Source organism: Canis lupus, unplaced genomic scaffold (assembly GCF_011100685.1).
Source record: "Canis lupus familiaris isolate Mischka breed German Shepherd unplaced genomic scaffold, alternate assembly UU_Cfam_GSD_1.0 chrUn_S1537H1723, whole genome shotgun sequence".
Taxonomy (NCBI): Eukaryota; Metazoa; Chordata; class Mammalia; order Carnivora; family Canidae; genus Canis; species Canis lupus.
In genome coordinates this window covers 236,825-308,913 of record NW_023330375.1, presented here as the reverse complement: position 1 = coordinate 308,913, position 72,089 = coordinate 236,825, and the positions used below count along the sequence as shown (strand labels likewise).

The following is a 72,089-nucleotide window of genomic DNA, read 5'->3' as shown; positions in this document are numbered from 1 at the left end:
TTGGGATATAAAGAAAAACATAAATAGAAAAGAGACATCCCAGAGACCAGAGCCAGTTTTAAGGCCAGGGAATCTGTGGAAATTCCATACCATGATTTTGACTCCTCTCCTTCTCCTCCCCCTCCTCACCCACTTCCCCAATTCATGGAGATTTGAGAGGGATCCTTAGGAGGGATCCATCTGCCTTTCTTCTCCATTCCTAAAAAGGGTCTATTTTCATTTCAGGACCAATTCTCAGGTCATGGTGACTCAGGAGCCTTCATAGCCATGTCCCCAGGAGGGACAGTCACTTTCAACAATGCCTCCAGCACAGGACACTATCCATACTGGATCCAGGAAAAGATTGGCCAAGTCTAGGCCATTTATTTATAATAAAAACAACAAATACTGATTTCTCAGACTCCTTTCTTGGGAGCAAGTCTGACGTGACAATCTCCTGGTCCCCAGCCTGAGGCCGAGACTGAGTACCCCTGGGGCTACACTATAGTGGTGCTGGGCCCAGTGAGAAACCAAGATGAGGAAGGGACACATACACTTTGTTTCATCCAGTGAAACATGGGTGATACAAATATCATGTGATTACTGACATCTCATGGCCAAACACCTGAGCCCAGAGCAGTATAAATGCAGACTGACCATGGGGAGATGGGCATTGGGAAGGGTCTGGACTGATTTCCATCCCTGTGTGAGTCCTAACATTGAATTAATGTATGAGTAACTCAGGAGGCCTTAGTTCACTAAAAGACAAATTCAGGTATTTTGTATTACAAAATGTCTATAGGATCAGAACTATAGATTGAGGCTAAATACATTTCCTCTAGGAAAAAAAAAGGAACATTAAGAGTCTTCCTTTACAGCTAAAGAATGAAAAATGGAAAAATCCTCATTTTGTATTTTCTTAATGTTCACTTTATTGGGTTGTATTTCAGTGCAATGCAACTGTGTTGCGTATTTAAAAATAGTAATAATAATCTTAAGAAAAAAAGGGGACGCGTGCTTGGCTCAGCAGTTGAACTCATGAGTTCGGCCCTGGGCTTGATCCTGGATTCCTGGTATGGAGTCCCATGTCAGGCTCTCTGCATGGAGCCTGTTTTTCCCAGAGTCTGTGCCCCTGCCTCTCTCTGTGTGTCTCCCTTGAATGAATAAATATAAACTTATAAATAAATAAATTAATTAATTTAAAAACCACATAGGGATAATTATAAGCCTTTTTGGAAAGGATTCATCTTTCCTAATATCCTCACTTAAATTGTATCCTACCAAAGAATATATGTTGAAATGTAGACCTCAGGACTTAAGAATATGACCTTATATGGAAAAGGGATGCTGCAGATGTAATTAGTACAGATGAAGGGGTGTGGTGATCTCCTAATTCAATTGATTCCTGTGCTTGTAACATGACACTCAGATGGAGACAAGGAGGGATCCCTGGGAGGGTGGAGACAGAGATTGTGGTTCTGCAGCTGCAGACAGGGAACCCCAAAAATTTTCCTCAAATTTCTTACAGTTATGGAGAGGCAAGAAGGACTTCTCTGCAGGTTCCAGACAGATCATGGCCACTCCCTACAAAGTGTGGAGTTGCGTATGAACAGCAGAAATGCATTTTTATTGTTTTAAGCCACTTATTTTGTGGTGCTTTTTAATGGCAGCCTTAGAAATATAATATAATCTAAAAATCAATTTATAGATCTCGGAAGTGTCACTAGTAAGTGGATTACAACTGAACAATGAAATTATTTCTCAATTATAAAATTGGAAGTTATTAAGTTTCACTTTATCCACTGCAATTGTTTGCTCATATAGGATACCTCAAACTTTGATGATGACAGTATGAATTGGCAATCAATTTTGGAACATAAATTTTGAATACTTATCAAATATTAAATATATATATGACCTGCATCACCGTTACAATTTTATTATGTTCTTTGCTTTTCTACCATGTTATTGTATTTTATTTTTTTTATTATTTATTATTTTTTTACATATTTTTTATAAATTTATTTTTTATTGGTGTTCAATTTGCAAACATGTAGAATAACACCCAGTGCTCATCTAGTCAAGTGCCCCCCTCAGTACCCATCACCCAGTCACTCCCACCCCCTGCCCACCTCCCTTTCTACCACCCCTTGTTTGTTTCCCAGAGTTGAGTCTCTCATGTTCTGTCTCCCTTTCTAATATTTCTCACTCATTTTTTCTCCTTTCCCCTTTATTCCCTTCACTATTTTTTATATTCCCCAAATGAATGAGACCATATAATGTTTGTCCTTCTCTGAAAGAAGATGTGGTCTATGTATACAATGGAATATTACTCAGCCATTAGAAATGACAAATACCTGCCATTTGCTTCGAGTGGATGGAACTGGAGGGTATTATCTTGAGTGAAATAAGTCAACCGTTACAAATTTTTGAAGTCAATTCTAATGAAAATTATCTAGTTAATACACTCCAAGATAAATATACAGGTACATCTAGTTAAGACATGTTACAATAACAAATAATTGAAACCAAAATGAATATCCCTCTGTGGAAAAGTTGGTGAAATTATGGTATATTATCCTATGAATAAATGATGAACTATGAATCAAAATGAGAGCATCCTAATGCTTGTCAAAGAATCCTAATGCTTGTCAAAAATCAGTGATTAGGGAATCCCTAGGTGGCACAGTGTATTAGCACCTGCCTTCGGCCCAGGACTTGATCCTGGAGTCCCAGGATCCCAGTCCCACATCAGGCCCCCTGCTGGAGCCTGCTTCTCCCTCTGCCAGTTTCTCTGCCTCTCTCTCTGTTTGTCTCTCATGAATAAATAAATTAAATCTTTAAAAATATTTTAAAAAATTCAGTGATTATGTTTTTTAAGGAGCAATGGAACTACAGAAAAAAAATAAGATTATGTTATGTAAGTATATATGTGTTGTGTAGGTGTGTGTGTATATAAAATACTAGAACAAATCTAAGACAGTTTTATCAGTTATCCCTTCAGGAAGTAAGTGGCAGCGAAACTGAGGGTGCATTGGTATCATATTAATTCTTGTAAAGATTTTATTAATTTATTTAAGATAATGAGTGAGTGAAAGAGGAGGATGAGGGAGATGATCAGAGGGAGGAGGAGAAGCAGACTCCCTACTAAGCGAGGAGCCCAGTGCAGGGCTCTATCAGGATTTCTGGGATCATGATCTGAACTGAAGGCAGACACTTAACCTACTGAGCCAACAAGGCTCTGCATATCAATTTTATAGACCATTTAGAGCAATGTTATTTAATATCAACCTTTGTACTGAGCAAAATTACACAAGTAGGCCAAAATATCTTAAACGTATCAACAAGTCTACAAAAATAATTGTTGTAAGGGTAATATCCACAGAAGTAACCAAGAACAAAGGACATGTCATCCCTGAATTGCATGATACACTCATTGCCCAGACAGGTACATGAGGGCTGGTGAACCTAACAGGGGATCATGCCAAAAACAACAAAAACCAAGTAAAGTAAGCTTAGAAGGGTAACCCAAGTAGAAAATATTACCCAGGTTCGAAACAATGGGTTTCTCTAGAGACTTTTAAATCTTGAGCTCACTTTAAGTGCATTAAATCCCAATAATGATGCCAGGGACATGCCTTGTGCAAACTACAATGTCAGGAAATCCTGAACATACTGTGACATAAATATTCCAGTTAGCTGTCTTAAATGACGCCTTGATGCCTGGAAAAATTAACAGCTCAATCCCACAGACTGGACCTGCTCATATCTACCTATTCTGGGTGGGTGACATCAGCGGTCCAACTGCAAGATCAGAGGCCATTCTAGGAGGGCTGGGAAGGTTGATACAGGCTGGGGGACATGGTGGTCTGAGGCCAGCAGGGGCAGCGAGTGGGCTGCTCCCTGGGAGTCAGGGTCTGAGTGAGGAAGACCAGGAACATCTATCACTGGCCCCTGCACCTAGAGCAAGCAGGGTCCTTCCCTGTGAGTGACTTTTCACACCTACGGCCTTGGAGCCACAAAGGAGCTTCTCAGCTCTGATCACACAAGGCCTCATGATTTGGTCCTCTACTACGTCATGGAGTACCCTGTCCAGACATTATTTCCATGGAATTGATAGATGGACAGGACAATCATTACAATACAATTCATCAGGAGAACACAAAGGGGAATGTCCATTCAAAATGCTCCCTAAAGCATCACTGTCACGACAATGTCCTTACTCATTTCTGATAAAGGAGACATCCCTGTTCAGCTCCCCGTGGTACTGCAACAGGTCCATGATTAACTGAGAGGAGACCACCTGCCCCTAACTCTGTCACAGGGGATCTGAGATTCCCAGTGTCCCTCACTGCTGGGAGAGGCACCGCTAATACCCTCCAAGACAGAAGAGGGAATGTCACTGGGGAGGGAAGAAAATGTTCCAGGGATGGGTTAGATTTGAGGTGAAGTAGATATGAGGCCAGGGGGTGAGAACACGTCCATCTCCTCATTCAGCTCTCAGGCTTTGCAGAGAAGAAGCTTGGGACAGAGGTCACTAGAGACAGTATGGTGGTCATTTTCTAAAAGATGTCCTCCTGATACCAGTGTCTAAGGTCACCTTGCAGTCACTTATGCGTGTGAGGTCCCAGAGTCTGCTCATTTCAAGTCTTCCAAGGGACATGCTGGTGACTCTAGGGCAGAGAGAGAAGAAGCTGATTTGCATGAAGTGCCTTCTTAACCTCATAGGACAGGAGACATGAAAAGGTCCAGGGACACCCCATTCCATCCCAGGACACTGAGGAAGCTGCAATCCGTGAGGGTGCCCACCATGGGCTTGGACGGTGCTTCTACTTGGGCTCCTTGCGTATGGCTCAGGTCAGGGAAAAAGACTTTGCATCTGTGGGAGCACATAAAACAGGGACTCATGTGACCCTTGTTTCCCATATCAACACCTTTCTCTCCTTTGATTTTAGGAGGAGATTCTCAGACTGTGGTCACCAGAAGCCATCACTCTCAGTGTCTCCAGGAGGGACAGTCACACTCATATGTGGCCTCAGCTCTGGGTCAGTCTCTACAAGTAATTACCCTGGCTGGTACCAGCAGACCCAAGGCCGGGCTTCTCGCACAATTATCTACAGCACAAGCAGCCGCCCCTCTGGGGTCCCTAATCGCTTCCCTGGATCCATCTCTGGGAACAAAGCCGCCCTCACCATCACAGGAGCCCAGCCTGAGGACGAGGCTGACTATTACTGTTCCTTGTATATGGGTAGTTACACTGACACGGTGATTTAGATCTATGGGAAGTGCAGCCAAAATCTCCTTATGGGCTCAGAAAGGCTCAGCTTTAAAGGCAGGAGAGAAAGTGAGATGTGAAAGGGTCAACACCACCATGGGAAGTGAAGATCCCTGGTCCCATTCTCCTGTTCAGTGGTTCATGACAATAACCCAATTTATGTCTCCCAGGGTGTGTCCATCTCTCCAAAGTGACCTTCCAAGACTGTGCTTTCTTCCTCCTTCTCTGTCTAAATGTTGAGGAGTGGGGCTTCCCTTCCATTTACGTAAACCAGTACTGAGACCCAATCTACAGTTTCAATATGGTCTATTAAACATAGAGCCTTGGGATCCCTGGGTGGCGCAGCGGTTTGGCGCCTGCCTTTGGCCCAGGGCGCGATCCTGGAGACCTGGGATCGAATCCCGCGTCGGGCTCCTGGTGCATGGAGCCTGCTTCTCCCTCTGCCTGTGTCTCTGCCTCTCTCTCTCTCTGTGTGTGACTATCATAAATAAATAAATAATTAAAAAAAATAAACATAGAGCCTTGGTAGATCTCATTTTATTCACTAAATTGATGATGAGGACCAAAATTAATATTTTCATTCATGTGGAGCTTGATAAAGCTGTAATCCTCCATGTTATACCTCTAAATCTGAAACCACTGTCAGTGTTCATAGATGTGTATTTAACAAGCATTCCAAGAGATTTGTATGGAAGTTAGTGTTACGAAGCATCTATTATTGTATTAATATGAAATTATTTCTGAAAATATACCCTTAAATGCAAAGAGAGTAACATCTCTAACATAATCATTCCCACATTCCACTAACGATCCAACCACACTGAGAAACAGATTCAAAATTGCAATCCATTTGTGGTCACAAACAGCCTGCTTTGGAGCAGTGCATGCTGTGACATGAAGAAGCGAAGGACCATACGTGACCAGTAGATGTGAATGTGTAATTCGGTCTGGAGACTGTACGATTTGAGCATCATGGTTCCTGATGACTATTGGCTCTCAGGGAAATATCAAGAGACCTAGGATAGTGTAATTATTACCTGTTTGATGGTTTCTTCTAAATAATTTTTGCAACACTTGCCATTATACTAGGATGGTTTCTATTTATTTTGCTTTAAAATACATTATATTTATTAAATATTAGTAAAACAATCTCATTTGTAATAAAATTAATATTTTAGTTCTTTTCACATCAACAATAATATTAGAGGCACATGTGTGGCTCAGTTGGTTAAACATCTGTCTTCATTTTTTAAAAAGGTTTTATTTATTTGTTCATGAGAGAGACACAGAGAGAGAAAGATGCAGAGACACAGGCAGAGGCTGAAGAAGGCTCCATGCAGGGATCCGGAAGCCCAGGATCATGTCCTGGGCCAAAGGCTGGCATTAAACCACTGAGCCACCCAGGAGTCCCCAAGCATCTGTCTTTAGCTCAGATCTTGATCTTGGTGTTCTGGGATTGAGCCCCACATCGAGCTCCGTTCTCAGGTTTGAGCCTGCTTCTCCCTTGGCCTCAGCCTGCCTCTCCTCCTGATTCTGTGAACTCTCTGAGGTCAGAGATCACTCTGTCAAATACGTAAACAAAATATTAAAAATAAAAATAAAAAATAAACAATGATATTAAACATAAAGGAAAACTACAGCCAGATAAAGCGGAGCCATGGAAATAATTTATGCACTGTAAATTATGTTTAAGGAATGAGGAGTTGCTTCATTTAACTCATGCTGGCCAGCACTTGCACCAAATTATGTGTTCATATCGGCTGCTGACATCCTCAACACAAAGATAACTCCAGGGACAAAGGCTTCTCTAGATAATTCCTTCAAACATTTAAGGAAGAAATAATGAGAATACTACAGAGAAGCAGGGAGGAATGAACAACTTCAAGTATACATATAAGGCTTATGTTCCTCATTTACTATACCGAGACTCAATTTTCAAAACAAAATAAAATCGTTGTTCAGATTCTTCCCATGACAATTTAAAATGTGTCAAATAAGTTGTATATATAACGTGTACTAACAAGTGACACTGGATTCATCATGTCTATTCTCAATTATCTCTTCAGTGTTTCTATGTCCTAAGAAATAGCAAAACAGGGATCCCTGGGTGGTGCAGCGGTTTGGCGCCTGCCTTTGGCCCAGGGCGCGATCCTGGAGACCCGGGATCGAATCCCACATCGGGCTCCCGGTGCATGGAGCCTGCCTCTCCCTCTGCCTGTGTGTGTGTGTCTCTCTCTCTCTCTCTCCTCTCTCTCTCTGTGACTATCATAAATAAATAAAAATTAAAAAAAAAAGAAATAGCAAAACAAAAAATGTTGTAAGGACTCATGTTCCCTGGCTTTCCAAATGTCATAAAACCAGAGTCTGTGCTGCTAAGTGTTTTTCCCCTGAAATGAGGACAATGAACCTTTCTTTGACTTTATTCCCCTCAGATCCTGGACCATCTCAGCAGGGGGCCATCCTCCCCAGCATGCTTTCAGCACCTCCAGGGCTCAGAGCAGAGCCCTCCCTTCCCTCCCAGGCTCCAGTGCTCAGGAGTGGCCAAGGCTCACTGCGTCTTAGGCCTGAGCACTAGGATGTGGGATGTTGTGTGAGGACACAGGCCCTGGGCAATTCCATTCTCAGAGCTGGACAGGATCCTTTGCTCAGCACCTGAGGTTTCCATTGTGCAGTTGAGGTGAAGGGGATCAGCCAAAGTGAGCATTTGGGGCCTTTGGCCATGAACCCTTTTATGGGATGAGATTTGGGGGATGTTGCACCATTACTGGGAAAATGCTCAGCCTGCATCAGTGAATTTGGGTGATGTGGGTGAACAGATGTGAAAAGATGTAAAGAGATGTGAACAGACCCCTTACCAAAAATGTACACAGAAAACTATTGCACCTGTGTAAAGATTTCCCACATGATATGGCACTGGAGGAATACACACTGAAACAGGGAGGTAGCACCAGACTCCCATCAGCATGGCTAAAATTCAATACCACGTCAACATCAGATGGTGCCCAGGATGTGGGGAGCAGGAACTCTCCTTCACTGCTGGGGGGAATGCCAAATGCCCTAGCCACCTTGTTTTTTTTGTTTATAAAAAATTTAAGCTTCTCAATAAAAAAGCCTCAGACACCAGGCCTAAGCCCAGGGGTTATTGTCTCACATCCTCACTACCTGAGAAACTAAAAATCATGATGCCATGAGCTGTATACACAGCATTTGAAAAAGACAGTTTCCTCCTCCTTAAAAAATGTTCTCCATTTGGCATCCAAAGCAGAGCATCCCAGTATTAGTCCTAGTCCTCCACCCCCGCTGATAGACTAGTCGTCAGGCAGCAGTACAGTGATGAGCAGGAGCCCTGCATTGGCCGAGGTTTCTTTGGATCCAGAGACCTGGTGTCTATTACAGGGGAACCTCAGCAGATACCAGGCAGGGCTCCGTGCCTGTGCGGGAGCCATTAAAAGGAACAGCTGCCAACACTGATGCCACTGCTCAGGGTGCAGGTGTGTCTGGCTGTAGTACCTGGAGACACAGAGAAGGGGGTGGCTGGGTAGCAGAGGCTGGGACAGGGTACCTACAAACATAGACATGTGTGAACGATAGGGCATTTTTGCCAGACGGTTCTCAGTCGTAGGGCCTGATAACATCTTGGAAGCTCCCCCAGAGGTCAGATTTGTTCCCTACCTGATCAAAGAGACAGGAACAGGAGGAGGACAGGTATCTAGGCCATGTTGCTGAAGACCCTGCCACCATAGTGGGACTGGCCTGTCCCAGGAGTGTCTTATCTCACTGCTGACCCAGAGAAATGAAAGTGCTTTTCATGCAACTTTGCACCTTCAGCCCGACTCTCAGACTCTACTTAATTAGTGATTCAGGAGCAGAGGTAGGACCTGAGGACAAGAAGGCTGAGAACAGGCTCTGCTCACAGTGGGAAACAGGGATGGGTGGAGGGAGCAGCTGTGGGAACCCCACAGGACCCTGCCCAGAAGACTTTAGCAGGCCCTAAGGGAACCCAGCTGCTAGGGTCTCCGCCTCTGCCCATCCCTGAGGTCCCGGGCCTCCCCCAGCTGGAAGGGTCCCCCTGCAGGGCCCAGGAGATGCACAGTGTTGCCTGCCAGTTACATGTCCCTCTATGGTCCTCGGTATCCTGAGGTGAACATCCAGAGCTGTGTCACCAGCACTCACCTGTGACCTGAAAGACTGTGTGAAGCAGCCTGTGGGGTCTGATGCAAGGAACATGGATACACTGTCTTTGGTTGAGAGCTTCCCACATGGAGGTAACAGTCATCCAGCTATAATCATCCCTGTGACTGTAGGAATGTCTACAAAATAAAAGTCATGCAAAAGACTGAGCCTATCCCACCTGTGGGGCATTTTGGGAACTCCTCAGAGGAGTGCCTTTCAAGTTGATCTCAAGAGAGGAGTAACCATGACCTGCACAAAGAGTCATAGAAGAGAAAATCAAAACAGGGCATAAGGATCCTGAAATCAGGATGGAAGGCAGAGATTTCACAGAAGCACCAGCACCTGGTGACATTTGGGTCACCTCCCTGGTGAGAACCCCTCATTTGGGGATCTGCTCCCTCGATGGGAGGGCAGAGAGGACAGGGCAGGACTGAAAATACCAAGTTGTCAGGGCAGAGCAACTGAGGCAGGAACACTGCAGGTGGGGATGCAAGCAGCTGTGCTCCCAGGAGCCACTCAGGCCTGTGCAGCAGGAGGAAGGCGGGGAGAGAAGGGGGAAGAGGACTGTGTGAACCACGGTCTCTATGATGACAAGCCCTTCAGAGGTGCTGATGTCGCTGCAGGGGAGCCTCAAGTAAGGAGAGGCTTCTCTGTGCATGAAGGAGTAGAAGATCTGGGGAAGGAGCACAAACACTGAATTCCAAGCTCAGAAAGGGGGGCCCCAGGCCTTGAGCAGCAGGAGCAGTGCCCCTGGCCCAAGGCTGGTGTGCAGTCCTGGTGAGCAGGCCCCAGGGTGGGTGTAGCCAGGCAGGGGAAACAGGAGCCTGGGACAGATCCAGAGCCCCCACCCTGGGTGCTGCAGGGAGACAGGAGTCCTGGAGGCAGCATCCCTCGGTCCCCACAGGAATGTTCAGGCAAGGCTGAGGGGAGTGGGCATGTGTTAGGGGGATGTTTGCAGACCTTCACACCCCAGGGGGAGGAGGAGCATGAGCTGAATGTCCAAGGTCAGGCTTCTGTGTCTGGGACAGTGGGCACAATGAAGTGGGGGTGGAGATCGACCCCAACCTCTGCACCTACCTGCACATCCCCAGGACCCCAGCCACAGGGAGGCAGAGATGGGGGCTCTATCTCATCCTTTTATCCCCTGGGAGGAGGAGAATATATCCTGGTCAAGGCTTCCACCCCAAATTCCTCTCCTTGATTTCGGTCATGGAGGGGCCCTGAAGGATCCCCCTGAGGTGTGGGGGCCTGGAGCTGACATCAGGTGTGCCCTGGACCTAGACACATGCAGGAGCTGCCTTCTAGGTGCCAGCACTCCATGGACCCCAGGTGAAGACCCCCAGTCCCCTGCTGTCCCAGCCCGGGTCCCCCCTGACTGATGAGGGGACAGGAACCCAGAGCAGAGCCCCCTGCCTCCAGTGCTCTGGGTCCCGACCCCTTGTGGATGGAGCACAGGCCACACCCAGGTCACACCCAGCCTTCCTGAGGCTGCACCTCATGACAACAAATGGCTCAGAGTCCCCTGCTGTGGCTCCTCCCTGGGAACTGTCTCCAATGGTCCCCACTGCTCCACTGCATCTCCAGGATTAGAGTGAGGCTCCGGTCAGCACGATCACCAGGAGAGGGAGCACATGGACAAAGACATCAGGGATGCTGCCCCATGGACTCCAGTGGGGGACCCAAAACCTGGTCTCTCTCTGTCTCTGTCTCTCACCCCAGCCCCTTACTCAGTCAGCGGAGCCTCTGTACACACTCCTAGTGGGGAGGCTACGGGCTCCCTCTGTCTCTATGAATTCCTCTGTCTGTGGCCCCAGGTATGTGCTGTAATTACAGGTTTATAGATGACCAAGCCTTACTTTTCAAAGTTTCCTGAGTTGCAGCTGAAGGACGTCCTGCAGTCATCACCAGATCTACAAGAGCAGATCCGATCTTGACATTGCTTATGGAGAGGCTGAGACCCACACAACACAGGACCTTCTATTCCTTTTTTTTAATAATAAATTTATTTTTCATTGGTGTTCAATTTGCCAACATACAGAATAACACCCAGTGCTCATCCCAAGTGCCCTCTCAGACCCTGTCACCCATTCACCCCCACCCCCTGCCCTCCTCCCCTTCCATCACCCCTAGATCATTTCCCAGAGTTAGGAGTCTTTATGTTCTGTCTACCTTTCTGATATTTCCCACACGTTTCTTCTCCCTTCCCTTATATTCCATTTCACTATTATTTATATTCTCCAAATAAATGAGAACTTACAATGTTTGTCCTTCTCCGATTGACTTACTTCACTCAGCATAATACCCTCCCTGCGCCTTTTGATGGGGTCATTAAGCCCATTAACGTTCAGAGTTACTATTTCAAGTTATGAGTTTAGTGTCATCATGATATCTATTCAGTCCCTGCTTTTGTGGATTGTTCCACTGGACTTCTTCTTAAAGGGGAATTTTAAGAGTCCCCCTTAAAATTTCTTGCAGAGCTGGTTTTCAGGTCACATATTCTTTCCATCCCTGCCTGTCTTGGAAGCTCTTTATCTCTCCTTCCATTTTGAATGATAGCTTTGCTGGATAAAGTATTCTTGGTTGCATGTTCTTCTCATTTAGGACCCTGAATATATCCTGCCAGCCCTTTCTTGCCTGCCAGGTCTCTGTGGAGAGGTCTGCTGTTACCCTAATACTCCTCCCCATAAAAGTCAGGGATTTCTTGTCTCCTGCTGCTTTAAGGATCTTCTCTTTATCTTTGGAATTTGCAAGCTTCACTATTAAATGTCCAGGTGTTGAACGGTTTTTTATTGATTTTAGGGGAGGATCTCTCTATTTCCTGGATCTGAATGCCTGTTTCCCTTCCCAGATTAGGAAAGTTTTCAGGTATGATTTGTTCAAATACATATTCTGGCCCTCTGGACCTTTTGGCGCCCTCGGAACCCCCATGAAATGTAGGTTTTTCTTCCTCAGGCTGTCGTTTATTTCCCTTAATCTATCTTCATGGTCTTTTAATTGTTTGTCTCTTTTTTCCTCAGTTTCCCTCTTTTCCATCAACTTGTCTTCTATGTCACTCACTCGTTCTTCCAACTCGTTAACCCTCGTCGTTCAGACTTCTAGTTTGGATTGCATCTCATTCAATTTTTAATTTCTGCCTGACTAGATCTAAATTCTGCAGTCATGAAGTCTCTTGAGTCCTTTATGCTTTTTTTCTAGAGCGACCAGTAGGTGTATAATAGTGCTTCTGAATTGGCTTTCTGACATTGAATTGTAATTCAGATTTTGTAACTCTGTGGGAGAGAGAACTGTTTCTAAATCTTTCTTTTGAGGTGAGGTTTTCCTTCTAGTCATTTTGCTCAGTGCAGAGTTGCCAAAAACAAGTTGTATTGAGAAAAGGAGAAAAAGAGAGGAGAGAAGAAGGAAAGAAAAGAGAAAAAGAAAAAAGATAATAGGAAGAAAATAAAAGAGAAGAAAAAGAGAAAGAAAAAGAAAGAAAAGGGAAAATGGTGGGGGGAAGCAAACAGAAATCAAAAAGCAAAAAAAAAAAAAATGACACACACCTCGGAGTATCTTCTGATTCTGTAAACTTTAAGTCCCTTGACTTCCTCTGGAACTTGTTCTTCTAGCTGGTCTTCTGGGGGCGGGGCCTGTTTGCTATTTTTCAGGTGTTAGCCCTTGGGGGAGCTGCCCAGCCCCCTGCCTGGTGCAGGGCTCAATGGGGGTTGTTTACCCAGGAGGAGCAACATCAGTGGCAGCGGTCAGCTCTCCAGCCCTAGAGTCAGCTCCCACAGTAACTATGGAGCTCTCCATCTGCAGGGGCCTGGATGATCTGGGGGCAGGGCCGCTGATCTGCTCAGCTTGGGGCAGGATCATCCTTGCTGACCTGGGCCCTCCTGGCCTCTGCCTGTCCCAGGGGGAGGCCAGATCCTGGGCTGTGTCCCCAGCACCCTTTGGTCCCGGGCCTGCACTGTTGGATTCGTGCTCTGGGTGGCGCAGCCCCCTCTGCAGAACCACGGCCTGAGCCCCTCCAAGCTGCTCTCGGAGCTGCGCAGCCCCCTCCGCACGGAGTCTCTTCCTCTGTTGGAGCCGCCTCCAGGCAGCTCCCCTCCCCAGCCACTTTGGAACATACCTGGGCAGTTTCTCCCAGAGCTAAACAAAATTTTAATGATACAATACAAAATTCATGCTCTTAGGTAATTCTATAAATGAATTACTTATGTCCACCCAATATATGTACCTAAATGTTTCTCCCTGTTTTGTTGATGATTGCCAAGACTAGAAAACAACAAATATGTCCTGAAAATGGTGTATAGCGTAAATAAATTCTAGTATGTCCATACATGGAATGTGATTCAACAATTCAAAGATATAAATTTTCAGGGCAGAGGAAGACATTGGGGAGACTACTATGTATATTTCTCAGTAAAAGAAGCTAATCTGAAGAGACTAGATCAGTGCACATGGAGAAATGGGGGGCAGGAGCCCTGGGCTCCAGCTCAGCCCAAGGTGCACATGTCTCTTGCAACCACCAGAGAGCAGTGGTGCTCCCTTGTACATCCCCTAGGAGTGTCTGTCTCTGGGCCTTTTGCAGGTGCTCCTGTGTCACTCCTGGGTGAAGCCCTACCCCCGACTCCTATACTCTCTTTTGCTCAGCTGGAGCCCTGGCTAAAGTCAAAGGAAGAACTTGCAAAACCTTAGGAAAGAGGAAAGTTTGCATGAGAAACCTCCCCCCAAAACGTGAGTATCAGGGAAGCACAGAAAATGGGTTGGTAGGCCAGGCTTGGATGTGTGGCTCAGGATCCAGAGTTGGGCTGTCCCTACCTTGTTCCTCATGCTCCTCCGTCACTGCATAGGTAATTTCCACATACCCTGGGCAACAAAATAATACCCCGAGGAGATCTACTGGGTCAAATAACAAAGTCTCCATCAGTAGGATTTTGCTCTAAGTCCTTCTCATGGCATTCACTGGATCGAGGACAGATGAGATAAACAGATAGACTTACATCACCCAACAAGACCCGGACTTTAGATTGTTGCAAGATCTCCTCTCATGTGAGTCCTCACTGCCAGAACCAAATCCCCCTTCAGGATACGATCTTTCAGACACCTGCATTTTATTTCTAGAATCAGCTCCATGGAGAACCATCCATCAGAAGTCCCAGGTAGAACAGGGTGCAAAGTGGCCTCTTCTCTCTCTTCCCTGTACAATATCTTTGACTCTGCGGTTTCTGGATTTCTCTGTGCTTCCAGAATTCAGAGTATGTGAGCCTGTGCTCACCCACCATCCTCAGGGTCACGATCTCTGGGAAGCAAAATCCCGGTCACCAGGAAACACCAACTTCCTCTATAACTCGGATCCTGTCAGCAGGGCAGCCAGGATGTGCCCTGAACACCTGCTATCCTGGGACAAAGCTGATTCTCAGGAATCCCAATGGCATCTGTGTCCCTATGAGCAGATCATCCCCTGACCATCCATTCGCTCCAGTCAGCACCTGAGGCTGATCAGTACATTGATTCTGGGACCCCAGCGTCAGTACTATTCTCACAGTTCTCAGAGTCCATGGTTACGGGGAACACACCCTCCCTGTACTCTAAGGACTGGACTGTCACACCCTGAGTCACCCCCCTGACACCTCCAAAGAGGCTGGACCTCTGTGGAGAAAATTTCTTTCCCAGCTCTGGACCACATGGTCTCCCCTATCTCTATGTCTCCACCACTCACATGTGGGACCTTTGACATAAACTTCGGGTGCAGCTGGCCTTGGTATTGGAAGTTCCTTCTTGTAGTCATGGGTGGCTGGATGAGCAATAAATCTGTCCTGAACATGCTGGGTACCAGGCAGAGGGACTACAGCTGTGTCCAAGCCAGAGACAAGTCTGAACTCAGATTGCTCTGCCCTGGAAGCTCTGTGTGTGTTTGATGACTCCATGGCTGACATGGCTCTGAACTTTGTAGGCATAGTCTCTCCTTGAGTTTCCTTAGCCATTACTTTAGACTTTCCTGCTTATAAAAAAAAAAACCACACCATATTAAACTTATGACCGAAAATCAGAAAGATGATTTTATAAAAATGTTGTAGACTCCTTTTCAAGCAAGAACAGAAGCCCTTCCTTTACAGTTGTTGTTGCATCCAATTCCTTAACCAGACTTTTCATCCATATTCTCTCTGCACTAAGCACAGATCTGGGAAAGGTCCATAGTGATTCCACCTGCAGCCTCACAATGACTTTGTCACTGAGTTTAAATCAATCTCCCTGAGAGGCATTTTGTTTGAAGGAGCCCACATCCCTTTTAAATGCCCAGGTGACTGAGGGGTGACTCACACATAATCTCTGTCCCTTGGTCTCTGTCAGAGCAACTTCAGCAGTCACTCCTGTCTGACAAGACCTTCCAACACTTTTGCCCCCTGTGCTGTGATGTTAGTGGTACACACAGCCTCACCTGGAAGGGCTCCTGCGTCTTGTGACCATGTGCTGGGAAGAGAGTCCCTAGGAGGGAGTCCCTGACCACAGTGTGTGGGAAACTATTGTGACAACAACATGCACATAGGGAGAGGTGACAAAGATCTCAGTGTGTGATCTACCGGGATTAACACATGGGCTTCTACCCACAACCTGAAAAGAATTCTCCCTGTCCCTCATTGTTTTACAAACATCAGTGGAAGGAATCCTCTAGAACTCAGAGAGGAATCACATAACAGGAGAAAACACAACATGTTGCACTGAAGGTTCCAAATGTCCATAGAGACCCGTCACTATTCTGGACTTGATCCTGATCCAAGAGGAGTTTCTATAGAGACACCACCTCTGTCCTGAGTCAAGAACTTCCAAGGGGCTGTGGACACATTTACCCATGAGAAGTCTAAGTAAAGCAGAAAGTTTTTCCTCAGGTTATGGGAGGTTACATAAGAGGACTCCTGGCATGGCCCTGAAACACTGGATAGAGCACTGGGTAGACACCCTTTGTTTTAGATGAGCTCTGATCACCAAGTCACACAATAATGTATCTGGGGTTGGACACCAGGGGGTGATGGGGTCCATTTCTGAAGAGTAAAGGATGATTATAGCTGGGACCTGCCACCAGGCACTGCCTGTGCCCTCTGCTCAGGACTCACAGCTGGGACCTCCCTACCTCAGGTTTCTACACAGCACCTCCCCTAACCTCCCTACACCCTTCACATCTCTAGGCTGAGGGACTTGGCCCAGGGCCACTGAGGGACCAAAGAATTGGGGTTTCATTTGCAAGTAATGCCCTTCCCTCTCTCAGAGGATGAAGAAGGGAAGGGAGGAATGAGGGGAGGCTCTGCTCAGCTGTGGGACCACAGAAGGCAGGAACAAGAATGACCTCCACCATGGCATGTTGCCATCTCCTCCTCACCCTCCTCGTTCACTGCACAGGTGACTGGATGTGAGGACAGAGGAAGGGGCCCTGTGAGGACGTGTGGGGGGTCCTGCGTCTTTCTTTTGTCTCCAGACCCTGGCATCACCCTCTCTATGTCTCTCCCCTTGCAGGGTCCTGGGCCCAGTCTGTGCTGACTCAACCAGTCTCAGTGTCTGGGGCCCTGTGCCAGAGGGTCACCATCTCCTGCACTGGAAGCAGCTCCAACATTGGTTATAGCAGTTGTGTGAGCTGATATCAGCAGCTCCCAGGAACAGGCCCCAGAACCATCATCTATAGTATGAATTCTCAACCCTCTGGGGTTCCTGATCGATTCTCTGGCTCCAGGTCAGGCAACTCAGCCACCCTAACCATCTCTGGGCTTCAGGCTGAGGACAAGGCTGACTATTACTGCTCAACATATGACAGCAGTCTCAATGCTCACACGGTGCTCCAGGCCTGTGGGGAATTGAGACAAAAACCTACTTATCTGTCTGCAGTGAGCGGAGTAGTGAGTGAGCGCCCCAGCAGCTGCCTGCTTAGGCTCCCCCTGGGTTTCTGCTTATGCTTTGCCTGATGCTCAGATCCAAGGTCCATCCTCAGAGCCCTCCTGGGAATGGAGACTCCTTTATCGTCTCTGACCTCAAAGTCACTCAGAGTAGCTCCATTTGTACAGAGTCTCAAAGGATACAGAAAGTTTTATCCTCATGAGCTGGGACAGTTTCTTCTAGACTCGTGAACATTCACTTATCATCTTCTGATTTTTCAGTAAATGAAACACTCATAAGTCATGAAGCTGTCATGGTCCTTCAGCCCCGTCCCTGCTCTGCTGATGCACATGTCGGCGCTCTGTGAAGCTGGGATCATTATTCCCTTAGCTTCAACCAGATGACTAGTTCCCATTATTTGATGTTTGCGTGGAACACATAAATCAATGCCACAGTCAAGATTATAAATGGTTAAAAAAAATAGCGTTCTAGAGAAAAATCCCAGTGTGCTTGTTTAAGGAAAGTTTTTTCATATTCTCCAGAGCTGGAGGCAATTAAAAATCTGCAGATTGATTTTTTATACCATCTTTTTATAAAATGACCAGAAAGAGGTAAGAAAAACTTCCTCCAACATGATGGATATTCATAGAGGGTGACATTAGTCAATATTTAAAGGAAATAAGTTGTGAAGTTCAAAAATATGCATGAGTATTAACTTCACATTTTATATGGAAGAAGAACATACCACAGGCTATATTCCCCATCACTGGAATTTCATTGTATTTTGGAAGAGGCAGGAATGTAGAGGTGGTAAGGAGGCCAGGGATTGACACCAGGTGGAGGAAGGAGGAGGGTGAGTGTGTGAGGTGTCTGTATTCATGGTGATGTCACTCTCCTACAGGGCCCTGTGATGGCGGCCACACCACACTGCTGTGTTTTCACAGCTCAGTAAACTACCCCAGACCGACAGCACCTTCGTGCAGGCAGAGAATGTCACCTAGGAGTCTGGGATCCATGATGGGGTACAGGTGACATCATTCCATCCACTGATCCAGTGAGGTGTGATCCCATGTCCCTGAAGGGGGAGGTTAGGAAGGATGGACCTGAGGAAGATCGAACAGACAGTTTGAAAAGGGAGCAAAGAAACTGCACATCAGCCCATAGTCCAGATGACAGAGTGTGTCACCTGGACTGAGGTGTTAGTCTTTGTGATGAGTCCGACCCTTTCCTGGAATTGAACCTTGATCTCCATGGTCACAGAGGGTGGGAGCCAGGGTTGTCCCTTCAGGAACAGAAGGTCCTGTGTTGTGAGGGTCTCAGCCTCTCCATAACCAATGTCAAGGTCGGGCCCTGCCCTTGTGGTTCTGGTGACGACTGCAGGACATCCTTCAGCTACAACACAGGAAACTGAAAAGTAAGGCTTGATCATCTATAAACCTGTAATTATAGCACATACCTGGTGCAACAGACAGAGGAGATCGTAGAGACAGAGTGAACCTGTGGCCTCCCCATCAGGAGTGTGGACAGAAGCTCAGCTGACAGAGGAAGGGGCTGGGGTCAGAGAAAGAGACAAAGAGAGATAGAGAGCGACAGATGGAGACCAGGCTTCGGGGACCCACACTGGAGTCCATGGCGGCAGCATCATTGATGTCTTGGTCCATGTGCTTCGTGCCCTGTGGATGTGCTGACCCCAAACCTCACTCTAATCCTAGAGAAGAATCAGGACAGTGGGGAAAATTGAAGACCCTCTCTAAGGAAGAGGCACAGCAGGGAATTCTAAACATTTGGGGCAATGAGGTGCAGCCTCAGGAAGGCTGGGTGTGACCTGAGTGTGGCCTGTCCTCCATGCACAATGCGTGAGGACCCACAGCACTGGAGTCAGGGGGCTCTGCTCTGGGCTCCTGTCAACTCATCTCATTCAGGGCAGACCAGGGCTGGGGCATCAGGGGACTGGGAGTCTGTCCCAGGGGTCCATTGGATCCTTTCAGCTGGGAAGGCAGCCCCTGCATGTGCCTAGATCCAGGGCCTACCTGCTATCAGCCCGTGACTCCAGACCTTAGATGGGTCCTACAGATGACAGACATCAAGAAGAGGTAGTGGGGGTTTTGAGCAGTCACCAGAATGCAGTGCTCCTCCCCCAGGGGATGAAGGGATGAGAGAGACCCCCCAGCTTTGCCTCCCTGTGGCTGGGGTCCTGGGGGGGTTAAAGAGGATGCAAAGTTTGGTGTTTTTCACCATCCCTACTTCTTCATGATACCTGATGTCCTGGGCACTGCAGCCTGATCTTGGACATTCAGCTCATGCTTCTCCATGACTCCTCCTCCCCATCGGGTGTGAAGGTCTGCAAACATCCCCCCTAACACATGCTCACTGTCCTCAGCCCTCCTTGGAACAATCTCATGGGGGAGACAAAGAGGGGCATGTCTCACCTCATCAGACACATGGCTCATCCCTGGAGACCCACAGCAGATGGCAGGATCCACTACGCAACACACTGCAAAGACACTGCAGGGAAAGCCTTGGGAGACAGCCTGGACTGAGGGATGCTGCCTCCAGACTCCTGTCCCCCATCCTGCACCTGGAGAGGGGGCCCAAAGTTCAGTCTCATGCTCCTGACCTGCTACACAGCACATCCACTCCAGGTCTGCTCACCAGGCCTGCACACCAGCCTCGAACTGTGGGCACTGATGCTGCTGCTCAAGGTCAGGGTCCACCAATGCTGAGCTGGGAAATCAGTTTGTGCTCCTTTCCCAGATCTTCCACTCCTTCAGGCACAGAGAAACATCTCCCTCCCTGAGCCCTCCCTGCAGTGACAGCAGCATCCTCTGTAGGGCCCATCAAAGCAGAGACCCCTGTTCTCACCATCCTCTTCTCCCTTCTCTCCCCCTTCTTCCTCCTGCACAGGCCTGAGGGGATCCTGGAAGCACAGCCCCCTGCATCGCCACCTGCTATGTTCCTTCCTCATTTGCTCTGCCTTGAGCGCAGAGTTTCTTCAATCCTGCCCTGTTCTGTCCACCCTCCTGTTACCCTGACCCATCATCACCAGGTGGTCTTGCTCCTGTGAAGTTACTGACTCTCATCTGAATTTGAAGATCTTCATAACTTCTTTTGATTTTTTTTCTTGTATGACTCTTTGTGCAGACCACGGTTACTCCTCTCTTGAGATGAATGTGAAAGGCCCCCCTCTGAGCAGCTCCTTAAATGTGCCAGGCTTCGAGGTCTCCAGCCCTACTCTTGATCCAATGACACCTAGGCAGATGCAGGCTCCTCCTCATCTCTGAGCTGCAGCCTGAGGATAAGGCTGACTCTTACTGTACAATCTGGCGCAGTGGTCCTGGTCACAGGGACACACATAGGAGGATGTTGGGCAACACCTCAGCCTGCCTACGGCCTTCGAATGTGTCTGTCCCCCAATTTAACAGAATGGGAATACACACTGATTTTACTGGAAGTAGATTCTGGATCACCGTGTCCTTCCTCCTAATTTATAATTCCACCTTTTTGAACTCTCAGAAGAAATAAAAACTGGCAAGGAAAAGATAAAACATATTCCTAGTGATCCAACTGGAAAATTAGAGCCTGTTGACCGGGTGGTTCTTTTCTCTTCCCAAAGCATGTCTACTTAATAGTCAGAGCACTGGGCCCATCCCAGCAGGTTGAAAGATCTCCTCAGCTAGTCTCTGCCTTTCCAACCATCAGAGCAGATACCTCCTCGTCCCCCTCAGGCCCGTTTTCTTAGGACTGGCCATGGCTCACTGAGTCCCAAGGATGAGGTACTAGGATGTGAGATGCTGTGGGAGAACCAGGCCCAGGAGGAATTCCAGGCACAGAGCTGTGTACTTGAGGCACATTTGTGACATTAGTGATGTGGTTAGGCATGGGGGATTTGGGGTTCTGAAATGTTGTAAAAACCTGAACCTACTCCAGGGACACTGGGTGAAGTAGTCCTGTGGATGTGACTTGCTACAGCTGACACCACTCAGGACCATGGGCATCCTCGTGAAGGCCTGTTCCTGATCCCCCAGTGCCTGCTTGTGGCCTCCTCTCCCCTGGTACACTGTGGAGCTTTGCAAAATTGGTGGGTAGCGGGGGGATGGCCTGGATGTGTGGGGAGGAGGAATCTGAGTATTTGCTGCAAATCCCTGTGTGCATGAATCTGTTGTGAAGACTCAAATGTAGAAATCCCCTTTTGCGGAGGGAAAAGCAGTGAAACGGATGTTACTATAGTAAGAGCTCTCCGGGAGAAGCCCTGAGTTGTGAGCTAGCACAGTCTTGACTGAGCTTCCAGGCTACAGCCTGCTCTTCTGCCACTGGTTTGTCAGCATGGCCACCTTACCACTGGGTTCCAGGTTGAGGAAGAATTATTATCAGTGTTGCTCACTTGGCTTGAACTACCTTGTCCCTGAGAACTACTGCTACTTGGGGAAGTAAGATACATGTCTCCCCTCCACTCCTGTCTGACTCCCTCCTTGCTTGTCCCCACCTAAGTCCCCCACCATCTCAAGTTCTACCTTCCTCCAACACTGCTGCTAAAGGCCATGTAGAGGTTTTATGACAATCTCTCCCTGTCTTACTTGTCTCTTGATACAGGCCTGGTCAGTCTGAGTGCAGGAGCAAATAGCTTCTCACTCAAGGTGGTGTCAGTGAGAAGGGGTTGCCAAGAAGAGCAGAAGTCCAGCCTCTGCCACCAGCAATCCAGTTAGTTTCCTGCCGCCCTCCCTGTGGAGGCTGAGAAAATTCACGTCGTTCCACCTCAAGTTTAGCATTAGCACAAGTATAGCCATCTCAGGCTCCTGTAAATAAGAGCTGAACTTTACAGGAAAAACCGCAGAACACCCTTGACAGAGAGTCCCATATCAGAGTGAGAACAGAGCTCAGAACGCCCTTGACAGAAACAGAAAGTCCCGTATTGGAAAGTAAACAGAGCTTAAGAAATTCCTCCACGCCTTCTGAAAATCCCCTAGACCAGCCCCTAAAAACCCAGCTGTAACCCCCCTCAGGGTCCAAGTCCCTGCTCTGCTGTGTCAGGTATACTTGGACCCAAGCTCAAACTTGTTAATAAACCCTCATGTACTTGCATCAGTGTCGGCTCCTTGGTGGTTTTCTCGGATTCGCAATCTTGGGCACAACACTCCCTTGGATACCCACTCCTGTGTCCCTGGATTTCCTGGTCATTCCCTGAGCTCTGGAACCTTAGCTGAGATGGGTTGATACCTTTCTTCACAACTGATATTCCCTGTCATGTCCATTATTTGGCATGATATAGGATAAGACTTACTTTTGACCTAAATCTTGGTCTCCAGGAGGGAGGAGCAAGATGGCAGAAGAGTAGGGTCCCCAAATCACCTGTCTCCACCAAATTACCTAGAAAACCTTCAAATTATCCTGAAAATCTATGAATTCGGCCTGAGATTTAAAGAGAGACCAGCTGGAATGCTACAGTGAGAAGAGTTCGCGCATCTATCAGGGTAGGAAGACGGGGGGGGGGGGGGGGGGAAGAGAGAAAGAAACAAAGGCCTCCAAGGGGGAGGGGCCCCGCGAGGAGCCGGGCTGAGGCCGGGCGAGTGTCCCCAGGACAGGAGAGCCCCGTCCTGGAGGAGCAGGAGCTGCACCGACCTTCCCGGGCGGAAAGGGGCCCGCAGGGAGTTGGAGCAGGACCCAGGAGGGCGGGGATGCCCTCGGGCTCCCCGGGACAGTAACAGAGCAACTGCGCGCCCAGGAGAGTGCGCCGAGCTCCCTAAGGGCTGCAGCGCGCACTGTGGGACCCGGCGGGACCCGGAGCAGCTGGAGGGGCTCGGGCGGCAGCTCCGCGGAGGGGGCTGCGCGGCCCCGGGAGCAGCTCGGAGGGGCTTGGGCGGCAGCTCCGCGGAGGGGGCTGCGCGGCCCGGGAGCAGCTCGGAGGGGCTCGGGCAGAGGAAGAGGCTCCGTGCAGAGGGGCCTGCGCGGTTCCAGGAGCAGCTCGGAGGGGCTTGGGCGGCAGCTCCGCGGAGGGGGCTGCGCGGCCCGGGAGCGCGAATCCACCAGCGCAGGCTCCGGAGCACAGGGCGCCGGGACACAGCCCAGGATCCGGCCTCCCCCGGGACAGGCAGAGGCCGGGAGGGCCCAGGACAGCAAGGATGCTCCTGCCCCAGCTGAGCAGATCAGCGGCCCCGCCCCGGAGCCTCCAGGCCCTGCAGACGGAGTTCCTGCCGGAGCTGAATCCAGGTTTCCAGACCTGGCCCCGCCACTGGGGCTGTTCCTCCTGCGGCCTCACGGGGTAAACAACCACCACTGAGCCCTGCACCAGGCGGGGGGCAGAGCAGCTCCCCCAACTGCTAACACATGAAAATCAGCACAACAGGCCCCTCCCCCAGAAGACCAGCTAGACTGACATCTTCCAGGAGAAGCCAAGGGACTTAAAGTTCACAGAATCAGAAGATACTCCCCCGTGGTTCTTTTTTTTTCTTTTTCTTTTTTTTGTTTTGTTTTGTTTTGGTTTGCTTTTTGATTTGTTTCCTTCCCCCACCCCCGTTTTTTTTCTCCTTTCTTTTTCTTTCTCTTTTTCTTCTTCTTTTTTTTTCTTTTCGTTTTTTTTTCTTCCCTATTTTTTTCTCTTTCTCTTTTCTTTCCTTCTTTCTCTCCTCTCTTTTTCTCTTTTTCCCAATACAACTTGCTTTTGGCCACTCTGCACTGAGCAAAATGACTAGAAGGAAAACCTCACCTCAAAAGAAAGAATCAGAAACAGTCCTCTCTCCCACAGAGTTACAAAATCTGGATTACAATTCAATGTCAGAAAGCCAATTCAGAAGCATTATTATACAGCTACTGGTGGCTCTAGAAAAAAGTATAAAGGACTCAAGAGACTTCATGACTGCAGAATTTAGAGCTAATCAGGCAGAAATTAAAAATCCATTGAATGAGATGCAATCCAAACTAGAAGTCCTAACGACGAGGGTTAACGAGGTGGAAGAACGAGTGAGTGACATAGAAGACAAGTTGATAGCAAAGAGGGAAACCGAGGAAAAAAGAGACAAACAATTAAAATACCATGAAGATAGATTAAGGGAAATAAACGACAGCCTGAGAAAGAAAAACCTACATTTAATTGCGGTTCCCGAGTGCGCCGAAAGGGACGGAGGGCCAGAATATGTATTTGAATAAATTCTAGCTGAAAACTTTCCTAATCTGGGAAGGGAAACAGGCATTCAGATCCAGGAAATAGATCCCCCCCTAAAATCAATAAAAACCGTTCAACACCTGGACATTTAATAGTGAAGCTTGCAAATTCCAAAGATAAAGAGAAGATCCTTAAAGCAGCAAGAGACAAGAAATCCTTGACTTTTATGGGGAAGAGTATTAGGGTAACAGCAGACCTCTCCACAGAGACCTGGCAGGCCAGAAAGGGCTGGCAGGATATATTCAGGGTCCTAAATGAGAAGAACATGCAACCAAGAATACTTTATCCAGCAAGGCTCTCATTCAAAATGGAAGGAGAGATAAAGAGCTTCCAAGACAGGCAGCAACTAAAAGAATATGTGACCTCCAAACCAGCTCTGCCAGAAATTTTAAGGGGGACTCTTAAAATTCCCCTTTAAGAAGAAGTTCAGTGGAATAGTCCACAAAAACAAAGACTGAATAGATATCATGATGACACTAAACTCATATCTCTCAATAGTAACTCTGAATGTGAAGGGGTTAATGACCCCATCAAAAGGCGCAGGGTTTCAGACTGGATAAAAAAGCAGGACCCATCTGTTTGCTGTCTACAAGAGACTCATTTTAGACAGAAGGACACCTACAGCCTGAAAATAAAAGGTTGGAGAACCATTTACCATTCGAATGGTCCTCAAAAGAAAGCAGGGGTAGCCATCCTTATATCAGATAAACTAAAATTTACCCCAAAGACTGTAGTGAGAGATGAAGAGGGACACTATATCATACTTAAAGGATCTATTCAACAAGAGGACTTAACAATCCTCAATATATATGCCCCGAATGTGGGAGCTGCCAAATATATAAATAAATTATTAACCAAAGTGAAACAATACTTAGATAATAATACACTTATACTTGGTGACTTCAATCCAGCTCTTTCTATACTCGATAGGTCTTCTAAACACAACATCTCCAAAGAAACGAGAGCTTTAAATGATACACTGGACCAGATGGATTTCACAGATATCTACAGAACTTTACAACCAAACTCAACTGAATACACATTCTTCTCAAGCGCACATGGAACTTTCTCCAGAATAGACCACATATTGGGTCACAAATCGGGTCTGAACCGATACCAAAAGATTGGGATTGTCCCCTGCATATTCTCAGACCATAATGCCTTGAAATTAGAACTAAATCACAACAAGAGGTTGGAAGGACCTCAAACACGTGGAGGTTAAGGACCATCCTGCTAAAAGATGAAAGGGTCAACCAGGAAATTAAGGAAGAATTAAAAAGATTCATGGAAACTAATGAGAATGAAGATACAACCATTCAAACTCTTTGGGATGCAGCAAAAGCAGTCCTAAGGGGGAAATGCATCGCAATACAAGCATCCATTCAAAAACTGGAAAGGACTCAAATACAAAAGCTAACCTTACACATAAAGGAGCTAGAGAAAAAACAGCAAATAGATCCTACACCCAAGAGAAGAAGGGAGTTAATAAAGATTCAAGCAGAACTCAAAGAAATCGAGACCAGAAGAACTGTGGAACAGATCAACAGAACCAGGAGTTGGTTCTTTGAAAGAATTAATAAGATAGATAAACCATTAGCCAGCCTTATTAAAAAGAAGAGAGAGAAGACTCAAATTAATAAAATCATGAATGAGAAAGGAGAGATCACTACCAACACCAAGGAAATACAAACGATTTTTAAAACATATTATGAACAGCTATACGCCAATAAATTAGGCAGTCTAGAAGAAATGGACGCATTCCTGGAAAGCCACAAACTACCAAAACTGGAACAGGAAGAAATAGAAAGCCTGAACAGGCCAATAACCAGGGAGGAAATTGAAGCAGTCATCAAAAACCTCCCAAAACACAAGAGTGTTTAGCCAGGGGAATGTTACAAAAGAAAACCATATCTGGGGGAATCACAATGACAGATTTCAGGTTATACTACAAAGCTGTAGTCATCAAGACAGTGTGGTACTGGCACAAAAAGAGACACATAGATCAGTGGAACAGAATAGAGAACCCAGAAGTGGACCCTGAACTTTATGGTCAACTAATATTTGAAAAAGGAGGAAAGACTATCCACTGGAAGAAAGACAGTCTCTTCAATAGATGGAGCCTCAGTGTCCATTAAAAGATGAAGGGATAAAGAAGGTGTGGTTTATGTATACAATGGAATATTACTCAGCCATTAGAAATGACAAATATCCACCATTTGCTTCAACGTGGATGGAACTGGAGGGTATTATGCTGAGTGAAGTAAGTCAATCGGAGAAGGACAAACATTATATGTTCTCATTCATTTGGGGAATATAAATAATAGTGAAAGGGAATATAAGGGAAGGGAGAAGAAATGTGTGGGAAATATCAGAGAGTGAGACAGAACATAAAGACTCCGAGTGAAGTAAGTCAATCGGAGAAGGACAAACATTATATGTTCTCATTCATTTGGGGAATATAAATAATAGTGAAAGGGAATATAAGGGAAGGGAGAAGAAATGTGTGGGAAATATCAGAGAGTGAGACAGAACATAAAGACTCCGAACTCTGGGAAATGAACTAGGGGTGGTGGAAGGAGAGGATGGTGGGGGGGTGGGGGTGAATGGGTGATGGGCACTGAGGGGGGCACTTGACCGGATGAGCACTGGGTGTTATTCTGTATGTTGGAAAACTGAACACCAATAAAAAATATATTTATTATTAAAAAAAAGCAAAAAACAAAAAACAAAACAAAATACCATGGGCCTTCTTCAGAGAGTTAGAACAAATTATTTTAAGATTTGTGTGGAATCAGAAAAGACCCTGAATAGCCAGGGGTATTTTAAAAAAGAAAACCATAGCGGGGGCATCACAATGCCAGATTTCAGGTTGTACTACAAAGCTGTGGTCTTTAAGACAGTGTGGTACTGGCACAAAAAAAGACACATAGGTCAATGGAACAGAATAGAGAACCCAGAAGTGGACCCTGAACTTTATGGGCAACTAATATTCTATAAAGGAGGAAAGACTACCCACTGGAAGAAAGACAGTCTCTTCAATAGATGGTGCTGGGAAAATTGGACATCCACATGCAGAAGAATGAAACTAGACCACTCTCTTTCACCATACACAAAGATAAACTCAAAATGGATGAAAGATCTAAATGTGAGACAAGATTCCATCAAAATCCTAGAGGAGAATACAGGCAACACCCTTTTTGAACACAGCCACAGTACCTTCTTGCAAGATACATCCACGAAGGCAATAGAAACAAAAGCAAAAATGAACTCTTGGGACTTCATCAAGATAAGAAGCTTTTGCACAGCAAAGGATACAGTCAACAAAACTAAAAAACAACCGACAGAATGGGAGAAGATATTTGCAAATGACGTATCAGATAAAGTGCTAGTTTCCATGATCTATAAAGAACTTATTAAACTCAACACCAAAGAAACAAACAATCCAATCATGAAATGAGCAAAAGGCATGAAGAGAAATCTCACAGAGGAAGACACAGACATTGCCAACATGCACATTAGAAAATGCTCTGAGGGATCCCTGGGTGGCGCAACGGTTTGGCGCCTGCCTTTGGCCCAGGGCGCGATCCTGGAGACCCGGGTTCGAATCCCACATCGGGCTCCCGGTGCATGGAGCCTGCTTCTCCCTCTGCCTGTGTCTCTGCCTCTCTCTCTCTCTCTCTCTGTGTGACTGTCATAAATAAATAAAAAAAATATTAAAAAAAAGAAAGAAAATGCTCTGAATCACTTGCCATCAGGGAAATACAAATCAAAACCACAATGAGATACCACCTCACACCAGTGAGAATGGGGAAAATTAACAAGGCAGGAAACCACAAAGGTTGGAGAGGATGTGGAGAAAAGGGAACCCTCTTACACTGTTGGTGGGAATGTGAAATGGTGCAGTCGCTCTGGAAAACTGTGTGGAGGTTCCTCAGAGTGTTAAAAATAGACCTTCCCTACGACCCAGCAATTGCACTGTTGGGGATTTACCCCAAAGATATAGATGCAATGAATCGCTCGAACACCTGCACCCTGATGTTTATAGCAGCAATGTTCACAATAGTGAAACAGTGGATGGAGCCTCGGTGTCCATCAAAAGATGAATGGATAAAGAAGATGCGGTTTATGTATACAATGCAATACTACTCAGCCATTATAAATAACAAATACCCACCATTTGCTTCAACGTGGATGGAACTGGAGGGTATTATGCTGAGTGAAATTAGACAATTGAAGGACAAACATTATATTCTCATTCATTTGGGGAATAAAAATAATAATTAAAGGCAATATAAGGGAAGGGAGGAAAAATGTGTGGGAAATATCAGAAAGGGAGACAGAACATAAGGACTCCTAACTCTGGGAAAGAACTAGGGGTGGTGGAAGGGGGAGGAGGGCTGGGGGTGGGGGTGAATGGGTGACAGGCACTGAGGGGGACACTTGACAGGATGAGCACTGGGTATTATTCTCTATGGTGGCGTATTGATCACCAATAAAAAATAAATTTATTATTAAGAAAAACACTATTATCATTGGGCAAAATAAATGGCACATTTGTGTTTACCCTTCAGCATAACAACTGAAAGGCCGGTGACTCCCACATGAGATTCTAGAAAAAGCTGAAGGACACATAGTGCCATGCTGGATGCCACTTGCCAGGGGACAGTTTACAGGCTTTTGTTATTTACCCTGTTTGAATGTCCTGTAAGGGTTCTTCAGGACATCAGAATAAAATGAACATATTCTAGGATTGAAAATGCTCCATGATTCAAAGATCACAGTTTGGTAAAAATTTGCAAGATATGTAATAGATCACATCCTTAGATTCAGATAGACTTTGTGATATAAGAAAGTGATTTAATCATATAGACTCAACATGTACTGGTGAATAATATTATCTTTTTTCTCTATAGTCATAGGTTTCTCTGAGTAAAGTGGGTGTTTGTGCATAACTGTGTCATATATTTCTTGTTGGGATTTTTGTGCCAGGTTTTATCATTTGCTCCTTTTGTTATTTCCCCACCTTAATTTCTCATTGGGTATTTTCTATATCCTGGCAAGACCAGTATTTATTTTAAATTCCTACTCAGATATTTTGACTACCTGGTTATCCCTGAAGAGAAATTTGCATTTCCTCAAAGTCACATGCAAATATAACTGTATGAACTCAGGGAGTATCCCCAGATTTCATGTTTGAACTTTCTTTCTTTTAAGATTTCATTTATTTATAAAAGTCAGAGGGAGAGAGAGAGAGAGAGAGAGAGAGAGAGAGAGAGAGAGAGAGAGGCAGAGACACAGGCAGAGAGAGAAGCAGGCTCCATGCAGGGATCCTGATGTGGGACTGGGTCCTGGGACTGCAAGAGCACACCCTGAGCCGAAGCCAGACACTCATCTGATGAGCCACCCAGGCATCCCTTGTTGGAACTTTCGTAAGGAATCCAGGATCTTCAGTAAGAATCCAATATCTTCAAAGTATAATGCAGTAGTAAACATGTTTCTCCTAGGCATGCTTTCCTTATCTCCCTTTGATTTTCTCAGATCCAGTTCAGGATTCTTTGCAACATTTAGTTCTGAAGTCTCCTTAAGCATCTCTCACTGTGACACTTTTTCAGACTCTTCTTGATTTGGTGACTTTGTCCACACTTTATGAGGGGAGATTATTCCTAACATCCCACAGTGCTAACTGCATGCACCTGTTACTTGAAAGCTCTATACTGGGATGTGTCTCTTCTTCCACCATTTATTCATTTCTTCAAACAGTTAACAATAAGGATCATGGACAGCTATTTTAGACTTTGAAATTCTGTCTGTGACCAAGGTGGTTGTTAACATACGGGCTATGTTTGTGTCCTCAGTCACACAAGAGTCAGATTTTATGGCATGAGATGGGGGTATGAGCCTGACTGTCTTGGCGCCATTTTCAATTGAGACATCTTATTGTGAGATCTTAGAAATTACAGTCAAGACTACCCCTGGTTCCTGGCTCCTGAAACCATCATCAATTCTTAAGTGACAAGAGCACTGGGAGCATCTTTGTTTGAATGAAGGCACTCTGTGTGGGCTCCTGGGTGGCTCCCTAGAGAGATGGGGCTGGTCTCTAGAGAGATCAAGCCCTGGTATGAGGCTGGGAAAATACACCTGTTTAGCCTCATCCTTGAGAAAGAGGGAATGAGATCCAAGAGGGTAGGCACATCCATTCCAGGAGCGTGATACATCCCAACTTCACAGGCAGAGAAGCTACTACACATAAGTCACTCCCAGATTTAGCCCTAGGTGTCTCTCCACCTGGCTGTTCACCTATCTCATTTATCAGATCCTTTAATGGACTGGCAAACAGAAGAAAGAGTTTCCCAGAGTTCTGTGAGCTGCTCTACTAAGATAATCAAATCTGAGGAGGGAATCATGAGAACTCCTGATTCTTACCCAAGTTGGACAGAAGGTAAGCTATTCCTTCCTGTTGGGATCAAAGAAGGTAGCCGTGTCCAGGGACTGAGCTCTGATCCTGTGCATGTGACACAATCTCTGGACAGAGAAATTAAGTGCTGCATTGACATACATTGTAGAACACCCAGTAGGTACCACATCCCACAGAATTTCTGGTTTTGGAGAAAAGAAGAAAAAAGAGAAAACAAAACAAAACCTAAAAAAACGTAGGATTTAAGACAATCGTATGAAGCACATGGTGGGTATTTGTCATTTCTAATGGCTGAGTAATATTCCATTGTATACATAAAGAGAGAAGAAATGTGTGGGAAATATCAGAAAGGGAGACAGAACATAAAGACTCCTAACTCTGGGAAAGAACTAGGGGTGGTGGAAGGGGAGGAGGGTGCGGGTGGGGGTGAATGGGTGACAGGCACTGAGGGGGGCACTTGACAGGATGAGCACTGGGTGTTATTCTGTATGTTGGTAAATTGAACACCAATAAAAAATACATTTATTATTTAAAAAAAGACAATAGTATGATATGTGAAACATGTAGTGTGTGTAGTAAAGGAGAGACAAGAGGAGGAAGTCCGAGATTTTTGTTTTTAAAGTCTTTGTTGGGATTCCTGGGTGGCTCGGTGGATGAGCATCTGCCTTTGTCTCAGGGCATGATCCTTGGGCCCTTGGATCCAGTCCCACATCGCGCTCCCTGCAGGGACACTGCTTCTCCCTCTTCCTGTGTCCTACCTCTCTTTTCATGTTACGCAGGGTGCAGATGAATCTGGCTTTAGTGCCTGGAGACACAGAGACGGGGGTGGCTGAGTAGCAGAGGCTGGGACAGGGTACCTACAAACACGGACATGCATGAGTGACAGAGCATTTTGCCAGAAGCTTCTCAGTTGTGGGGGCTGTTAACATCTTGGAAGCTCCCCCAGAAGTCAGATTTTGTCTCTACCTGACCAAAGAGACAGGAACAGGAGGACAGGTATCTACCCCATGTTTCTGAAGACCCTGCCACCACAGTGGGACTGGCCTGTCCCAGGAGTGTCATATCTCACTGCTGACCCAGAGAAATGAAAGTGCTTTTTATGCAACTTTGCACCTTCTGCCCGACTCTCAGACTCTACTTGATTACTGATTCAGGATCAGAGGTAGGACCTGAGGACAAAAAGGCTGAGAACAGGCTCTGTTCAGAGTGGGAAACAGGGATGGGTGGAGGAAGCAGCTGTGGGAACCCCACAGGACACTGCCCAGGAGTCTCTGCCAGGCCCTGAGGGCACCAGGGTGCTGGGGTCTCAGCCTCTGCCCAGCCCTGAGGTCCAGGGCCTCCCCCAGCTGGGAGGGTCTCCCTGCTGGACCCAGGACATGCACAGTGCCACCTGCTGGTTACATGTCCCACTCAGGGTCCTCAGTGTCCTGAGGTTAACATCCAGAGTTGTGTCACCAACACTCACCTGTGACATGAAAGACTGTATGAAGCAGCATGTGGGGTCTGATGCAAGGAACATGGATACACTGTCTGTGGCTGAGAGATTCCCACATGGAGGGAACAGTCATCCAGCTATAATCACTCCTGTGACTGTGGGAATGTCTACAAAATAAAAGTCATGCAAAAGACTAAGCCTATCCCACCTGTGGGACATTTCGGGAGCTCCTCATTGGAGCGCCTTTCAAGTTCATCTCAAGAGAGGAGTAACCGTGTCCTGCACAAAGAGTCATAGAAGAGAAAATCAAAGCAGGGCATAAGGATCCTCAAATCAGGATGGAAGGCAGTGATTTCACAGAAGCACCAGCACCTGGTGACATTTGGGTCACCTCCCTGGTGAGATCCCCTCATTTGGGGATCTCCTCCCTGGATGGGTGGGCAGAGAGGACAGGGCAAGACTGAAGATATCAAGTTGTCAGGGCAGAGCAACTGAGACAGGGACACAGCAGGTGGGGATGCAAGCAGCTGTGCTCCCAGGGGCCTTTCAGGCCTGTGCAGCAGGAGGAAGGCAGGGAGAGAAGGAGGAAGAGGATTGTGTGAACCAAGGTCTCTACTATGACAGGCCCCTGAGAGGGTGCTGCTGTCAGTACAGGGGAGCCTCAGGCAGGGAGAGGATTCTCTGTTCATGAAGGAGTAGAAGATCTGGGGAAGGAGCACAAACACTGAATTCCTAGCTCAGAAATGGGGGCCCCAGACCTTGAGCAGCAGGAGCAAGGCCCATGGCCTGAGGCTGGTGTGCAGGCCTGGTGAGCAGGCCCCAGGGTGGGTGTGACTGGGAAGGGGGGACAGTAGCCTGGGACAGACCCAGAGCCTCCTCCCCAGGTGCAGCAGGGGGACAGGAGTCCTGGAGGCAGTGTCCCTGGAACCCCACGGGAATGTGCAGGCAAGGCTGAGGGGAGTGAGCATTTGTTAGGGGGATGTTTGCAGACCTTCTCACCCCAGGGGGAGGAGAATTCAGGGAGGAGCATGAGTTGAATGTCCAAGGTCAGGCTGCAGTACCTGGGACAGTGGGCACAATGAAGTGGGGGTGGAGATGAACCCTAACTTCTGCACCCACCTGCACATCCCCAGGACCTCAAGCACAGGGAGGCAGAGCTGGGGGCTCTCTCTCATCCCTTCTGCAACTGGGAGGAGGAGAATATATCCTGGTCAACAATTCCGCCCCAAATTCCTCTCCCTGATTTTGGTCATGGAGGGGCCCTGGAGGATCCTCCTGAGCTGTGGGGGCCTGGAGCTGACAGCAGGTGGGCCCTGGACCTAGACACACGCAGGAACTGCCTTCTAGGGCCAGCACCCCATGGACCCCAGGGGAAGAGCCCCAGTCCCCTGCTGCCCCAGCCTGGGTACCCCCTGACTGATGAGGGGACAGGAACCCAGAGCAGAGCCCCCTGCCTCCCGTGCTCTGGGTCCTGACCCCTTCTGCATGGAAGACAGGCCATAACAAAGTCACACTCAGCCTTCCTAAGGCTGCACCTCATGAACCCAAATGTCTCAGAATCACCTGCTGTGCCTCCTCCCTGGGGACTGTCTTCAACTGTCCCCACTGCTCCACTGCTTCTCCAGGATCAGAGTGAGGCTCAGGGTCAGCACGATCCCCAGGGCAGGGAGCACATGGACAAGGACATCAGGGATGTTGACCCCATGGACTCCACTAGGGTCCCTGAAGCCTGGTCTCTCTCTGTGTCTCACCCCAGCTCCTTCTCTGTGGGCGGAGCCTTTGTCCACACTCCTGGTGGGGAGACCACAGGCTCGCTCTGTCTCTATGATCTCCTCTGTCTGTGGCCCCAGGTGTGTGCTATAATTACAGGTTTATAGATGACCAAGCTCTATTTTTCAAAGTTTCCTGTGTTGTAGCTGAAGGACCTCTTGCAGTCATCACCAGATCCACAAGGGCAGATCCGACTTTGACATTGGTTATGGAGAGGCTGAGACCCTCACTACACAAGACCTTCTGTTCCTGAAGGGACAACGCTGGATCCCACCCTCTGTGACCACGGAGGTCGTGGTTCAATTCCAGGCACGGCTCTGACACATCACAATGCCTGACCCCCCCGCCCTGGGGACACACTCTGACATCTGGACTAAGGGGCTCATGTGAAGTTTCTTTGCTCCCTTTTCTAACTGCCTGTTCAAACTCCCTCAGAACCCCTCCCTCCTATCCTCCCCCTTTCAAGGACAGGGGGTCACACCTCCTTGAGCAGTGGATGGGATGATGTCACCCTGTCAGCTCCATCATGGATCCCAGACTCCTAGATGACCTTCTCTGTCTGTACAAAGGTGCTGTCGCTCTGGGGTAGAGTTTACTGAGCTGTGACAACACAGCAGTGGTGTGGCTGCCCTCAATGGGCCCTGTAGGAGACTGACATCACCAGGAATGCAGTCACCTCACACACTCACCCTCCTCCTTCCTCCCCCTGCTGTCAATACCTGGCCTCCTTAGGACCTCTAGATTCCCACCTCTTCCAAAATACAATGAGATTCCAATGATGTGGAGTGTAGCCTGTGGTATGTTCTTCCAAAGAAATTTGCAGTTAATACTTATGCATATTTTAGGACTTGAGAACTTATTTTCTTTAAATATTGACTAATATCACCCTCTATTAATATACATCATGTTTGAGGACATCTTCATTACATCAAGTCTGATCATTTTATAAACAGCTGGTATAAAAATCAGTGTGTAAATTTTTTTATTGCTTTCAGGGTTGCTCATTATGCATAAAGTTTCCATAAACGAGCACATGGTGGTTTTTCTCTGGAAAGCTTTTTTTTATACCTTTTATAATTTTGATTGTGGCATTGATTTATGTGATCCATGCAATCAACAAATAATAAGGAAAACTAGTCATTTGGTTGAAGCTAAGGCAATAATGATCCCAGCTGCAAAAAGATGTGACATGTGCATCAGCAGAACAGGGATGGGGCTGAAGGACCATGATAGCTTCATGACCTAAGGGTGTTTCATTTACTGAGAAATCAGAAGATGAAAAGTGAATGTACACTAGCCTAAAAGAACCTGTCCCTGATCCTGAGGACAAAACTGTCTCTTTCATTTGACACCTTCTGTGTACAATGGGCTACTCTGAGTGACTCTGAGGTCAGAGACGTGAAGGAGTCTCCATTCCCAGGAGGGTCCCCCAGATGCACCTGGGCCTAGGGTATCAACTGAAGAATGAGCAGAAACCAAGGGGGAGCCTAAGCAGGTAGCTGCTGGGGTGCTCACTCACTTTGCAGATGGGTAAGTGGGTCTTTGTCTCACTTCCCCACAGACCTGGAGCACTGTGAGAGCACTGAGACTGCTGTCCCAGGATGAGCAGTAATAATCAGCCTCATCCTCAGCCTGGAACCCAGAGATTGTCAGAGTGGCTGTGCTGCCTGACCTGGAGCCAGAGAATCGATTGGGGACCCCTGAGGGTTGGTTACTACTACCATATATGAGGGTTCTTGGGCGTGTTCCCAGGAGCTGTTGGTACCAGATCACATAACCTCTACCGACGTTGCAGCTGCTTCCAGTGCAGGAGATGGTGACCCTCTGGCCCAGGGACCTGAACACTGAGGGAGGCTGAGTCAGCACAGACTGGGCCCAGAACCCTGCAAGAGGCAGAGACACAGAGAGGGTGATGCTGGATACAAGAGGAAGATGCAGGACCCCACATGCCCTCCAAGAGCCCCTCCTCTGTCCCACATCCAGTCACCTGTGCAGTGAGCCAGGAGGGTGAGGAGGAGAGGGGACCAGCCCATGGTGGAGGTCATCACTGATTCTGTCTTCAGTGGCCCCTCAGCTGAGCAGAGCCTCCCTTCGTCTCTCCCTTCCACTCTTCATCCTCTGAGAGAGGGAGGGGCCCTCCCATGCAAATGAGACCCCAGATCTCTGACCCCTCCCTGGCCCTGGGTCAGGTCCCTCTGCTTAGGATGTCAGGGGGGTAAGTAGGGGAGGGGCTATGTGGGGCTGGGGTGTGGTTAGGGAGGTCCCAACTGTGAGACCTGAGAAGAGGCCACAGTCAGTGCTAGGTGGTGTTCCCAGCTCTGATCAAGCCTGACACCTCATAAATATGTCTCAATCACCTTCTGGCATCCTGACACCACCTCACCCTGCATGACCTGGGGATCAGTTGGCCATAGGACTCAGGTCCTGTCCCCAGATATCTACCCACTCTCCTCCTATGATCAGGACATGTGTCCACGCACATGGTCTCCCACCTTGCAGCATAGATTTTAGGCTACACTCTCATTTCTCTGTGTGAGGGACACCTGGGTGGCTCACTGGTTAAGCGTCCGTCTTTGTCTCAGGTCATGATCCTGGAATCCTGGGATCAAGTCCCACAACCGGCTTCCTGCAAGGAGCCTGCTGCTCCATCTCCCTATTTCTCTGCACTTGTAGTTGGATGAATGTTCTTTTTTAGAAATCCTTCCCAAATACACTGATTAAGTCTCACTGACGATGTCACTGTGAAGATGTAGGTGGAATCACTAGGACATTGTTTTCAGATCTGTGTGGACTGCATGGAGAATAACGATGGAAGTTGCAGTTAAAACCTCAGTGCAGTTGCACCTGGTGGCTCAGTGATTGAGCATCTGCCAATGGCTCAGGTCATGATTCTAGGGTCTTGGGATCGAGACCTACATCAGGTTCCCTGAGGGGACCGTGCTTCACCCTCTGACTGTGTCTCTGCCTCTCTCTCTCTATGTGTCTAATGAATAAGTAAATAAAATGTTTTTTAAAAAAGGAATGACTTTGGCTTTCATTTAAATAGACATTTAAAAACATTTTATAAAATCATTTGTCTCTTTTTTTAACCTTATGATTATATCATGCGTCTGATCGTGCAGGTAGGAAAGCCTGAAGTAGTGCCCATGAGCCCCCATGAGGACCCAGTTGTATGAACTTTAGAGTCATCTGAATGGGGAATTCGCAAATATAGACCAGCTTCTATGATGAGCAATTCAGGGTCCAACTACAATCTGGGGTGGGCACAGCTGGGGCCTGGGTCCAGCATGTCAGGACAGAGCAATTACTCATTCAGCCATGCATGAGTAGGAGAATAATGTTCTTTTTGTTTGTTTATTTGTTTATTTATTGGAGTTCGATTTGCCAACATATACACCCAGTGCTCATCCCAACAAGTGCCCCCCTCAGTGCCTATCACCCAATCACCCCTATCCCCCACCCACCTCCCTTTCCACTACCCCTTGTTCATATCCCAGAGTTAGGAGTCTCTCATGTTTTGTCATCCTCACTGATATTTTCACTCATTTTCTCTCCTTTCCCTTTATTGCCTTTCACTAATTTTTATATTCCCTAAATGAATGAGACCATATAATATTTGTCCTTCTCTGATTGAATTATTTCACTCAACATAATGAAGATCTATTGGCAAAAGCCACCTGGACCCAGAGTTTCTATCATAGGTCACCTGTGAGTGGTGGAGAGTGGAGATGAAGGAACCATGTCCCTGAGGTCACAGACTCTGTGGTCCTGACTTGGAAAGATTATTTAGCAGAGGTCCAGCCTAGCTTACGTGTCCCTGTTGAGACTCAGGGAGTGACAGCCCAGCCCTGAGAGCATAGGGAGTGTGAGTCCCACATCCCCAGGGGCCTTGATCTCCGGTGGAGCAGCCCTGAGCCTGGGGTCCCAGAATCAACGTACTGATCAGCCTCAGGTGCCAATTGGATCCCAGAAATGGTGAGGGGCAGAGCTACCCGTGGGGACGGAGACTCTCCCTAGGAACCCTGAGGATCAGCTTTGTCCCAAGGAACAGGTATTCAGAGCACATCCTGGCTACCCAGGTCACAGCACCTCAGTAAATTGAGTTCCCTGTTACTAGGGATTGTGTCTTCTGGAGATTGTGGCACCAAGGACAGCAGGTGAGCACAGATTAGTCTAACATTTGAATGGATGGAGAAGCCCAAAAACACGGGAGATTGCCCTTTATCTCAGGTCCTGGTACCCAGATTTCAAGGCCTGTGTCTCAAAGCCCTTCTCCCTGACAGAGGATTGATCCAGGCAGTGAGGACTCAAATGAGAACAGCTCTGAATCAGACGTGCAGGTGCTGCCGAGTGACAGAAACAGGAAGGAGAATGTAGGGTGTCACATGCAGCCCCAATTTCTGGTCATTCTTCCCCACAGATGGACCCTAGGGACTGGGAACTTCAGCAAGATCATTTCTGATTTTCTCTGAAATCCTGAGGTGGAGACAGAGTTCAGACCTGAAGAACCAGAGGGAGAGACAAGCCTGAGGGACAGGAGCGCAGAGGGGAGAAGAGGAGGGAGGGGGTGGGGATGTTGTCAGGGAGAGTCTGCAGGAGCTTGTCCAAATTCACGTGTGTCTGGTTCAGAGAGAGGAGACAGTCCAGGACCAGGTTATTGACAGTGCATCAGCCATGGGTACATCAGGAGTGACAAAGGTCACACTTCATGGAATGAGATGATAGAACTGACTGTGGATGAATATTTGCTGGGCAGCAAGTTCAGTTGCAGAAACAGTATTTATCCCTGTCCATCTTCTCCAGACCCCAAGGGGGTGTGCAGCTGGACTCTGACCTCTCATTTCTTCCTGTCTTCCTCGGATGTCCTATGACGTGTCACTTTGCAGGCATATCCTTAGTTTTTCTCTTTCATCTTCTGAAACATCACCTTTGGGGCAGCTGGGTGCCTCAGTGATTGAGCATCTGTCTTTGGCTCAGATTGTGATCCCAGGTCCAGGGATGGAGTCCTGCGTCAGGTTCCCTGCAGGGAACCTGTTTCTCCCTCTGCCTATGTCTCTGCCTCTCTCTCCATGTCGCTCATAAATAAATAAATAAAAAGAATATTAAAAAGAACCCAGACCTTCCTACATATATGTGCCCCTGCATGTATCTCTGGGTAAGATTCTCTGAAAAGTAGCTCCGGACCATGTCTGTAGGTCCAGAGGTCTTTGTCTCACATCCTCCGTATCTGAGACGCTGTGAGTATTGGGAGCTGTTCCCACTGCCATGGTCTGTAGCACAGTGACAGTCAGCCTCATTCTCAGGCTGCAGCCCAGAGATGAGCAGGAGCCCTGCATTGGCCAAGGTGTCCTTGGAGCCAGAGAAGAGGCTGGGGACCCCAGGGCCCTGGTGAGTCTCAGTAGACCATCAGCAGGTACTCAGGAGGCCTCTTGCATGCTGGAACCAGCATATGGCCACCGCTGCAGCTGCTGCTCAGGGTGCAGGTGAGTCTGGCTGTTGTTCCCAGGGATGCAGAGAGGGAGGGTGGCTGGGTCAGCACAGGCTGGGACGGGAAACCTGCAGACACATTCACGGGTGATGGATCAGGGGCCAGACTGAATTTCCTCAAACCTCTAAGCTAGACCAGCTGACGTAGGCTGACAGTGGCTCTGTGTCCCTGAGGTCAGTCCTGACCTGTGCACTGACAGAGTAGAAAGAACATTAAAGATCTGGTCCCCTCTGTGGCCTGGGCTGCCCCAGATCTCCTCATCTCCCCCCTCTGCCACAGGAGAGCCTGTCCTTGCACATGGGCTCCACCCACTGACTGCCCAGCCCCTCCCTGGGCCCTGATCTTGGAGCTCTGCTCACACCACACACTGAGGAGGATGGAGGTGGCTTCAGCCCTGGGGAGAGCCCTGGATGGAAGCACCTGCTGGGACCACACACAGGTCCTCAGAGGAGACTGCCAGGCCAGAGGGGACACAGATGATGAGTCCCCATCAGGAAGCTCATAACCCAGTTCTCAGGCCCAGGCACCCTGAGTGAAGGGTCCTCACTGAGCAGCCCTGTAGGGACCACAGGGCAGTCCCTCAGCGCCCCCTCCTTGTTACAGGACACACACCTCAGCAAGGCCCAAAGCCCTGAGAGCCCAGCTGGTTTCCAGGCTCACCAGTTCCCTCCCCATTGACGTGTCCAGGTCAAATTCTCAGAAGCGGTTCCATCTCTGGGGAATTAGAAGCATGAGTTCCACATGTTCTCACAGAAATGTATTTGTGTTTTAAACTCCCGTTTTTGTTTATTTTTGTGTATTTTTTACTGGAGTTTTGGATTGACTTACTTCACTCAGCAGAATACCCTCCAGTTCCATCCACGTTGAAGCCAATGGTGAGTAATTGTCATATCTAATGGCTGAGGATTATTCCATTGTATACATAAACCACATCTTCTTTATCCATTCAACTTTCAATGGACACCAAGGCTCCTTCCACAGTTTGACTATCGTGGACATTGCTGCTAGAATCATCGGGGTGCAGGTGTCCCAGCGTTTCATTGCATCTGTATCTTTGGGGTAAATCTCCAACAGTGCAATTGCTGGGTCATAGGGCAGATCTATTTTTAACTCTTTGAGGAACCTCCACACGGCTTTCCAGAGTGGCTGCACCATTTCACATTCCCCCAACAGTGCAAGAGTGTTCCCTTTTCTCCGCATCCTCTCCAACATTTGTGGTTTCCTGCCTTGTTAATTTTCCCCATTCTCACTGGTGTGAGGTGGTATCTCATTGTGGTTTTGATTTGTATTTCCCTGATGGCAAGTGATGCAGAGCATTTTCTCATGTGCATGTTGGCCATGTCTATGTCTTCCTCTGTGAGAGGAAAGTTTTTAGCTATGATTTGTTCAAATACATATTTTGGACCTCTGTCCCTTTCGGCACCCTCAGGAACCCCAATTAAACGTAGGTTTTTCTTCCTCAGGTTGTCATTTATTTCCCTTAATCTATCCTCATGATCTTAAAATTGTTTGTCTTTTTTTCCTCAGTTTCCCTCTTTGCCATGAACTTGTCTTCTATGTCACTCCCTCGTTCTTCCACCTCATTAACCCTTGTGGTTAGGACTTCTCGTTTGGATCGTATCTCATTCAATTGATTTTTAATTTCTGCCTGATTAGATCTAAATTCTGCAGTGATGAAGTCTCTTGAGTCCTTTATGCTTTTTTTCTAGAGCCACCAGTAGCTTTATAATAGTGCTTATGAATTGGCTTTCTGACATTGAATAGTAATCCAGATTTTGTAACTCTGTGGGAGAGAAGACTGTTTCTGATTCTTTCTTTTGAGGTTAGGATTTCCTTCTAGTCATTTTGCTCCGTGCAGAGTGGCCAAAACCAAGTTTTATTGGGAAAAGGAGAAATGGAGAGGAGAGAAAGAAGGAAAGAAAGGAGAAAAAAATAAAAGATAAAGGAAGAAAAAAAGAAAAAAAAGAATAAAAAGAAAAAGGAAAAAAAGGGTGGGGGAAGCAAACAAAGAAATCAAAAAGCAAAAAGAAAACAAAACAAAACAGTGGGGTGTATCTTCTGATTCTTTATACTTTAAGTCCCTTGACTTCCCCTGGAACTTGTCCGTCTAGTTGGTCTTCTGGGGAAGGGGCCTATTGTGCTGATTTTCAGGTGTTAGCCGTTGGGGAGCTCCTCTCCCCCTGCCTGGTAAAGCGCTCAGTGGGTGTTGTTTACCCCGTGAGGTCCAAGGAGGAACAACGCCAGTGGCAGCGGCCAGGTCTGAAAACCTGTATACAGCCCCTGCAGTAACTCCGGAGCAGTCAATCTGCAGGGTCTGGAGGCTCAGCAGCTGTGTCCCCTCTGGACTGACACAGTCCCCTGAGCAGGTACCTGTGTGTAGTCTCAGTGGGTTCTTCCTCCCAACAGCTCTCCACAGGGCTGAAGCCACCTACATCCTCCTCAGTGAGTGTTGTGAGCTGATCTAGCACCAGGGGCTGAACAGTCACGGGATGGAGCCCATTTTCATGGACAGCCCCTCCTGTGGCAGAGGGTGAAGGAAAAATGGAGCCTGGGGCAGCCTAGACCACTGCAGGGACCTTAGGGACGTATCATCATGGCCTGGACTCCTGTCCTCTTTGTGCTCCACTCTCATTGCACAGGTAGGGACGGGCTTACCTCAGAGACCAGCCTGTATCGCCCCTGGGGTTCAGAGCCTAGATATAATTTACTCTGAATCTAGCTAATATTTATGTGTGTCTGTGTCTACAGGTTCCCTGTCACAGGCTGTGACGACACACTCCTCCTTCCTCTCTGCACCTTTGGGATCATCAACCAGACTCACCTGCATCCTTCCCAGGGCCTGAATGTTGGCAGGTACTGAACATACTGGACAAGGAGAATCAAGGAGGCATCAGGAGTTCCCTCAGATCCAGATAAGTGCCAGGGCACGGGGTTCTCAGCCACTTCTATGGATCTAATGATGCCTCAGGCAATGCAGGTTTCCTGCTCATGTCTGGGCTGCAGCCTGAGGACGAGGCTGACTATGACTATGCTGCACATTGTGGGGTGGGAGCAGCTCCCGATACTCACAGGGTCTCAGATAGGGAGGACATGAGACAAATCCTCAGGACCCAAGGATCTTGTCTCTGAGCCTCCTTTCAGAGCTTTCTCTCCAAGAAAATTACCTGGAGAGACAAAGCAGGGTGGTCTCTTCTGCACTGTGATCCATCATTCCACAGGAAAGAGAAACAGTCCTGTGATGCATATGAAGTAAGACAACTGGGACATCCCAGGAGACACAGGCAGATGAGGTATCAGCATCTAGTGGCACATCGCCACTCAGTGTGGAGAAGAAGAACAGGGACAACTACTGTTTGTAACTGACCATGTGGATCCAAACAGTGTTGCACAATCAGCTCTATCATCTCATCCCATAAACTGTGACCCTGCGTCACTACTGATGTATCCACAGTTGAGACATTGACCTTAACCCTGGTCACAGACACAGTCTCCTCTCTCTAAACCAGCTCTGTGTTCAGATCCTCCATATTGGACCAGATCCTGCAGATTCTCCCTGCCAAAATCCCCAAGCCCTCCCTCGTCTTCTCCTCTCTGCTCCCCTGTCCCTCAGGCTTTGGTCTCTCCCTCTGGCTCTTCAGGTCTGAGCTATGTCTCTAAGCCATTATTGTAGAGAAAATCAAAATGATCTTTCTGTAGTTTCCAGTCTTCAGGGTCTATCTCTAGGGAGGATAATGACCAGAAAATGGAGTTGCATGCAACCCCTCAATTCTCCTTCCTGCTCTAAGATCTAGGCTCCATTTTTTGGTACCCAGCACTCCTAATCAGTCTTAATTTTTTTAGAGGTTTCTTTATTTTATATATAGAGAGATCCTGCAGTGGCAGGGAGGGAGGTGGGGGAAAGCAGAGAAAGAAGGAGACTGGAGAAGGACAAATATTATATGGTCTCATTCATTTGGGGAATATAAAAAATAGTGAAAGGGAATAAAGGGGAAAGGAGAAAAAATGAGTGGAAAATATCAGAAAGGGAGACAGAACATGAGAGACTCCTAACTCTGGGAAATGAACAAGGGATGGTGGAAAGGGAGGTGGGCGGGGGTGGGGGTGACTGGGTGACAGGCACTGAGGGGGGCACTTGATGGGGTGATCAGTGGATGTTATGCTATATGTTGGCAAATTGAACTCCAATTAAAAAAAAAGGTAAAATTTTAAAAAAATGAATGGGTAGCTGAAATCTGCCTCCAAGGCATACATACTTCTAAAAAAATAAAAGGAGCCTGGGCTCAGTGCAGAGCTCTGTGCGGGGCTGGAGCTCATCATCTGGAGATAAGGACCCCAGCCAAAATAAGAGCTGATGCTCAACCACCTGCACCACATAGGTGCATGTTCCCTCTCTTTAAAATGAAAGAAGAGTTATTACATTTCCCTGAAAAGGATATGTTTATCTACTTTTAGGCATTTGCACATGGGATGTAATGATTTTTACCTACTTCAGAATTATCCGATGCCCTCACACATGGGGAACCATGGAGGAATCCATAGACAAAGGTTTGGCTGGATATTTTAAAATATGCCATTATTTTTCTTGTTCTCCAAATTCTCATTCTGAAGGATTCTCTGGACACTAGATCCACCATGGAAACATTTTTTACCATAGACAAAGTCCCAGGCTGTAGCGTTTTTTCACACAGAGACACAAAACTATCAGCAATGTATTTTCTCATTCCCTGAAAGACCCCTTGGAGCTCAGGGGATATTGGTCTGGCTGGGATGTGGGGTCCAAAGGAGAAGGCTGTGTGCTCACCCTTGCCTTGTGTTCCAGTCACCTGGAAACCCTAGAACTGTAGGTTTCATGTCTGCAGACATAAAAAATGGACATTTTTTTTTGTCACTGAACAAGTCCTACACTCCTGAATCAGTGGATTCTTAACATGTTTGATCTCATAGGAGTCCTCTTTGCTAAAATAAGTATTTCTAATAAAAATCTTTGGGACATTTATCTCTAAACGTAGGAACAGGATTCTGAAGAATTACAAGAAAATCTCCATGGAGAACCATCCCATGCTTCAAAGTCATTAGAAGAGTCACATAGCCTGCTTCTCTCTCTCTCTCTCAATCTCTCTCTCTCTCTCTCTCACACACACACACACAACATACACACAAACACACTCACGCAGAGTTCTTTCCTCTGCCTGAGTGAATAGTACCCTCGACTCTGCAGTTTGCACGCTTAGCTCTCCCTCCAGAGCCAACCTGTGCTCACGCAGTCATCCTCAGATATATAATCTCCAGGAGACAGAAGTTTCTTCAACAGGGAACACTGGTGACACCTACTATGTCACCGGGGAAGTCCTGTCACCGGGGCTGCCTGGATGTGCACAGAGTCGCTCCTCTGGGAAGAGGTTGATGCCCAGGATTCCCAGGGGGAATCTCTGTCCTCATGGGTAACTCAGCTGCTGAGGATCTCTGGGCTCCAGTCAGTGCCTGAGACTGATCAGTACATTGATTCTGGGACCCCAGCCTCAGCGGTGCTCCACCAGAACTTCAGGCCCCTGGGGACATGGAACACTCCCTCCCTGTGTTATTTGCCTGGAATTTCACTCCCCCAGTCACTCAACTTCCACCTCCAACCGAGCTGAACTCTGATGGAAAGTCTTGTGCCCCAACGCAGGGCCACAGAACCTGTGAGCTCAGGGCAATTGTTCGCCTCAGCACCAATGCTCTTCCAATCACATGTGGGATGTTTGAAAGAAACTTCTGTGTCTATGTGGCCTTGTGTAGGAGAAATTCATGCCTGTAGTCATAGGGACTTAGTAATAACTGTTCTATCCTGAACATGCTGGACACAAGTTGCAGGGACTCGAGCTGTGCCCACCCCAGAGAGTCTGTCTCCAAATCCCTTTGTCCTAGAAGCTGTCTGTGGTTGGTAAATTTGTCAGTAGGATGGTTCTCAGTTCATACTTATTATAAAGTTACTGGTGACTCTAGGAAAAAGCATAAAGGACTCAAGAGACTTCATCACTGCAGAATTTAGACCTAATAAGACAGAAATTAAAAATCAATTGAATGAGATATGACCCAAACGAGAAGTCCTAACCACGAGGGTTAACGAGGTGGAAGAACGAGGGAGTGACATAGAAGACAAGTTGATGGCAAAGAGGGAAACTGAGGAAAAAAGAGACAATTAAAAGACCATGAGGATAGATTAAGGGAAATAAGTGACAGCCTGAGGAAGAAAAACCTACATTTAATTGGGGTTCCTAAAGGCGCCGAAAGGGACAGAGGTCCAGAATATTTATTTGAACAAATCATAGCTGAAAGCTTTCCTAATCTGGGAAGGAAAACAGGCATTCTGATCCAGGAAATAGGGAGATCCCCCCCTAAAATCAATAAAAACCGTTCATCACTTCAACACTTAATAGTTAAGCTTGCAAATTCCAAAGATAAAGAAAAGATCCTTAAAGCAGCAAGAGACAAGAAATCCCTGACTTTTATGGGAAGGAGTATTAGGGTAACAGCAAACCTCTCCACAGAGACCTGGCAGGCCAGAAAGGGCTGGCAGGATATATTCAGGATCCTAAATGAGAAAAACATGCACCAATAATATTTTATCCAGCAAGGCTCTCATTCAGAATGGAAGGAGAGAAAGAGAGCTTCCAAGACAGGCAGAAACTGAAAGAATACACCTTAAAATTTCTTGCAGAGCTGGTATGGAGGTCACATATTCTTTCATTTCTGCAAGAAATTTTAAGGGGGACTCTTAAAATTCCCCTTAAAGAAGAAGTCCAGTGGAACAATCCACAAAAACAAGGACTGAATAGAGATCATGATGATACTAAACCCATATCTTTCCATAGTAACTCTGAAGGTGAACTGGCTTAATGACCCTATCAAAAGTCACAGGGTTTCAGACTGGATAAAAAAGCAGGACCCATCTATTTGCCGTCTACAAGAGACTCATTTCAGACAGAAGGACACCTACAGCCTGAAAATAGAAAGTTGTAGAACCGTTTACCATTCAAATGGCCCTCAAAAGAAAGCAGGGGTAGCCATCCTTATATCAGATAAACCAAAATTTACCCCGAAGACTGTAGTGAGAGATGAAGAAGGACACTATATCATACTTAAAAGATCTATCCAACAAAAGGACTTAACAATCATCAATATATATGCTCCGAATGTGGGAGCTGCCAAATATATCAATTAATAACCTAAGTTAAGACATACTTAGATAATAATACACTTATATTTGGTGACTTCAATCTAGCGCTTTCTACACTCAATAGGTCTTCTACACAACATCTGCAAAGAAAGGAGAGCTTTAAATGATATACTGGACCAGATGGATTTCACAGATATCTACAGAACTTTACATCCAAACTCAACTGAATACACATTCTTCTCAAGTGCACATGGAAATTTCTTCAGAATACACCACATAAGTGAAGTAAGCCAGTCGGAGAAGGACAAACATTATATGTTCTCATTCCTTTGGGGAATATAAATAATAGTGTAAGGGAATATAAGGGAAGGGGGAAGAAATGTGTGGGAAATATCAGAAAGGGAGACAGAACGTAAAGACTGCTAACTCTGGGAAACGAACTAGGGGTGTTGGAAGGGGAGGAGGGCGGGGGGTGGGAGTGAATGGGTGACGGGCACTGGGGGTTATTCTGTATGTTAGTAAATTGAACACCAATATAAAAAAAATATTAGGCACTGTAAAATGTAAAAAAAATAAAATAAAATAAATGTTTGATAGAATTCCCCTTTGGGAAAAAAAAAAGAATTCACCACATACTGGATAACAAATCGGGTCTGAACTGATACCGAAAGATTAGGATCATCCCCTGCATATTCTCAGACCATAATTCCTGGAAATTAGAACTAAATCACAACACGAAGTTTGCAAGGACCTCAAACACGTGGAGGTTAAGGAACATCCTGCTAAAAGATGAAAGGTCAACCAAGAAATGAAGGAAGAATTAAAAAGATCCATGGAAACTAATGAGAATGAAGATACAACCGTTTAAAATCTTTGGGATGCAGGAAAAGGAGTCCTGAGGGGGAAATACATGACAATATAAGCATCCATTCAAAAACTGGAAAGAACTAAAATAGAAAAGATAACCTTACACCTAAAGGAACTAGAGAAAAAACAGCAAATAAATCCTACACCCAGCAGAAAAAGACAGTTAATAAAGATTCGGGCAGAACTCAATAAAATTGAGACCAGAAGAACTGTGGAATAGATCAACAAAACAAGGAGTTGGTTCTTTGAAAGAATTAATAAGATAGATAAACCATTAGCCAGCCTTATTAAAAAGAAGAGAGAGAAGACTCAAATTAATAAAATCATGAATGAGAAAGGAGAGATCACTACCAACACCAAGGAAATACAAACGATTTTAAGAACATATTATGAACAGCTATACACCAATAAATCAGGCAATCTAGAAGAAATGGACGCATTCCTGGAAAGCCACAAACTACCAAACCTGGAACAAGAAGAAATAGAAAACCTGAACAGGCCAATAACCAGGGAGGAAATGGAAGCAGTCATCAAAAAAATCCCAGGACACAAGAGTCCAGGGCCAGATGGCTTCCCAGGGGAATTCTATCAAACTTTTAAAGAAGCTGTTTGGAAAGATAGAAAGAGATGGAGTACTTCCAAATTCGTTCTATGAGGCCAGCATCACCCTAATTCCAAAACCTATTCTACTAAAGCTGTTTGGAAAGATAGAAAGAGATGGAGTACTTCCAAATTCGTTCTATGAGGCCAGCATCACCCTAATTCCAAAACCAGACAAAGACCCCACCAAAAAGGAGAATTACAGACCAATATCCCTGATGAACATGGATGCAAAAATTCTCAACAAGATACTAGCCAATAGGATCCAACAGCACATTAAGAAAATTATTCACCACGACCAAGTAGGATTTATCCCCGGGACACAAGGCAGGTTCAACACTCGTAAAACAATCAATGTGATTCATCATATCAGCAAGAGAAAAACCAAGAACCATATGATGCTCTCATTAGATACAGAGAAAGCGTTTGACAAAATACAGCATCCATTCCTGATCAAAGCTCTGATTCAGAGTGTAGGGATAGAGGGAACATTCCTCAATTTCTTAAAAGCCATCGACGAAAAGCCCACTGCAAATATAATTATCAACAGGAAAGAACTGGGAGCCTTTCCCCTAAGATCAGGAACAAGACAGGGAAGTCCAATCTCACCACTGCTATTCAACATAGTACTAGAAGTCCTAGCCTCAGCAATCAGACACCAAAAAGACATTAAAGGCATTCAAATTGGCAAAGAAGTCAAACTGTCCCTCTTCACCGGTGACATGATACTCTACATTGAAACCCCAAAAGACTCCACCCCAAGATTGCTAGAACTCATACAGCAATTTGGCAGCATGGCAGGATACAAAATCAATGCCGAGAAATCAGTGGCATTTCTATACACTAACAATGGATGAGACTGAAGAAAGAGAAATTAAGGAGTCAATCCCATTTACAATTGCACCCAAAAGCATAAGATACCTAGAAATAAACCTAACCAAAGAGGTAAAGGATTTATACACTAAAACTATAGAACACTTCTTAAAGTAATTGAGGAAAACAGAAAGAGATGGAAAAATATTCCATGCTCATGGATTGGCAGAATTAATATTGTGAAAATGTCAATGTTACCCAGGGCAATTTACACATTTAATGCCATCCCTATCAAAATACCATGGACTTTCTTCAGAGAGTTAGAACAAATTATTTTAAGATTTGTGTGGAATCAGAAAAGACCCCGAATACCCAGGGGATTTTAAAAAAGAAAACCATATCTGGGGGCATCACAATGCCAGATTTCAGGTTGTACTACAAAGCTGTGGTCATCAAGACAGTATGGTACTGGCACAAAAACAGACACATAGATCAATGGAACAGAATAGAAAATCCAGAAGTGGACCCTCAATTTATGGTCAACTAATATTCAATAAAGGAGGAAAGCTTCTCCACAGGAAGAAAGACAGTCCCTTCAATAAATGGTGCTGGGAAAATTGGACATCCACATGCAGAAGAATGAAACTAGACCACTCCCTTTCACCATACACAAAGATAAACTGAAAATGGATAAAAGATCTAAATGTGAGACGAGAACCATCAAAATCCTAGAGAAGAACACAGGCAACACCTTTTTTGAACTCGGTCACATTAACTACTTGCAAGATACATGCACGAACGCAATAGAAACAAAAGCAAAAATGAACTCTTGGGACTTCATCAAGATAAGAAGCTTTTGCACAGCAAAGGATACAGTCAACAAAACTAGAAGACAACCTACAGAATGGGAGATGATGCTTGCACATGACGTTTCAGATAATGGGCTATTTCCCAGGATCTATAAAAAAATTATTAAACTCAACACCAAAGAAACAAACAATCCAATCATGAAATGGGCAAAAGACATGAAGAGAAATCTCACAGAGGAAGACATAGACATGGCCAACATGCACATGAGAAAATGCTCTGCATCACTTGCCCTCAGGGAAATACAAATCAAAACCACAATGAGATACCACCTCACACCAGTGAAAATGGGGAAAATTAACAAGGTAGGAAACCACAAATGTTGGAGAGGATGCGAGAAAAGGGAAGCCTCTTACACTGTTGGTGGGAATGTGAACTGGTGCAGCCACTCTGGAAAACTGTATGGAGGCTCATCAAAGAGTTAAAAATAGACCTGCCCTATGACCAGCAATTGCACTGTTGGGGATTTGCCCCAAAGATACAGATGCAATGAAACGCCGGGACACCTGCACCCTGATGTTTATAACAGCAATGTCCACGATAGCTAAACTGTGGAAGGAGCCTTGGTGTTCATTGAAAGTTGAATGGATAAAGAAGATGTGGTTTATGTATACAATGGAATATTACTCAGCCTTAGAAATGACAAATACCCACCATTTGCTTCAACGTGGATGGAACTCGAGGGTATTATGCTGAGTGAAATAAGTCAATCAGAGAAGAACAGACATTCTCATTCATTTGAGGAATATAAATAATAGTGAAAGGGAATATAAGGGAAGGTAGAAGAAATGTGTGGGAAATATCAGATAGGGAGACAGAACATAAACATTCCTATGTCTGGGAAATGAACTAGGGGTTGTGGAAGGGGAGGACGGTGGGGGGTGGGGTGAGTAAGTGACGGGCACTGAGAGGAGCACTTGATGGGATGAGCACTGGGTGTTATTCTGTATGTTGTTAAATCGAACACCAATAATAAATAAATTTATTAAAACCAACCAAACCAAACCAAACCAAAACAAAACAAAACAAAATAACAGCCAGATTCACCTGCTCCCTGAGCAGTGGCTTCAGTGTTGGTGGTTATAACACACTGGTACCAGCAGAAGCCAGGGAGCCCTCCCTGTTACCTCCTGTACTACTACTCAGAATCAGATAAACACCATGGCTCCGGGATCACCAGCTGCTTCCCTGGCCCTATGGACACCTCGGCCAAAGCAGGGCTCCTGCTCATCTCAGGGCTGCAGCCTGAGGACGAGGCTGACTACTACTGCGGTATACTCCACAGCAGTGGGAGCAGCTACTCTTACCCACAGTGTCTCAGAAAATGAGGAAGTGAGACAAAAACTTCTCCAACAACAGGTCTTGTCTCTGAGTCTCTTTTATTGAGAAGCATCTGTGGAGGCTCCTGTAGGGAGAATCATATGTGGGGAGACCTGTCGATGAGGAGGGAGGAGTTACACATGGATTCTGCTGTAGCTTGAGATAGCACAGGTTCCCCAGGAGCACACCCAGATGAAGGAATAGAGACCAGGTGCTCGTGCCCCAGAGTCTGAGGTAAATTATAAAGAGTACATATTTTGGGACTCCGTGGTTGAGCATATCCCTTTGGCTCAGGACATTATCCCAGAGTTCTGGGATCGAGTCCCACATCTGGCTCCCTGTGAGGAGCCTGCTTATCATTCTCCCTATGTCTCTGCCTTCTCTCTGTGTCTCTCATGAATCAATGCCTGAAATATTTTAAAAAATGATTACATTTTAAAGCCAAAACCTCAACCTTTCCTTCCTGTTGTGTCTCTGTGACTACAATCAGGAAGAAGGAACATCCGGTCCATTTTAAGATCCTTCTACCTGAACTAAGAATCAAATTGGCATAAGACAGATTAATCAGATAAAATCAATTTTAATAGCCCATATATGGGAATTTGCATGGACATGGAAATTCCAAAGACACCCTGACAAAATGAGGGATCTCTGGTTTTGGGAACTAAGGAAAAGTTAGAGGTCGAGTATTCAATGCAAAGAAATACTATTCAGACAAGAAGAGTCATCTTTTGCTGACAAATGTGTATGTGGCCGCTGGGAAGCAGTGACACATGGAGGACTTTGACCAAACAGGCCTGCTGGGTCCCTCCCTGTCTGCCCCACAAAGTTCATGTCCTGTTGTCCTTGTCTGTGCTGCGAGCTCTCTTCCTGCATCAGATGCTTGGCCTACATTCCTTTACTTGACTCAGGGTGTGGTGAGGAGCTGTTCCGGAGTCTGCTGGGTTTCAACTGCTTTTTCACTCAGGATCATCTTCATGACAAAGTGGCCCATTTAGGAGCATCCTTCCCTTGTCCCCTCCAGCTCTCTCCTCTGGTTTTTCCCTGAAGTCTCACACAGTCACATGTGAGCTGGGAGTGTGTTTCCTCTGGTTGAACCAGAACACTTGTCTGACCATAGGTAAGTTCACTTAATCTCATTTCAGGAGGCAGACATGCAGGTGGGCCTGCCAAGTTAGGCCCACAAAGTAAAACACAGGATAATGGTTGGAGCTAATTATAAACTCAGGTCTGAGGCCTGGGTACTGCCAGGGAGAAGACTCCTAGGTGTGGGGCTGGAAGCATCTGCAGATGGAGTGAGGGCAGGCAGTGACCTCTGCTGGGTTTTCCTGGTTTCTAGTTTTGATGTCTCTGGTGATTTTTTTCTAAGTGGCCCACAAAGCAGCAGGCAGAAAGATTATCTACATGTGATCTAATGCGCGGATTTCTTTCAAGTTTATATCAAGCAACTCATATTAAATTGTAGAGCATCTGGAAAAACAGCAACTTTAGCTCTGAAACGATTTCTATTGTGAGAAAGTGGGAGAAAAAAAATTTTTAACCATTACCTTGGACAGATATAGTCAGACATTGGAGGATACTAGAAATATCAGGATCCAGTTCTATTTATAATGAACAGTATTAAAATCTAATATCTATCATATATGTTCCTGAAAGTTATTTGTCTCTATAATCATCCCTAGTTTTACTGAAGATAGCCAAATTAATATGAATGTACTTTCAAAATAAGTCTAGTTTCAAAAAAAATGTACTAATTATTTCAAAATTGAACCAAGAATAGTGGTTGACCATATAGGTTCTTTAACACTTGCTTTTCTAGAACTTCCATGAGGAATCTCTAGATTGCACTTTTAGCTGCCCTTCAAGACCATGAGGCAAGCCAATTACTTAGCAACAGGCTTCCCACATGAAACCTATAGAACTGGTGAATTCTTCTCAAGCCACTCAAAATATCTTGTGGTTTTTGCACCTGCCAGAAAGTGACCTTCTTTACTCACCTGGTGAGGCTGCTGGGATACTAGTTAGAAGGGACCAGACTCGTATTTCTTAAGGGTTTTAATGACTCCATCAAATTATGTTACTTCCTAAAGCTGTCTGGTCATATGTCTCTCAAATGTGATATTCCAGCAAACTGCTCTGTCACAAGGAGACCAGGTTCATATTGAATGAATAGAAGTAAATACATTGTCATAAAAATATAGACATATGTACTGAGAGTTTCTGAGTTTTAGAGGGATCAGTTAAGGAAAAAAGATGAATGTTTTCATTTGCTCACAAAGCTATATTTTAATAAAAATTTTCTAACTCCGCTTCAGATGAAAAAAAAAGTTCCTAAATCTGGGAAAACAAATTATGTATATTTTGAGAGTCTGGAATATTTTGGGCACCTAGGTGGCTCAGTGGTTGAGCATCTGCTTTTGGCTCAGGGCATGATCCAGGCATCCTGGGATCAAGTGCCGCATCGGGTTCCCTATGGGGGAACCTGTTTCTCTTTCTGCTTATGTCCTGCCTTTCACTCTGTGTCTCTCAGAAATAAATGAATAAAATCTTCAAAAAAGAAAAAGGAACTTGCAATTTTTTACTTTTTGTCTTGTATAATTTTTATTGGAGTTCTGTTTGCCAACATATAGCATAACACCCAGTGCTCATCCTGCCAAGTGCCCCCCTCAGTGCCTGTCACCTAGTCACCCCAACCCCCCTTTCCATGACACCTTGTTCATTTCCCAGAGTTAGGAGTCTCTCATGTGCTGTCACCCTCACAGATATTTCCCACTCATTCTCTCCTCTTTCCCCTTTGTTCGTTTTCACTATTTTTTATATTCCCCAACTGAATGAGATCATATAATGTTTGTCCTTCTTCAATTGACTTATTTCATTCAGCATAATAACCACAGTCACATCCATGTCAAAGCAAATGATGGGTATTTGTCATTTCTAATGGCTGAGTAATATTCCTATGTATACATAAACCACATCTTCTTTATCCATTCATCTTTCGATGGACACCAAGGCTCCTTCCACAGTTTGGCTATTGTGGACATTGCTGCAAGAAACATCAGGGTGCAGGTGTCCCGGCGTTTCACTTCATCTGTATCTTTGAAGTAAATCCCCAGCAGTGCAATTGCTGGGTCATAGGGGAGCCCTATTTTTAACTCTTTGGGGAACCTCCACACAGTTTTCCAGAGTGGCTGCACCAGTTCACATTCCCACCAACAGTGCAAGAGTGTTCTCATTTTACCGCATCCTCTTCAACTTTTGTTGTTTCCTGCCTTGTTAATTTTCTCAATTCTCACTGGAGTGAGGTGGTATCTCATTGTGGTTTTGATTTGTATTTCCCTGAGGGCAAGTGATGCAGAGCATTTTCTCATGTGCATGTTGGCCATGTCTATGTCTTCCTCTGTGAGATTTCTCTTCATGTCTTTTGCCCATTTCATGATTGGATTCTTTGTTTCTTTGGTGTTGAGTTTAAGAAGTTCTTTATAGATCTTGGAAACTAGCCCTTTATCTGATACGTCATTTGCAAATATCATCTCCCATTCTGTAGGTTGTCTTCTAGTTCTGTTGACTGTATCCTTTGCTGTGCAAAAGCTTCTTATCTTGATGAAGTCCCAAGAGTTCATTTTTGCTTTTGTTTCTTTTGCCTTCGTGGATGTGTCTTGCAAGAAGTTACTGTGGCCGAGTTCAAAAGGGTGTTGCCTGTGTTCTCCTCTAGGATTTTGATGGAATCTTGTCCCACATTTAGATCTTTCATCCATTTTGAATTTATCTTTGTGTCTGGTGAAAGAGAGTGGTCTAGTTTCATTCTTCTGCATGTGGATGTCCAATTTTCCCAGCACCATTTCTTGAAGAGACTGTCTTTCTTCCAATGGATAGTCTTTCCTCCTTTATTGAATATTAGTTGGCCATAAAGTTCAGGGTCCACTTCTGGGTTCTCTATTCTGTTCCATTGATCTATGTGTCTGTTTTTGTGCCAGTACCACACTGTCTTGATGATCACAGCTTTGTAGTGCAACCTCAAATCTGGCATTGTGATGCCCCCAGATACGGTTTTCTTTTTTAAAATTCCCCTGGCTAGGGATCCCTGGGTGGCGCAGTGGTTTGGCGCCTGCCTTTGGCCCAGGGCGCGATCCTGGAGACCCGGGATCGAATCCCACGTCGGGCTCCCGGTGCATGGAGCCTGCTTCTCCCTCTGCCTGTGTCTCTGCCTCTCTCTCTCTCTCTCTGTGACTGTCATAAATAAATAAAAATAAATAAATAAATAAATAAAATAAAATTCCCCTGGCTATTCGGGGTCTTTTCTGATTCCACACAAATCTTAAAATAATTTGTTCTAACTCTCTGAAGAAAGTCCAAGGTATTTTGATAGGGATTGCATTAAACGTTTAAATTGCCCTGGGTAACATTGACATTTTCACAATATTAATTCTGCCAATCCATGAGCATGGAATTTTTCCATGTCTTTGTGTCTTCCTCAATTTCTTTCAGAAGTGTTCTATAGTTTTTAGCGTATAGATCCTTTACGTCTTTGGTGAGGTTTATTCCTAGGTGTCTTATGCTTTTGGGTGCAATTGTAAATGGGATTGACTCCTTAATTTCTCTTTCTTCAGCGTCATTTTTTTTAACATTTATTTATTTATTCATGAGACAGAGAGAGAGAGAGAGAGGCAGGCAGAGGGAGAAGCAGGCTCCATGCAGGAAGCCCAACGCGGGACTCCATCCTGGGTCTCCAGGATCACACCCCGGGCTGTAGGCGGCGCTAAAATGCTGTGCCACCGTGGCTGCCCTTTCTTCAGCCTCATTGTTTGTGTATAGAAATGCCATTGATTTCTGGGCATTGATTTTGTATCCTGCCACGCTACCAAATTGCTGTATGAGTTCTATCAATCTTGGGGTGGAGGTTTTTGGGTTTTCTATGTAGAGTATCATGTCATCAGCAAAGAGGGAGAGTTTGACTTCTTCTTTTAATGTCTTTTTGTTGCCTGATGGCTGAGGCTAGGACTTCCAATACTATGTTGAATAGCAGTGGTTAGAGTGGACATCCTTGTATTGTTCCTGATCTTAGGGGAAAGGCTCCCAGTGCTTCCCCATTGAGAATGATATTTGCAGTGGGCTTTTCGTAGACGGCTTTTAAGATGTCGAGGAAATTTCCCTCTATCCCTACACTCTGAAGAGTTTTGATCAGGAATGGTTGCTGTATTTTGTCAAACCCTTTCTCTGCCTCTAATGAGAGGATCATATGGTGCTTGGTTTTTCTCTTACTGATATGATGAATCACATTGATTGTTTTACGGGTGTTGAACCAACCTTGTGTCCCGGGGATAAATCCTACTTGGTCGTGGTGAATAATTTTCTTAATGTTTTGTTGGATCCTGTTAGCTAGTATCTGTTGAGAATTTTTGCATCCATGTTCATCAGGGATATTGGTCTGTAATTCTCCTTTTTGGTGGGGTCTTTGTCTGGTTTTGGAATTAGGGTGATGCTGGCCTCATAGAACGAATTTGGAAGTACTCCATCTCTTTCCATCTTTTCAAACAGCTTTAGTAGAATAGGGATGATTTCTTCTTTAAACGTTTGATAGAATTCCTCTGGGAAGCCATCTGGCCCTGGACTCTTCTGTCTTGGGAGGTTATTGATGACTGCTTCAATTTCCTCCCTGGTTATTGGCCTGTTCAGGCTTTCTATTTCTTCCTGTTCCAGTTTTGGTAGTTTGTGGCTTTCCAGGAATGCGTCCATTTCTTCTAGATTGCCTAGTTTATTGGCGTATAGCGGTTCATATTATGTTTTTAAAATCGTGTGTATTTCCTTGGTGTTGGTAGTGATCTCTCCTTTCTCATTCATGATTTTATTAATTTGAGTCTCCTCTCTCTTCTTTTTATTTTTTATATTTTTTAAAGATTTTTATTTATTTATTCATGATAGTCACAGAGAGAGAGAGAGAGAGGCAGAGACACAGGCAGAGGGAGAAGCAGGCTCCATGCACCGGGAGCCCGATGTGGGATTCGATCCCGGGTCTCCAGGATCGTGCCCTGGGCCAAAGGCAGGCGCCAAACCACTGCGCCACCCAGGGATCCCTCTCTTCTTTTTAATAAGGTTGGCTAATGGTTTATCTATCTTATTAATTCTTTCAAAGAACCAACTCCTGGTTCTGTTGATCTGTTCCACAGTTCTTCTGGTCTCGATTTGGTTGAGTTCTGCTCGAATTTTAATTAATTCACTTCTTCTGCTGGGCGTGGGGTCAATCTACTGTTTTTTCTCTAGCTCCTTTTGGTGTAAGGTTAGCTTTTGTATTTGAGTTCTTTCCAGTTTTTGAATAGATGCTTGTATTGTAATGTATTTCCCCCTTATGACTGCTTTTGCTGCATCCCAAAGATTTTGAATGGTTGTATCTTCATTATGATTAGTTTCCATGAATCTTTTTAATTCTTTCTTAACTTCCTGATTGACCCTTTCATCTTTTAGCAGGATTGTCCTTAACCTCCACGTGTTTGACATCCTTCCAAACTTCGTGTTGTGATTTAGTTCTAATTTCAAGGCATTATGGTCTGAGAATATGCAGGGAACGATCCCAATCTTTTGGTATTGGTTCATTCCCAATTTGTGACCCAGTATGTGGTCTATTCTGGAGAAATTTCCATGTGCACTTGACGAGAATGTGTATTCAGTTGAGTTTGGATGTAACGTTCTGTAGATATCTGTGAAATCCATCTACTCCAGTGTATCATTTAAAGCTCTCATTTCTTTGGAAATGTTGTGCTTAGAAGACCTATCGAGGGTAGAAAGAGCTGGATTGAAGTCACCAAGTATAAGTGTATTATTATCTAAGTATTTCTTTACTTTGGTTATTAATTGGTTTAAATATTTGGCAGCTCCCACATTCGGGGCATATATATTCAGGATTGTTAAGTCCTCTTGTTGGATGGATCCTTTAAGTATGAGATAGTATCCCTCTTCATCTCTCACTACAGTCTTTGGGGTAAATTTTAGTTTATCTGATATAAGGATGGCTACCCCTGGTTTCTTTTGAGGACCACTCGAATGGTAACTGGTTCTCCAACCTTTTATTTTCTGGTTGTAGGTGTCCTTCTGTCTAAAATGAGTCTCAGAAAGAAAAAAAATAAAAAAAAATAAAAAAAATAAAATGAGTCTCAGGATCCCTGGGTGGCGCAGTGGTTTGGTGCCTGCCTTTGCCCCAGGGCGCGATCCTGGAGACCCGGGATCGAATCCCACATCGGGGCCCGGTGCATGGAGCCTGCTTCTCCCTCTGCCTGTGTCTCTGCCTATCTCTCTCTCTCTCTCTGTGTGTGTGACTATCATAAATAAATAAAAATAAAAATAAAATAAAATGAGTCTCTTGTAGACAGCAAATAGATAGGTCCTGCTTTTTTATCCAGTCTGAAACCCTGTGCCTTTTGATGGGGTCATTAAGCCCGTTCGCGTTCAGAGTTACTATTGACAGATATGAGTTTAGTGTCATCATATCTATTCAGTCCTTGTTTTTGTGGATTGTTGCACTGAACTTCTTCTTAAAGGGGAATTTTAAGAGTCCCCCTTAAAAGTTCTTGCAGAGCTGGTTTGGAGGTCACATATTCTTTCAGTTCCTGCCTGTCTTGGAAGCTCTTTATCTCTCCTTCTATTTTGATTGAGAGCCTTGCCAGATAAATTATTCTTGGTTGCATGTTCTTCTCATTTAGGACCCTGAATATATCCTGCCAGCCTCTTCTGGCCTCCAGGTCTCTGTGGAGAGGTCTGCTGTTACCCTAATATTCCTCCCCATAAAAGTCAGGGCTTTCTTGTCTCTTGCTGCTTTAAGGATCTTCTCTTTGTCCTTGGAATTTGTAAGCTTCACGATGAAATGTCGAGGTGTTTAATGGTTTTTATTGATTTTAGGGGGGGATCTCTCTATTTCCTGGATCTGAATGCCTGTTTCCCTTCCCAGATTAGGAAAGTTTTCAGCTAGGATTTGTTCAAATACATATTTTGGCCCTCTGTCCCTTTCGGCGCCCTCAGGAACCCCAATTAAACGTATGTTTTTCTTCCTCAGGCCGTCGTTTATTTCCCTTAATCTGTCTTCATGGTCTTTTAATTTTCTGTCTGTTTTTTCCTCAGTTTCTCTCTTTGCCGTCAACTTGTGTTCTAAGTCACTCACCCGTTCTTCCACCTCTTTAACCCTCATCATTAGGACTTCTAGTTTGGATTGCATCTCATTCAATTGATTTTTAATTTCTGCCTGATTGGATCTAATTTCTGCATGAAGTCTCTTGAGTCCTTTATGCTTTTTTCTAGAGCCACCAGTAGGTGTATAATAGTGCTTCTGAACTGGCTTTCTGACATTGAATTGTAATCCAGATTTTGTAATTCTGTGGGAGAGAGGAGTGTTTCTGATTCTTTGAGGTGAGTTTTTCCTTCTAGTCATTTTGCTCAGCGCAGAGTGGCCAAAAACATGTTGTATTGGGAAAAGGAGAAAAAGAGAGAGAGAGACGGAAAGAAAAGAGAAAAAGTAAAAGAAAAAAGGAAGAAAAAAATGAAAAAAGAGAAGAAAAAGAGAAAGAAAAAGAAAGGCGAGAAAAATGGTGGGGGAAGCAATCAGAAATCAAAAAGAAAGAAAAAAGAAGAAGAAAAAAAAACACGGGGGAGTATCTTCTGACTCCATACTTTACGTCCCTTGACTTCCCCTGGAACTTGTCAGTCTAGCTGGTCTTCTGGGGGAGGGGGCTGCTGTGCTGATTTTCAGGTGTTAGCACTTGGGGGAGCTGCTCTGCCCCCTGCCTGGTGCAGGGCTCAGTGGGGGTTGTTTACCCCGTGAGGCCGCAGGAGGAACAACCCCAGTGGTTGCTGCAGCTCTGGAAACCTGGATTCAGCTCCCGCAGGAACTATTCTGTCTGCAGGGCCTGGAGGCTCCGGGGTGGGGCCGCTGATCTGCTCAGCCCGGGGCAGGCGTGTCCTTGCTGTCCTGGGCCCTCCTGGCCTCTGCCTGTCCTGGGGTGAGGCCGGATCCTGTGCTGTGTCCCGGCGCCCTGTGCTCCGGAGTCTGTGCTGTTGGATTCGCACTCCCGGCCGCGCAGCCCCCCGGCGGAGCCGCCACCCGAGCCCGTCCGAGCTGCTCCGGATCCCGCCGCGCGCTGCAACCCTTTAGGGATCTCAGTGCACTCTCCCCGGGGCGCAGGTGTCTGTTACTGTCCCAGGGAGCCCGAGGGCATCCCCGCCCTCCTGGGGTCCTGTTCCAACTCCCTGCGAGCCCCTTTCTGCCCGGGAAGGTTTGTGCAGCTTCTGCTTCTCCAGGCCGGGGCTCTCCTGTCCTGGGGACACTCGCCCCGGCCTCAGCCCGGCTCCTCGCGGGCCCCTCCCCCTTGGATGCCTTTTGTTTCTTTATTTCTTTTTCCCCGTCTTCCTACCTTGATAGAAGTCCGAACTCTTCTCACTGTAGCCTTCCAGCTGGTCTCTTTAAATCTCAGGCCGAATTCGTAGATTTTCAGGATAATTTGAAGGTTATCTAGGTAATTTGGTGGGGACAGGTGATTTGGGGACCCTACTCTTCCGCCATCTTGCCCCTCCTTCTCATGCGTTTCTTGACCATGTGTATGTCTTCTTCAGTGAAATGGAAAAAGCATTTTCTCTTCAATAAATGGTACTGGGAAAATTGGACAGCCACATGCAGAAGAATGAAGCTGGATCATTCTCTTACACCACTGAAAAAGATAAACTCGAAATGAATGAAATATCTAAATATGAGATAAGAATCCATCAAAATCCTAAAGGAAAACACAGGCAACACTCTTTTTGAACTTGGCCACAGCAACTTCTTGCAAGATACATCCATGAAGGCAAGGGAAACATAAGCGAAAATTAACTATTGGGACTTAATCAAGATAAAAAAACTTCTTCACTGTAAATAAACAGTCAACAAAACTCCAAGACAACCTACAGAATGGGAGAAGATATTTGCAAATGACGTACCAGATAAAGGGCTAGTATCCAAGATCTATAAATAACTTATTAAACTCAACATCAAAGAAATAATCCAATCATGAAATTAGCAAATACATGAACAGAAATTTCAGTTCAGGTACTTTTAACTCTCTCTTCAATGTATTTTTTTTTACCTTTTACAAGTTTCTTTCTCCCTTCTGTACTCTTGAAAAGAAAAAGAAAAGTGAGAATTCACTTCTGTATTTTTATACTCTTAGAACAGATGCACATGAGTAGTTTTATGTATCTTCTGCTCTTCTTTTCATATTAGGATTCCACATCCCAGGTCCAAAAACAGACCACTGCAGCCTCTTCTAAGAATAAGCAAGTTCAGCATGTACCTTAGTATGTAGAGGGGTTGTGACCACATCTATGAGTGTTTCCCTGTCCATTTTTTTTGCGTTTTTGATTCAGTTCAAAACTGACGTCCCTTTTCCTTTATAGTTTTACATGCTTTGGTTATTATTCTGGGAGGAAGACCTTCAGATATGTACATTCTGCTGTTTCAGCAGCTTCCTAATGATTGGAAATTAAGAGTCAGTTACTTAAACAAATGAGCCATCCAGATGCCCTGTCTGTGCATAATTATTTATGAAAAGTTGGAAAATCTTTTACAGGTAGGACAAATGACCAGAGGACAATTGGATATCTGTAGAGGGAAATGAATCTCACCTAAACCTCTCACCTTCTAGAAAACCATCATTAAAAGTATCCTAGCCCTAACTATAAAACATAAAGTTACAATCTTTTAAAGAAAATAGAAAAATTTTTTACAGGATTTCTGTAAACATGTTTAGACAAAACACCAAAATCACAACGTATAATTGAAAAAAACTGATAAGTTGAACTTCTTTAAAGACAATTCATTCTTCTTCCTTCATGAATCAGACAAATGATCTGAAAGAGATTAAAATACAACACAATTTATGGAAAAGTTGTTGGAACCCACCGCTTTAATGAACAAATGAACATAGCTGTGGAACACTCAAAATGTATGTGAATATTATAAATTGCAAATAAAAGAGGGATATAACATTTGCAGGATCTTCTCTGGTGTGCCAGCAACTTACATCATAGTTTAGGTGAATGTTTGCATCTCACAGAAATCGGGATTCCTTTGGAGAGTGAAAAACATTATAGTTATCATGCGCAGCACTAGAGAAGCACACTGTCAGTGAAATAGATCACTGATATGTAAATAATCAGGGACCTGGTAAATTGAAGAAACCAGCTAGGCTTTCAGAGATTGGGGCCTAGTGAGGTGTGTGTCCTTTTGCACAGTAGGTGGTGCTGTGGGACTGCCCTATGGTCTCCATACAGTTGCTAAGTGAGGATCATTCACTTAAAGAAGTGTGGACATTGGGGCTGGGCTTGTGTTCCCTGATGGGGAGTCAACAGCTGTGTCCGATCACTTTTGACAGAGTCCCCTAAGCAGGGATCCATGCACTGTCACTGCAGGTGCTTCCTCCCAGGGCTCACCACAGGGGGAAAACCAACCCTTATAATACATGATAATAATTAATTAATTAATTAATTAATTAAAATAATAGAAACAAACAAACAAAGGAAAATCCAGCAAAGAAACAAACAATCCAATCATGAAATGGGCAAAAGACATGAACAGAAATCTCACAGAGGAAGACATAGACATGGCCAACAAGCACATGAGAAAATTCTCCGCATCTCCTGCCATCAGGGAAATACAAATCGAAACCACCAGGCGATACCACCTCACACCAGTGAGAAATTTCCAAATTAACAAGGCAGGAAACAACAAATATTAGAGAGGATTTGGAAAAAGGGGAACCCTCTTGCACTGTTGGTGGGAATGTGAACTGGTGCAGCCACTCTGGAAAACTGTGTGGAGGTTCCTCAAAGAGTTAAAAATAGATCTGCCCTATGACCCAGTAACTGCATGCTGGGGATTTACCCCAAAGATACAGATGCAATGAAACGCTGGGACACCTGCACCCCGATGTTTTTAGCAGCAATGTCCACAATAGCCAAACTGTGGAAGGAGCCTCGGTGTCCATCGAAAGATAAATGGATAAAGAAAATGTGGTCTATGTATACAATGGAATATTGCTCAGCCATTAGAAATGACAAATACCCACCATTTGCTTCGACATGGCTGGAACTGGAGGGTATTATGCTGAGTGAAGTAAGTCAATCGGAGAAGGACAGACGTTATTTGATCTCATTTATTTGGGGAATATAAAAAATAGTGAAAGCGAATAAAGGGGAAAGGAGAAAAATGAGTGGGAAATATCAGATAGGGAGACAGAACATGAGAGACTCATAACTCTGGGAAATGAACAAGAAGTGATGGAAAGGGGAGTGGGCGGGGGGTTGGGGTGACTGGGTGATGAGCACTGAGGGGGGCACTTGATGGGGAGAGCACTGGGTTTTAATCTATATATTGGCAAATTCAACAGCAAAAAAGGAAATTTTAAAAAACATTATTAATTAATTAATTAATTTGAGAGGGAGAAGATGAGGCAGGGAGGGGCAGTAGGAGTAGCAGACTTTAGTAAGTGGAGAGACAAACACAGGGCTCTATCTCTGGATACCAGGGACATGACCTGAGCTGAAGGTAGATATTAACTGACTGACACCCAGACACCCCCCTCCTCCAATTAGAAATCCTTAATCCAGATTAAAAATGAGAAAGGTTTTGGATAGGTCACAGGACAAACTCTGTATCGCTGTTGCTGGAGGATGTCAGAAATAGGTGTAACCGCAGATTGACCCAAGAGCTGGGTTCAGGCCCTCTGAGGCTCTTCACCTCTGTCCTTGTCTGTGGTTGGTGTGTTCTGGTTGCCTTGCTCCTCCAGAGTCTGCCCCAAGGATGTATACTTGAGATAGTGATTTGGTGTACACATGCCTCAACCTAGTAAAGACCTCTTCATAAAGTTATGATTCAGTGGATGTGTGTGAGGATCTATTAATCTTTCTGCTGATCAAGACAAGACTTGTATGCATGTCCCCTTTAATTACTAGTCATCTACTGATCTAGGATGGCCTTCCTCTTTCTCCTGTCTCTCCCAGCTCTCTCAGAACTGGGGCATTTCAGCTCACATGTAGGAGCTCCCAAAAGTGTTAGAAACCAACACCAGGTGGGCAGAGCTGAGCACCTGTACTGAGGCGCCTGGAATGGAGCAGGGAGGTGTGAAGCGCAAGGCCATGCTTGAGAGAGCATGGAGAAGGTTACTGTTGAAGTTCTGTAGGAGGTGAGGGAGTCTGCACAGGTAGTGGCTCCACATAGCCAGGGTGATCTCGTGTTGGATAGCATGAACAGCATCTCTGTGTCTGTCTTCTTTTTTTTTAATTTATTTTTTATTGGTGTTCAATTTACTAACATACAGAATAACCCCCATTGCCCGTCACCCATTCACTCCCACCCCCCGCCCTCCTCCCCTTCCACCACCCCTAGTTCGTTTCCCAGAGTTAGCAGTCTTTACGTTCTGTCTCCCTTTCTGATATTTCCCACACATTTCTTCCCCCTTCCTTTATATTCCCTTTCACTATTATTTATATTCCCCAAATGAATGAGAACATATAATGTTTGTCCTTCTCCGACTGGCTTACTTCACTCAGCATAATACCCTCCAGTTCCATCCACTTTGAAGCAAATGGTGGGTATTTGTCATTTCTAATAGCTGAGTAATATTCCATTGTATACATAAACCACATCTTCTTTATCCATTCATCTTTCGTTGGACACCGAGGTCTGTGTCTGCCTTCACTGTGTGTCCCACACTTGAGATTTTTCCTTTTGTGTATGTGTTACTACTGAATACACAAAGCTGAAACCCCACCCGGACACCAAAGACAAATTCAACACCAGCTTGTTGAATACATTTGTAAATTCACCTCAATAGGAAATCCCTGAAGAGGAATAGATATGTGGCAATAAAAAAATGACCTATGCCTGTGGATCTTTCTATATTTGGAGGTCTGATTTGATTGGAGAGGAGTTGTGAACTAAGGAATTGATATGACAGAGGACAAGAGGAATACATAGACTTCCGTCTTGGGGAGGGTGACAGATCCATGGACTGGATTCCATTTGTTCACATGGGGAAGAAGAAAGGACCCGACTAGCCTCCAGCTACTGGTTGAAAAATGAACAGCTGAATTGTGGAGAACATTCTGAGCACAGAAGACAAAGTTCTTGAGAAAATGAACTGCAGCATGCAGGTCAGCTGTATGAAAATCTGCTAACATTTCACTTAACTGAGTACCTGTTGAATTGTCATTTGCCTACATAAGGATGCATTTTGTAAAACACATTATAGGATTGCAAAATTGTCGTATTTACCTCCCCATCCAAATTCCTTGAAAAGACCTCATAGTGGCAAATCTATTGAAGAATGATGGTACGTGAGTGCAATATTCAGAGAAGAGAAGGCTCTTCAGATAGAGAAGGGGAGGATGGAAGCCAGTGAATAAATGCCTGAGAATTGATACCTCCATTGCATTTTACTTTTCGACAGTGTGGCATGCTGTAAACATAGCATCTGCAAAATGCCGTACATGATGCTCCTGTCACAATACCAATTAGAGGAACCTTTCTTTTATGACAACATGAAACTGTGCAACACAATGTAATTTTTTGTGACAGTAGGTAAAAACTCTTATTTTGATGCATAGCAGATGGAAAACTACCAATGAAAGTGTAACCAAAATCACAGGCCAATGAAGTGATACAAAGTGTGCAGTGCCTTCTTTGGAGAAAAATATCTTAAGTTGTCACTGATGTACATTCCTGAACCTCCTAAAGATTGGGACACCTCCCAAGGGTGAGATACAACAGAATGAAGTACAATATATTAGTTTTACCATATCTAGAAATCAAATCAGCAATCTCTGAATAGACAGGGACCTGGCAAGTTGCAGAAACCTGCTGGACTCAGGTCTTTGGGCCAGGGTGAGTGTGTGCTCTGCAACCAGCAGGGGGTGCAGTGGGACTGCCTTGTGGTCCCTACTCCACTGCTTACTGAGGATCATTGACACTAAGGAGCCTGCTCCCAGCTGGGGACTCAGGCCTGGCAGAGATTTCTGAGGGATTTCCAGTGTATAATATCCTACAATGCACACGACCGCTTCTACCCACAACCTGGGAAGAGCGATCCCTGGTCCTCAGTGCTGAGGGAACTTCTGGGAGAAGAGAACTCCACAAACCAGAGAGAAATCAAGTAAGAGGAAAGAAATAAAAACCGGCCATGTGTCAATATGGACACATCACCGCTCTTGCTGTGATCCTCATCTGTGTGGTTCTACAAGATACATCACCTCAGTCCTGTCCCATGAACAGCCCAGGGATCTGTGGACAGACTCACTATGTGGAGCATGAATAGAGTAAAAATGTGCCCTGTGGGGATAGGAGGCCACATAAGGGGACACATGCCCTGGCCCTAAGGAGTTTGACAGTGGACAGTGTAGTGAGGAGGCATGATTTATCTCTAATAGACTCATTGTGTCACCATGTCATACAATGCTTTGTCTAGGCCTGGACCCAGGGAGCATCCTTCACCTGTTTCTGAAGGATAAGAGTTGATAAGAACAAGAAATTTTCCACCTGCTAGTGCCTGTGTCAGGGCTCATAGCTCAGACCTCCCACCCCTGGCCCATTCAGCCACTCCCAGTCACACCCCATTAATATCCTCATGTAGTGGGACCTGGGGTCTTATTGGCATGGATGGCCCCTCCCTCTCTCAGAGGAAGAAGAGCGGAAGGGAGAGATTAGAGGTCTGCTCAGCTCTGCGACCACTGAAGGCAGGATTAATGATGACCTCCACCATGGCCTGGTCCCCTCTCCTCCTCACCCTCCTTGCTCACTGCACAGGTGATTGGATATGGGGATGAGAGAAGGGGCCATGGGAGGATAGATGTGCCTTGATTTCTCCTCTTGTCTAAAGAAAAGAACATCACTCTCTCTGTGTCTCTCCCCCATTCAGGGTCCTGGGCCCAGTCTGTGCTGAATCAGCTGCCTTCAGTGTTAGGATCCCTGGGCCAGAGAATCACCATCTCCTGCTCTGGAAGCACGAATGACATCGGTATGCTTGGTGTGAACTGGTACCAAGAGCTCCCAGGAAAGGCCCCTAAACTCCTCGTAGATGGTACTGGGAATCGACCCTCAGGGGTCCCTGACCGATTTTCTGGCTCCAAATCTGGCAACTCAGGCACTCTGACCATCACTGGGCTCCAGGCTGAGGACGAGGCTGATTATTATTGTCAGTCCACTGATCTCACGCTTGGTGCTCCCCCAGTGCTCTGGGCCTAGAGGGAAGTGAGACACAAACCTGCTGTTCCTCGAACAGTGGCACTGCCTGTGCAGCCCTGGCCTTATGGCAAAGTCAGCTGCTTCTTTGATATGAACTGAGTTCTGAGATCCATCTCACTGAATTTGTTTACCCCAGTCTTTCCACATTCTTTGAAATTTCTCCTTGAAGCCTATCCTTGGGAGCTAGATATTGTGTGATTTTCTTAAATTGAGCACAGATTCCTGGGTGCCAGGGGCAGCTGTCCTGAAGATAGATTCCATGACAGATCAGGGCAGAATCAGCAACCCTGAATACAGGTCTGTCTGAGTCAGGACACATCAGAAGTGTCCCGTATGTGTCCTAGTACAAACAGCTCCGTGAATGGGCAACCAAATCCTCATCTATTATGGTGGTTAGATGTTCTGTGGACCCTGATCCATTCTCTGGCTCCTTGTCTGGTGATCTAGCTCCCTGACCATCGCTGGGCTGAGGAGGAGGCTGCTCCTCAAAACCTCTCCTATGACAACATCTTAGAGCTCACACAGAGCTACAGCCCTGTGGGAACTAAGATCAGAACCCCTTCCTCATCTGCTCAGGCTTAGCCTTTGGCTTCTGTTTCTGTTGCTCCTGCTTCCACCAACATGGATCTAGGTGCTTCCAGGGGAACCACTTGGGAGGAAGCAATCCACCTTCCCTCTGTCCCCAAAGTCATTCAGCCACTTCCTAGACAAAGGGGCTAAAAGGACACAGAAAGGTCATCTCCACCATCAGGTTAGTGCACAGAGTTTCTTTGGACTGAAGTACGTTGACTGGGGAGTGAAAGGTTCAGGGTGCTCATTCTCTCACCTGACCTCTGATGAATCCAGGATCTCCATCCTTGGTCATTTACCTATTTCTGGAATTTCGAGACCCATGTAATACACTTAGTAGTCTTCAATAGGAAGGCCTATTATTTTTGCTCATTGGGGTGATTTCTCCTGTCACAACTGCACCAGCCCCAGAGAATCTATGGAAAAATTATATATTTGGGTCTTTTGAAATAACTTCATGACCATTCCCTCAATGCTATGATGTAACCAGTAATTTTTCTTTTTTACTTGTGTTGTCTAATACTTGAAGAAGATGTTGAATTATAATGGAATTTAAGTCACACTTGCTTGTTTCCAAACTTGTAGAAATGTACTCCACCCACCACCTCACTGGCTAATATCCTAGCTGTGGGGCTGAGTTTTTTGTGTGTGGGAGAGAGTGTGTTTAGTCAAAGGATCTTTCAGGGTCTAATGAGACCATGTGATATTCATCAGTTGATTTACTAATTTGATGTCTTATCTCAGAGGATTGAACATTATGCAATCCAATTCTATATCTAAAAAAAATCACTATAACAAAATTTGGAAACAATTCAATGTCGAAAAGCCAATTCAGAAGCACAATTATAAAGGTACTAGTGGCTTTGGGGAAAAAAAAAAAAACATAAAGAATTCAAGAGACTTCATGCTTGCAGAATTTAGATCTAATCAGACCGAAATTTAAAATCAGTTAAAAGACATGTAATCCAAACTGGAGGTCATAATGACAAGGGTAAACGAGGTAGAAGAATAAGTGAGTGACATAGAAGACAAGTTGATGGAAAAGAGGGAAACTGAAAAAAAAAAACAGAGAAAAACAATTAAAAGATCAAGAGGAAAGGTTAAGGGAAATTTATGACAGCCTCAGAAGGAAAAATTTCCGTTTAATTGGGGTTCCTGTGGACACCAAAAGGGACAGAGATCCAGAATATGTATTTGAACAAATCGTAGCTGAGAAAATCCCTAGCTTGGGAAGGGAAACAGGCATTCCAATACAGGAGATAGAGAGATATCCTCCCCCTAGAATCAATAAAAACCGCTCAACACCTCAACATTTAATAGGGAAAATTGCAAATTCCAAAGATAAAGAGAAGATCCTTAAAGCAGCAAGCGAAGAGAAATCCCTGACTTTTATGGGAAGAAGCATCAGGATAACAGCAGACCTCTCCACAGAGACCTGGCAGGCCAGCAAGGGCTGGCAGGATATATTCACAGTCCTACATGAGAAGAACATGCAGGACCATCCTTCTAAAAGTTGAAAGGGTCAACCAGGAAATTAAGGAAGAATTAAAAATATTCGTGGAAACCAATGAGAATGAAGACACAACCATTTAAAATCTTTGGGATAGGGATCCCTGGGTGGCGCAGCGGTTTAGCGCCTGCCGTTGGCCCAGGGCGTGATCCTGGAGACCCGGGATCGAATCCCATGTCGGGATCCCGGTGCATGGAGCCTGCTTCTCCCTCTGCCTGTGTCTCTGCCTCTCTCGCTCTCTCTGTGTGACTATCATAAATAAATAAACATTAAAAAAAATAAAAAATAAAATCTTTGGGATACAGCAAAAGCAGACCTGAGGGGGAATACATAGCAATACAAGCATCCATCCAAAAACTGGAAAGAACTCAAATACAAAAGCTAACCTTGAACCTAAAGGAGCTGGAGAAAAAACAGCAAATAGATCCTACACCCAGCAGAAGAAGACAGGTAATAAATATTCGAGCAGAACTCAATGAAATTGAGACCAGAACTGTGGAACAGATCAACAAAACCAGGTGTTGGTTCTTTGAAAGAATTAATAAGATAGATAAACCATTAGCCAGCCTTATGAAAAGAAGAAAGAGAAGACTCAAATTAATAAAATCATGAATGAGAAAGGAGAGATCACTACCAACACCAATGAAATACAAATGATTTTAAAAACATATTATGAACAGCTATACGCCAAAATATTAGGCAATCTAGAAGAAATGGACGCATTTCTAGAAAACCAGAAACTACCAAAACTGGAACATGAAGAAATAGAAAACCTGAACAGACCAATAACCAGGGATGAAATTGAAGCAGTCATCAAAAACCTCCCAAGGGGGATCCCTGGGTGGCTCAGTGGTTTAGCGCCTGCCTTTGGCACAAGGTGTGATCCTGGAGTCCCAGGATCGAGTCCCACGTCAGGCTCCCGGCATGGAGCCTGCTTCTCCCTCCTCCTGTGTCTCTGCCTCTCTCTCTCTCTATGTCTATCATTCATAAATAAATAAATATTTAAAAAAAAAAACCTCCCAAGACACAGAAATCTATGGCTTCCCTGGGGAATTCTATCAAACATTTAAAGAACAGAACCATACCAATTCTACTAAAGCTCTTCGGAAAGATAGAAAGAGATGGAATGCTTCCAAACTCGTTCTATGAGGCCAACATCACCGTAATTCCAAAAGCAGACAAAGACACCACGAAAAAGGTGAATTATAGACCAATATCCCTGATTAACATGGATGCAAAAATTCTCAGCAAGATACTTGCCAGTAGGTTAGAACAATACGGGCACTTCAGGGATTGAGCACTGGGTGTTATTCTATATGTTGGCAAATTGAACACCAATAAAAAATAAATTTATAAAAAAGAAAAGGATACAAAAATACATTAAGAAGATTATTCACCAAAAAAAAAAAAAAAAAAGATTATTCACCATGACCAAGTGGGATTTATCCCCGAGATGCAAGGCTGGTTCACATAAAACAATCAATGTGATTGATCAAATCAGCAAGAGAAAAAAACAAGAACCATATGATCCTCTCAATAGAAACAAAGAAAGCATGTGACAAAATACAGCATCCATTCCTGATCCAAACTCTTCAGGGTAGGGATGGAGGGAACATTCCTCAGCATCTTAAAAGCCATCTACAAAAAGCCCACAGCAAATATCATTCTCAATGGAGAAACACTGGGAGCCTTTCCCCTAAGATCAGGAATGAGACAGGGATGTCCACTCTCACCACTCCTATTCAACATAGTACTAGAAGTCCTAGCCTCAACAATCAGACAACAAAAATACATAAAGGCATTCAAATTGGCAAAGAAGAAGTCAAACTCTCCCTCTTCGTCAATGACATGATACTCTACATAGAAAACCCAAAAGACTCCCCCCCAAGATTCTTAGAACTCATACAGCAATTTGGCGGTGTGGCAGGATACAAAATCAATGCCCAGAAGTCAGTGGCATTTCTATACATTAACAATGGGACTGAAGAAAGAGAAATTAAGGAGTCAATCCCATTTACAATTGCACCCAAATGCATAAGATACCAAGGAATAAACCTAACCAAAGAAGTAAAGGATCTATACCCTAAAAACTACAGAACACTTCTGAAAGAAATGTAGGAAGACACAAAGTCTTGGAAAAGTATTCCATGCTCATGGATTGGAAGAATTAATATTTTGAAAATGTCCATGCTACCCAGGGCAAATTACACATTTAATGTAATCCCTATCCAAATACCATGGGCGGGACAGTCCCTGTGGTGCAGCGGTTTAGTGCCGCCTGCAGCCTGGGGTGTGATCTTGGAGGCCCAGAATAGAGTCCCACGTCGGGCTCCCTGCATGGAGCCTGCTTCTTCCTCTGCCTATGTCTCTGCCTATCTCTCTTTCTGTGTCTCTATGAATAAATTTTAAAAATCTTTAAAAAAATACCATGGGTGGTAGGTTGCAGTGATGGGGTAACAGGCACTGAGGGGGGCACTTGATGGGATGAGCACTCGGTGTTATGTTATATGTTGGCAAATTGAACTACATTTTAAAAAATATGTAAAAAATACAAAATAAAATTAAATAAATATATAAATAAATAAATAGATAAAT

At 45.3% G+C, this 72,089-nt stretch overlaps 1 long non-coding RNA gene across 1 annotated transcript; it reads right to left on the bottom strand.

The window, feature by feature from the left end:
- Positions 1-31,348: 31,348 nt before the first annotated feature.
- Positions 31,349-34,324, bottom strand: LOC119869090. Its single transcript, XR_005386797.1, has 3 exons — positions 33,842-34,324; positions 32,309-32,445; positions 31,349-31,700 (listed from the first exon to the last, which is right to left on the bottom strand). It is a non-coding gene; the product is annotated as an uncharacterized LOC119869090 (long non-coding RNA).
- Positions 34,325-72,089: the final 37,765 nt, after the last annotated feature.